The 71,259-nt window shown below is 41.7% G+C and overlaps 6 protein-coding genes across 10 annotated transcripts in view; 3 read left to right on the top strand and 3 right to left on the bottom strand.

Moving 5' to 3' along the window:
* LOC135260871 (oxysterol-binding protein-related protein 1-like) overlaps positions 1 to 591 on the bottom strand; it is a 30,810-nt gene extending 30,219 nt beyond the window's left edge. Inside the window, exon 1 of the mRNA XM_064346527.1 lies at positions 1 to 591. This exon is cut by the window's left edge and continues 10 nt beyond it. Coding sequence (XP_064202597.1) covers positions 1 to 114 — 114 coding nt within the window. The 5' untranslated portion in view covers positions 115 to 591.
* A 1,312-nt stretch (positions 592 to 1,903) lies between these two features.
* LOC135260869 (bucky ball-like) lies at positions 1,904 to 7,084 on the top strand. The gene is made up of 7 exons (XM_064346524.1): positions 1,904 to 2,057; positions 2,224 to 2,292; positions 2,703 to 2,867; positions 3,375 to 5,045; positions 5,564 to 5,674; positions 6,244 to 6,360; positions 6,496 to 7,084. The coding sequence occupies exons 2-7, from the start codon at positions 2,286 to 2,288 to the stop codon at positions 6,525 to 6,527; spliced, it is 2,103 nt and encodes a 700-aa protein (XP_064202594.1). The 5' UTR covers positions 1,904 to 2,057; positions 2,224 to 2,285; the 3' UTR covers positions 6,528 to 7,084.
* Positions 7,085 to 10,220: 3,136 nt separating this feature from the next.
* LOC135260868 (E3 ubiquitin-protein ligase RNF152-like) lies at positions 10,221 to 15,903 on the top strand. 3 transcript variants are annotated; one of them, XM_064346522.1, is made up of 3 exons: positions 10,221 to 10,523; positions 13,226 to 13,288; positions 14,040 to 15,903. In XM_064346522.1, the coding sequence occupies exon 3, from the start codon at positions 14,360 to 14,362 to the stop codon at positions 14,900 to 14,902; it is 543 nt and encodes a 180-aa protein (XP_064202592.1). In that variant the 5' UTR covers positions 10,221 to 10,523; positions 13,226 to 13,288; positions 14,040 to 14,359; the 3' UTR covers positions 14,903 to 15,903. The 3 variants fall into 3 exon arrangements, with proteins under 3 accessions (XP_064202592.1, XP_064202591.1, XP_064202593.1); XM_064346521.1 differs by lacking the exon at positions 13,226 to 13,288; XM_064346523.1 differs by lacking the exons at positions 10,221 to 10,523; positions 13,226 to 13,288 and adding an exon at positions 12,446 to 12,566.
* Positions 15,904 to 27,452: 11,549 nt separating this feature from the next.
* On the bottom strand, positions 27,453 to 45,063 carry gad3 (glutamate decarboxylase 3). Of its 2 annotated transcripts, none has more exons than XM_064346518.1 (15): positions 44,874 to 45,059; positions 44,029 to 44,187; positions 37,984 to 38,226; positions 37,591 to 37,681; positions 36,829 to 36,941; positions 36,274 to 36,389; positions 35,784 to 35,863; positions 35,178 to 35,232; positions 34,312 to 34,428; positions 31,907 to 31,971; positions 31,262 to 31,340; positions 30,194 to 30,343; positions 29,754 to 29,861; positions 29,448 to 29,537; positions 27,453 to 28,262 (listed from the first exon to the last, which is right to left on the bottom strand). In XM_064346518.1, exons 1-15 carry the CDS (start codon positions 44,887 to 44,889, stop codon positions 28,089 to 28,091), a joined length of 1,656 nt encoding a protein of 551 aa, XP_064202588.1. In that variant the 5' UTR covers positions 44,890 to 45,059; the 3' UTR covers positions 27,453 to 28,088. The 2 variants fall into 2 exon arrangements, with proteins under 2 accessions (XP_064202588.1, XP_064202589.1); XM_064346519.1 differs by having other exon boundaries at positions 28,123 to 28,262; positions 29,448 to 29,533; positions 44,874 to 45,063.
* A 4,020-nt stretch (positions 45,064 to 49,083) lies between these two features.
* Positions 49,084 to 52,401, top strand: LOC135260867 (melanocortin receptor 4-like). Its single transcript, XM_064346520.1, has one exon. It carries the CDS (start codon positions 49,539 to 49,541, stop codon positions 50,475 to 50,477), a length of 939 nt encoding a protein of 312 aa, XP_064202590.1. The 5' UTR covers positions 49,084 to 49,538; the 3' UTR covers positions 50,478 to 52,401.
* Positions 52,402 to 58,455: 6,054 nt separating this feature from the next.
* c8h5orf22 (chromosome 8 C5orf22 homolog) lies at positions 58,456 to 67,653 on the bottom strand. Of its 2 annotated transcripts, none has more exons than XM_064346515.1 (9): positions 67,456 to 67,653; positions 66,864 to 67,009; positions 66,545 to 66,694; positions 65,752 to 66,202; positions 64,075 to 64,137; positions 63,438 to 63,559; positions 61,935 to 62,001; positions 61,294 to 61,433; positions 58,456 to 59,359 (listed from the first exon to the last, which is right to left on the bottom strand). In XM_064346515.1, exons 1-9 carry the CDS (start codon positions 67,522 to 67,524, stop codon positions 59,215 to 59,217), a joined length of 1,353 nt encoding a protein of 450 aa, XP_064202585.1. In that variant the 5' UTR covers positions 67,525 to 67,653; the 3' UTR covers positions 58,456 to 59,214. The 2 variants fall into 2 exon arrangements, with proteins under 2 accessions (XP_064202585.1, XP_064202586.1); XM_064346516.1 differs by lacking the exon at positions 67,456 to 67,653 and adding an exon at positions 67,360 to 67,442.
* Positions 67,654 to 71,259: the final 3,606 nt, after the last annotated feature.

Here is a 71,259-nt window from a genome sequence, read left to right as displayed (position 1 = left end):
GATGTTAAGACCAATTTCTTCCTTAATTTTGGCCAGCAGGAGCCTCAAAATCCCTGAAAGGTCTCCACTCCTGGCATACTGAAGAAACAGCTCTTCAGGGTCATGAAGATCCATCACTGTCAACAAAGGACTCTCTAAAAAAATGCAGCTTTACTTCAGAGGAGCTGACCTCAGCACCACATCAGTCAATCAAACCTCAGCCCTAGAAAGCTGCAGTGTCTGCAACTATCTGTAGGTATCTGTGGCTTCCTTCCAATCAGCAACTAATTAAGACATTGCACACAGGTGTGTGGACTCTTGAACCACTGGCACTAAAACACACTGGACCCTGACCCCTGTGATCTGCAACATACAGAAATTACTGGAAGATAAACCTAAAAACAGAACAGGCTAAAGTCAATCTCTGAAATGCATAGGTTCTTCCTAAAGTAAGACACTAAATAAATAAGAATATCAAGAATAACCCTGCAACATGGAATTACAGATAAATGTGAACAAGCCTTCACAGTAACTCCACACAAACCCCAAAGTGGCAGAAATCAGTTAAAATCACACTTAAGCCTTAAACTTCAGTCCCCACAACAGTAGATTATGAGAACTGTTATGAGGGGCTTGGCGTTAAGACAGCAAAGGTTAATACTCAATTAGGAGCATTTAATGTGATGTCAACTGGGAGCAATTAAACAACTGCTAGAGATGTTAAGGACAGGGTAATTGATTTCACTATAAAACCTGACGCTGGGCAATGCTGTCTTGTTAGAACCAAACATGAAATGAGGTGCTGGACATTCTAATGCACTTCAGTATTTATTTATTTTCCTCTCCTGTTTGAAACCAACAAATTATTGGAATGAACATTTAACTCAAGAAGCAATAATGCTCAGACTTGTCACTTCACATTATTAAATATATTGGCTCAGTATTTCATTCAGTGCACTGGCCTCAAGAAAGGCAATTTTGCAGAGTGCATTATAGAAAAGACATGCAATAATTAATTGAACGAAGAGAAATTGGATGAATTGGAAGAATGTGGAAGAGCAGAGATTTGACAGACACCCTCACACAGAGGAATGAAAATATTAAAACCGTTTGCATTAAAAACACTCAAATGCAGTCTGCCAAAAACCTGTCAAAGATCATTCACACTTCTGTCAATTTTGCACTGGAAACCTTTTGTTAAAAAAAAAAGAAAAGAAATGTTTATGAGATGCATCTAAGGGCGGGGCTTGACGTCAAGCCCAACCCTTTGATATCCTACCTCGTTAGTTGGTCCAATACAGAGCTTCTAGAGCACTTGAAAGAGATCATCAAAAGGTAGAATTGTTTTTAACCAATTACTTTGTGTCATCCTGACCCTGCCCCTCCCATAGCCTGCAATCAGATTTAGGCATACTTAGATTACATTGATGTGATCTTCAGAAAAAAAAAAAATGAAAATGACAGCTGGCTGATAGTAATGTAAGTGGGTCAGTTTGTGAAACATGGAGTACTTCAGGACTGAGTTGGACTCGTGTACTCTGTTAGTGTTGAATTGACACTACACGTTTTATTGTGTACCCATGCGTTATCTAGACGGCTGCCTACTCTGTTCTATTGCTGTCTTTCCATAAAACATATTGGATGCCAGTTTTTATTTTATTTTATTTTTTATTATTGCATTGAGTAACAGCTGTATTTTGCTGCCATCTCCTGGAAAGGGAAAATATGACACTTAGTTTCAGACAGCTAGTTCTTTGAGAGTGTACGTTTTACTGCTGAACATTAAACACGTCACTCCCATGACGACAGTTCATGTTAAAACAGTCATTTCATTAAATTCTTTCAAATTCATTAATTAAAACTATGGTTGCCGATTGAAAAACAAACGTACGGATACAGAGGTGTTGGCTTTCCTACCTGTTTGACTGACGGCTCATTAGAGCGTGATGGAAGACAGGTGCGCGGGCATACAAATTGACTGGGGTGGTTCACCGCCGAAAGAGTTTAATTTTGCTCTGTGTTTGGGGTGCACTGTCTGTTTTGCGGACACACTTCGTATTATCACGTACACATTTCAGGTTGGTGCTGTTCACAGACAAAATTACATGTATGCAAATATTAATTTGTGCTGAGGGTTACAAGGCGCATTTGACAGTGTCTTCATATCGCGCGTAAAACGTACTTAGTTTGTTTCACATGGCAAAGAGTGACTGAATTGATCGTTGCTAATCCTCTTCCCCACAGTGTTTTGCGGTGTATAGTATCTCGTGCCCTGTACGTCTTTGTATCCCGAAACGCGACAGGAAATGGAAGGTAACATTTGCGTAATATATACCAAATATATCGCAGGATACAGCTTCGAGCAGGGCTGCCCAGCCATTTTCCTGGAGACCCGCCGTCATATAGGTTTCCACTTCAGCCCTAACAAAGCATACCTTATTCAACAGCTAGATACCTCGTTCAGTTCCTAATCAGGCGAGCCAAATTCGGGTGTAAATGAAAACCTAGAGGGCCGTATATCTCCAGGAACCGGGTTGAGCAGCCCTGGCTTATTGATCACGTCAGTCGATTGTATATCGATTTCTTTCATTTACCTGAAATCACAGTGGTCTGTGTTGTACAATTAGGCCTATGTAAACATAAATGTGCCCATGCATCAGATCGGATCACTTTGAATTCGGCGTAGTAGAAGTGGAATATCTGACCGTGTGCTCTCATTTCAGACACGAGCATTCCTCCTCACTCTACGGGAAATGGGCAACCACACCAAAATCCAGTTAATCACACAAGGCCATTTTTCTACGTTCATCCACCTAATCAGCAGTTTTACTACCACCACTGGCAATTTACTAACCCGTATGGGCACTATGGCGCCATTCCGGGAACAGGTAGGTTTGCGTGTTTAAATTTCTTCAAAATTGACTTTCTCATGCCTTGCATGCTTTCCTACGCCCATTGATTCATTCCGCTAATATGCAGTCAACCTACTAAAGATCTGCGTGTCAGCCTTGTATGTTTCTCGCTGCCATCTGAGTGTTTTCTCCCCACTGGAAAGACTTCATTGGGTTCAGCCTGTGTTTGCTCTGTTCTCTTGTTACTTGTAGTGTTTGCAGCCAACTGAATCAGCTGTTCATGTTTTATACTGACATTTGAGACTGAACAGCTTTAGTTCCCTTTTGGGATCTAGTGTTTGTTGTGCATGTCCTTATGATCTCAATTTACTGTTTTCAGACAAGCTTACCAAGAGTTCATTGTAAAGCAATGAGAATGTAGTACACAGATCCAATTGCTACAAGACTTGATACTGAATTTGTTGTTTTTTTATTTTTACACAGATGAGTTGTTAGTGAGGTTATTGCCTTTATTTATTTTTTTCTCTCTAAACTCTTACACAGGTGTTCCTTTTGGGCGGCCATACGTTGCTCCCTATCCTTACATGACATGTCCTGGCTACATCATGCCGCACGCTCCGATGCGGCCCATGGATTACAGGAGAATGTTTAACCCAAACACGTCGCCTGGCACGGCCTGCGATGTTCGCTTCCACCCGCAGGCCCGCGCGTGTCGGGAGACGACGACCTCGGAGACGCAGACCGAGGCCAGGGACGCCGTGAGCAAGCTGATGGTGCGGCTGGGCGGGCTCCGGGCGAGCGAGGAGGCCTCGGAGGAGAACGAGCAAGATTCCGGGGTGGTGTCCCAGACCTCCGACATGTTCCTGCATTCCGGGCAGGGCCCGTCCCGCGAGGAACAGAGGGAGGACCCCGAGGCGGAAGCCACGATGGGGGGCGAGCTGTCACCCCCGGCCGCCACACCATGCGGACTGTCGTCCGCGACCCGGCGTGTTGCGGGTTCGAGCCCGGGCCATGTGGAGGAGGTGATCCGGCAGGGGGTCTGGTCTGTGGGGGTTGATGATGGGGTCCTACCTCTCGACAGCTCCTCCCAATATGAGGAGAGCGAAGGGGAGCCAATGCCGGATGAGTCCGTTAGTTTCCCCGCCCCCGAGAAGCAGCACCCAGCCACAGACTGGTCCAACTGTCCCAAGAGCGACCATGAAGAAAACAAAGGAAATGGTACAGCTGGAATCCAGCCTGTTTGCAAACCAGGAGGCCCACAGGCCTGTGGGGAAGTGACACCAGAAAGGCTGCCATCAACCCACCCGGCCAAAGATTTGGAGCCAAGAGGGGACGTTCCCTCACCTGAGAAGGCAGGTGTGACAGGCGTTCAGGAAGAGCCCGTCCTGAACACAGACAACCTGCCGTACCGGATCCTGCGTCTGCCGTGCGATGAGGTGACGACGGCGGGAGCGCTTCCGAGGGACGGCCCCCTGTGGCCTGGAGACGCCACGCCCTGCGCAGCCGCTGCCCTCCCTCGGCCCGGTTACCTGCCATCGCTCGGAGACGGCTTCCTCTACAGCTACTACCCCCCTGTGGCTCCAGAGCGACAGAGCGTCCTCAGCCCCTCCCTGGACGAGCTGTCCTCCAGGGACGACATGTTCTCCACGGACCTCGAGGACGTGGAGTCCGTCTCGGGGACAGCCTACGTCGGTGAGGGGATGTCTGCCCAGGCGGCTGCGGGGGCTTCGGACCCCGGGGACGAAGACGAGGGGGGCCGGTGGGAGGAAGAGGAACGCCCCGCTCGTGAAACGAGGCTGTGTGTTGCTTGCGGGTCGTGCCTGAATGGAGACTCCAGGAGGGGCAAATCCATGGGGATGGGAACATGGGCCTATCCACAAAATGACAAAGAAGTGGTTGAAGAAGACGAGGTAGGTGACGGAGACTGCGATGGTTACGACGATGAAGATGACTTGCCGAAAGACGCTTGTGAGAGCTGGGAGGTGCCCGTCAGGAAGCTGCATTGTCCTGTAAGGCACACGCAGTCCTCTTGCGTCCCCTGGCAGAAGCTAAAAAATGCCTACAGCTGTGAGCCATTGGACCCGAGCGGTCTGGAGGAGCAGGAGCAGAGCTACCCCAGAGGGCCACCGTGCTGTGAAGGGTACAAGGCTCCCACTAAACCAGACAAGTGCAAAGGGCCGAATCTGAACGGTACTCAGTCCAGGCCTCGCTCAGGTAATCCCCTTTTTCTGCTCAACCTGGAGAGGGTAGATACTGTAGGACTGTCCATTTTATTCTCGAATACATTTCAGCTATTCTAATTTGCTTGGCAAATGTGTTCATGTGTCCTTTAGTGTTTGTTCTAGGACAGTGATTCCCAAGACACGTTTTGAGCAATCAACCCTGTTTTTAAATGCAGCCCTAACGTATGTTTATATATTTCATATTCTTATGTTCTCTGCATTTTTCCCAGAGTACCTGAATGTATGCTTGCCAGTGCATCCTTTAGTTTCTTTAGTGAAATGCTTGTGGAAGGTGTGTGTAGCGATTTCACATGCATCTTGGAAGTCACCTTGATCCCCCTGAGGACCCACCAGTGAAGTGGATGTTCCAACTGGATGCACCAATCATTTTTAAATGAAATCTATAGGACCTTCCAAATGACTTAAGCGTCACTTTTAAAATGTATTGACTTTAAGGGCTACAAATTTAAGGTGTATTTCAACCCCCCCCCCCCCCCCGCCCTTAAACAGACAAACCACAGGGAGGGGACAGAGTTGCCACAGGCCAGGAAAATTGGGAGAGTTGTGGCATCAAACCAAGACAAAAGTTCTGGAAACCATATCCCTCATCAAGAGGGCGAGGTAGGGCTAACCCATGCTGCTAACTTTGCTATGATCTGCCCATCAATCATACTGCTGGAACCTGTTGTGGTGGCAAGCACTTTGAACATCTTTTAGGTCAGCAAATCTGCTTGAATTTTATATTGTTGCATTTTACATTGCTTGTAATCAACATTTATCCTTAACTTTGACATGAACTTTGAAACATCCTTTTAATTGTTAATCAAAGCTGTTGTCTGAATCCAGGCCTCTATACTTGTTGCAAGCATGAGTTCAAAAGTGTGTTTAATCATATGGTGACTTACCAAGTATTCACAATCTAAGAAATGGAATAGGCTTTGGACTTTAGCTTTTTCATTCCTATAGCGTTAGACTTCAGCTGGAGTGATGGTGTTCATGCTGTTCTCTGAAATGTCTTTAATAGCAGTTTAATATGGAACTGAATCTCTTCAGTGCTAAACCGATAGCAGTTCTGAGCTATGCTGTCATGCTAACTCTGAACTCTGTGGCTTTCTGATGGTTGGGAAATGCAATGGTCAGGGCCTGGTTTAACTGCTGCTAGTGACTGCTGTCTTCTCCCTCACCTGCAGTGAGGCCCACGCGCAGACGGGGGGGCTACAAGACATTCGTGCCTCAGAGGTTCAGGAGGGACTACAATGACGAGGACGAGGAGGAGGAGGAATTAACGCGCTTCCAGAGGGGCAGAGGTAGGATGTCTTCACACATTGGCTTGCATGTTAACATGGCAGACTTTTGGATGTGGCACTTTAATGTTGTATTGAATATGGACTCAGTCCTGCGAAAGTCAGTCCTTCTAATTTTTGCTGTTTTCTTTCAAATAGGGTCCACTAAAAGAAGAGGCGCAAGATACTAACCTAAAAATTGCACTGCCTTAATACTTAAAAACATATCTAAAAAAAAAAAAGCACTCTCTATGAAATTAACACAAAGCACATTATAATAAATGGACACACATTGTTAGTTTTTGTACAGTGTTTGTGTAAAAATATATTAAAAGATACCAAGGCGGATGGAACACCCCGTTACACGCTGCTCTTCCACTGCTTAACTGAAGCCGTGTTGGACTGCACGTCCGACCCGATTAACCGCCCGGTGCCATTTCTCTCCGGGTCACGCCCTGACGTACGCCCACCTGGCCCTGCCCGCTTGGGCCTGGGTCACGGATCTTAGCGGCGCCAGGGCGTGGCCTGCGGACGCCGAAGCCCGGGTGGGGGCTGTGTTCTCGGGCAGTGCAAGCGCAGCTGGAGGGAGGGGGCCGCTTCGAATTGGCTCTGGCCAGCCAGCCAGAGTCTCAAGTGTCTCGTTTTTATTATGGTGCAGATCTTTTAAACACCGCAGTGTAATATTTGACATGGATGAGTAGCGCACACCTGCACAGTGTTGTCATTAAAATCTTTGCATTGCAATTAATCGTGTGTTCCTGATCTTTTGTGTGCTTGCTCTGTTGGTCTTTCTGTTTTCCTTACTAGTCCTCTTCATGTCTGTAGTCATCCATTGGTCCAGTAGGTGGTGCCATTTGTCCAGAATGGTAGAGTTTCCTGGGGTTTAAATTCTTGAGTTGAGTATGGAGGGAGAACTGAAATCCGATTTCTGTTTTATAACGGATGCTTCCATTACCATTATTAAAAATTAATACAATATAGATAATTTGTACATCTGAAACGTTAAATGGATTACAATATAAACACACAATAAAATTGGAAAAATGGATTTGCTAAATGATTTCCAAAAATATTCTAGTAGTAATTAGTAATCTTACTAATCTTACAATTTGCCGATATGCAAGTGTATAATCACTTTGCTTAGCTTATGTAATATTGACACTAAAGTACAAGCATGGTTATGGCCACATTCTGGATTGTGCTCCCAGATGCATGTCCTCAGCTTTTAGTACAGTTATGACTTGTAACAATGCAAGTTATCAATATAATGCAGTGTTGCCAACAGTCACCCCACATCATGGCCTTAATGGGACGGGCATGCAGTTTGAAACTATTTTTGAATGTGAAATATGATTTTGACCCTTTTTTGACATCATTTGCTATATGTAGTTAGTCATGGTTAATCCCTGTAACTAATATATAAATATCACATAATTTGATGTGATATACATTACAATTGGCTCAGTTGCAACACCTCAGAAATCTATGCGGTGCGTTCTTATCAATGTTAGACCAAATATAAAGAAACTATTCCTTTGAATGCAGGGTGCTTGTAACCTTGGTTTGTTTGCTTAATACCCAGAGTGACTCCAACTCAGTGGGCCTCCACACGCTGCAGACAAGCATCATGGGTAGTACCCATACTTCTTTTCTAGCAATAAAAAACGTTTCAACAAATCTGAAGACCAAGAAGTGTACTGTCCCTGTGTCATTCTAGGCCAGTGTCTCTGCTGAAATCATTTAACTACCTGGACAAGTAGCAATTTGGTCATGTCTACAAAGATCCAAAACTAGGAGGTCCCATTATTGTTGTTCTGTGTACTGACCAGAAATCAAACTCAGGGGTGTAGTGAGATAAGATGGATTCCTTTGAGGATGAAACACAGATATGCTATGTGGACTAACCAGCATGTTATTTGTAGGTTTGTCTACAATAAGATCAATAACTGCTTTTTTGTTTCTCTAAAAAAAAGTATGTCAAATCCCACAGTCTGCTGTGATATCAAAGTCTGCGTGAGCTCAGATGTTTCTAGAATACCTTTGGAGGGCTCTCGGCAGAAACTTGTGAATAAATATAGAGTATGAATCGATGCAGACTTTGATTTCCGAAGAGGCAGTGGCAATAGAGGACCAGTTCATTATCCATGACTTGCACTTCCTATCTTGTCTCCTTCATATGAACATGCAGTTCCAGCATGACAATAACAGCGAATAAAACATGCAAAGCTGTACTCCAGTTCCCGTTTTCACCATTTTCATGAACCGACTGTTAGAATGGTGCAGTGGTTTTAAAACTTGGTCCTGGAGGTCGTTTTTTTCCAACCATATTTGCAATCCCTGATTTTAACAAGCTGTGGGTTTTTTATTTTTTTTTAATTTGAAGCTTTTCATGTTTTGAGGACTTATTAACTCTCTTAGACCACATTACCAGAAATAGATATGCATGCCATGAAAAATAAAAGTCCTATGTTAACACTGCTTACTGTGCTATATTGCAAAATAATTACATAAGAAGAGATAAACCAAAAATGACTTCTCAAATTAGAGACTGGAGAATCAATAAGCTCCTTGTTGGTGAAAGTGTGGACACATTGCCACTAGGTAATGAATAATTCAAAGACAAATAACTTAAACATATGTGTTCAACAACATTAATTGAAGAGATTGGCAGTGACAAAAGTCAGGGTACTTTGAAGTTCCCAGGACCAAATTTGAGAACTACTGGATTAGTGCTTTTGGTGTGTCATTCAGTCTTGATTGGAAGGTTTCCAGGTGAGGTTAATTGTGGGCCTGATTAAAATCAGCTACACTAACTGGGCCATAATTTTGCAGCTAGGTGTGGGTAGTATGGTAACAAAGTTTTTGCCTGACCAATTTTTCTACAAATGCCCTAGTAATACTTAAAGCCTCAGTGCCTTTATATTTTGTATCTGAGCTGTGTTCATTTGTAAGCCCTTAGGTTGCCTGAAATATTGTCTGGCTCCAGGGAAGTCTGGTTAAAAAAAATGGCTGCCATTTTCTATGCGCTAAGCAGATATTCAGCTGTTCTCTATTCATTAGAGTCTTTGTTAAAAACTGCTAGAATGCATCTTATCTTTGTGCACCGCTCCAGACTGTCTATAGATTGTCTGGGTCAAAACACCTTGTTAACATCATATCTGCTATCTGAATAAAGTATTTTTTGGTTTGATCTGTGTACCTTAGCAGGATTTATTGACAAGGGACAAGTTATTTTGCAGACATCACATTTGGTGACATGTCCTGTTAGTGTCTGGATATAATAGGTCAGACAAACACTGGAGCCCTGTTATTTCACAAACCTCTGAGGGGTTTATGCTCTGCCACCCAACTATAATATCGTTCTCCGTGTAGTGGTTGATGGGCTGTTCTTGTTGACACAATCTGATCATGTCCTGCATTGACATTCTCAGTCACCGGAGGAAGAGTTGCTCTGCTGTTTGTCCTTACATGTTGCACTAATGCACGAGCATCACGGCCAACAAATGTGCGCTTTCGACCACCATTTCTGACCCTACTTACTGATGTCTTTCTCATAGATCTAAATACAGATGCCACTTTCGTCACTCTTCCTGTTGAACCACTCGGCCGTTGAGCAGTCTTTGTGACTGAAGCTCCTGCCATCCGTGCCCCAATTATGAACCCTCCTTCAAAATCACTTAGATCTTTTCCTCTTGCCATCTTGATCCAAAATTGAGGTCAACTGGGCCTGCTCAGCATTTTCATATATGCCATAGAGCATGATAGGATGTTAATTGATTAATTGTATCATGCAGTACATCTGTATGAAATCATCTGCATTCGTTATGTTTCTCCACGTATTTATTTAGGTTTTTCCTTTAATTTGTCACCCATTTGTACATGCATTACAAGTACACACACACAACTAAGGTTCCACAAAATTTAGAGAATAGTTTTACACTGACCACATCAAAACGGTTAAGAATACACTGGGCGTGCTTTCTTTACGATGGGCGGACCATGGCATGAAGGCTGAGCTGTGTTTGGGCGAGACGGGAAAAGTGGGAGGGACTCGACGTGGTTCGGGGGGAAAAAAATACGGAAACAAAACAGAAACCAATGTGGAAAACGTGTTTCAGATCAGAACTACAGGATATATCTTTGGATACAAAAACCGAATACGCTGTGTGTATTCCAAAACAATAAAGGTGAGTCTTTTTCATATCCTGTCCAACATCCAGCTAACTAAACTTGTGCCGTCTTTTTTAAGTGAATTCAAATGATGTTCACTTCTCGGAGTACTTCCATTATGCGCCCTCCATTACTTTATTTATTGTTAATGTAAATGTAATGAATCGTTGTGTGGATTAGTCCTGCACAGACAAGCAATGCACATACCATCCCGTGTGATATGCGAGTCGTCTGTAAAAACTGAGTTGTATAAAGAAATTTGGCCAGCTGTGTGCGTTACGCACGCGTGCTCTTTTTGTTCTATTTGGCTATCGATATTGTTTATTATCATTTACATATTTCAGTATAACCCGTTATGCACTAGCTATGATTAGTATGATCAGAAATTAGAATGAGTACAAGGATCATTTTATTTTTGTGATGCTACTCATTTTCCGTTAGAAACCTGTATGGTTCAAGAACAAAAGCTTGAGCACGCTTGGTATCTGCTCTGCTTTGTAATTCCCCCCTGTGTATCTGAAGCAAACGACAGCATATCCTGGACTGGGTGCATATTATTCACCTTAGTTTCACTCACCGACATGCTGGACGGTGCAATACATTGCATTGAAATTTATTACAAGCGGTCTGTCTATTTCTGATATAATTGTCTGAAATAAATCAAGCTTGACCACACGCAATTGGTATGGGCCATGCACCATGAACAGTTGTGCGCGCGACGTTTGTATATCCTGGTTTGCGGTGTAGGGCTCCGTTTGATTCACATGACAAGAAGGAGTGTGATATGTAAATGACTATTACTCATTACGAGTCCCTTCAAACCACGAATACTAGGTCGCCTGGAGTCAGGACGGCAGTGACCCCACATAAACCCAGTCATTGCATATCAGATGCAAGAGAAGAACGCGGGTCTACTGGGAAACGACTGCACTTTCCCCCTCCCATGTAAAATAAATGGAGGGGAAGCAAAGTAATAAAATTTAGCCTTACTTTTTGAGTTACAATCAGACCTGGGTCAAATAAGTATATTTGTTTTGGATTCAAATACTTTTCTGCTGATTTCTATTGATTTCGCCTAGGCAGTGGTTCTCAAACTCGGTCCTCGTATGCTGGTTTTCATTCCAACCTCCACAGCAATCCCAGCATTTTAACAAGCTGTTAATTTTTCTTAATTAGGTGCTTTTCATGTTTTAGAGCAGTGGTGTCAAACTCGTTGCCATGGAGGGCCGTGTGTATGCAGGTTTTCATTCCAGCCTCAGATCTTGATTATATAATTAGTTAAATTATTTGCTGAATTAGGGAAGCAGGTTTGTGCACAATGGTGACCCGACATCTATGGTGACCCGCATTGTCTAAATAAAAATTTTCTTATATTCTGTGCTTCAATACAGTTAAACGCATATGGCTGAATGAGTAATTTGACTCAATTAAGGCAGCATTAATTGGTTGGAATGAAAACCTGCATACACACGGCCCTCCATGGCAATGAGTTTGACACCACTGTTTTAGAGAAAGGGGGTTCCAAAAGGGCCAGTGTGGGTGCACACACCTGATTCTACTGATCAATCACTAGAGTCATTGCTAAGCACCTTGATTTGTAGAATCAGGATCAGGTGTGTGCACCCAAACTGGCCCTTTCTGGATAAGACTGGGGACCCCAGCTCTAAAACATGAAAAGCACCTAATTAAGAAAAATTAACAGCTTGTTAAAATTCTTGGATTGCTGTTGAGGTTGGAATGAAAACCAGCATACACAGGGGTCCCCCAGGACCAAGTTTGAGAACCACTAGCCTAGGGTAATTGAGCCTGCCAATATGACCAGAATGCGGGGTTCGCACTTTTTGAGAGTGTATTTCATTGGTTCCAATACACCAGACAAGTGTATTGAATTAATCAACTGTCAGAAATCTTCGGCACCTTTGCCCCCTAACCAAGCAATTGTTTCAACAGGACCTCATAAACTAAATGTCAGTTGTACCTGAGGGGTCCAAGGGTGTTTCAATATGACAACCTGACCCATAACCCATGCATTTTGACCCCCACAAATTATAGTTGTTCAGGTGAGAAATATGTGTGTTTACCCTATCTATATAAATACAACGTTTCTTTCATTTATTCATAACTCATAACTGGAAAGAGTCCTTCCCTGCTGAGAAGCCTAAACTGGTCTATCTGGTTTATGCTGTGTTTTCAACACTTTTAGCCAGTCAAGCAGCCAACCAGCCTATATAGTCAGCTAGTCCACCAGTTTCACCACCAGCTTACTGTACCCGCTTTGTCCAGCTGGAGACCAGCTTTGACCTGCCACAGACCAGCCGTGACCAGTGAGACGTGTCAAAGACACATCTTAAACCATCTTAAACCAGCATAGGATCCCAGCGGGTCCTTAGCTGGAATTTTCCACAGGTTTTTACTCTGATAAGACATTGGCTAGCTGTGAGAACAAACAAACCCTTTTATTCTTCCTTTTAAACGGTTATCATTCGCAGGAAGGAGCTGAATACGCTATTCACACAGAGTGCCATTCACACACAGAGTTTGGGGTAGTGAATGGTCTGCTATCGGGCAGAAGACAGTTAAGTGTGAACACCGAGGAAATTTACATACGACCCATACGCGTTTCTAACTGCTCCATTAGGTACTGCTGGGATAGGTGATCTCTAGCCTACTTCTGCTTGTGGCTACTTGAAAGTCATTGAAGGACATTATTTCCTTACAGAAAGGACCGCTTCACGCAAACGCCATTTGTATATCTCCGTGAAGAGCAGTTGAAGTGGTTATGGTTAGTGATGCACTGGTTTTTACCAATAAACCCTCTTCTTCAGCTCTGTAAAGGTTTGAATTGGAGGTGACAGCACGCTCTGAGCTGATTCTTCTTACATTACTGTTTGAGCTGCTGGGTTTTCACACACGCATTATCGTCAGTGGCGGTACTTCAGGCCCTTCTGTTGAGGTGAAGTGTCGAAGTCAGACACTTTGAGGAAAATATGCATTTTCTTTATAAGTGGAAATATCCAAGGACCTGATGATACAATACGATCCTGATTCTTGAGGTGTCAATTCAATTCTATTTCAGTTCTTTTTGTATTACAGTTCCTTAAATATGTAAATTGGATTGCATGTTGCAAAAACAGGTTTTATTTTCATTTGAAATGATAGTCTGTCATTAAGAACAATATTCAGTGAAAATATGTAAAAAAAAAAAACAAGGGCATTGATTGTAAAAACAGAACTAAAAAAAACCGATGCCACAATGCACAAATCACTATTCACTACTGAATCCATATTCTCTACTTTTTTGTAATAATGGGGGTAAGAATGAGAATGCTGAATTGGACTGGATTTTGAATAGGAAAGAATGCTTCATGTATCCATCTCTACACACACCAGATATTCCACCAGTATTATGTTCCTTTCTGATGCCTTTTGGCCGGCTGTAACCTTTTATACTGTCCTTCATTGTGTTGGGGTCCTAGGAGGTTGTGTGGTGCTGCCATTGAGTAACTTGTGGTCTCATCTCCCTTGTTTTGCAGGCTAGTAAAGATGCATAATGGATTATCACTGCCATTGACGTCCTGGCCAATTGAAACTTGGTTCTGGTTGAATCTCCTGTCTGATCTACTGGTGCTATTTCCTGTGGTCACCTGGTAGATCTGCTTCTGATGGTTTCCTGGCAAATCTACTTGCTGTTAGTCTTGTTGTCACACAGTTTGCAAATGGCTGCATCTGTGATTATTGTGTAAGGTGATTAAAGAAGACAAAGGAAGAGTAAGAAAAAAGGAGAGTTATAGTGAGTGTGGGTAAGAGAGAGAGAGAGAGAGAAAGAAGTGGGTAAAAAGGGGATTCTGGGATTATGGAGACACTCTCACAAGACTCCCCTTTGGAATGCCAGATATGTTTCAACCGCTACAGCCCGCGACATCGGCCCAAGGTGCTGGACTGCCAGCACACCTGCTGCTCCGTGTGCCTGACCCAAATGGGGGCGGGGCAACGGGAAGTGCGGTGTCCCTGGTGTCGCGCCGTCACTAGGTTGCCAGCCGGCCAACCTGTGTCCCATCTCCCGGACGACCCGGACGCTATTGCCTTCATCGCCATGCAACGCACGCAGCACACACCAGTCTTCATCCGGTTGTCTAGCAATGGTTGCTACACGCTGCCCCTGACAGGTGGGGACGAACGGGGAGGGCCTACAGTGGGGAGTACGAACGAGCGCCAGAAAGGTGTGGCCATGGTGGCGCTGCCCATGGTGGAGCGGGAGAGAGGGAGGCGAGGGGCCACCTGGTCTGGGGTCTGCACTGTGCTCCTGGTGGCCTTCATCCTCCTCTTCCTCCTCATCATCATCCTGCACAACATGTCCTGTGTCTCTAAGCGTTTCACAGTCATCTCCTGTGGCTGAAATTTGGGCAGGATCACAGAGCACAAGAACAGTTGGGACTGGGGTGGAAGGTGGTGCTTGTGGCATGACCCTCTTCTGAGAACTGATGATGGGCTGACCAGGCTTTACCACTGTGCCCTCTCAGGTATGAAGAGCTGATCACTGCTCAGCTGTAATGGCTGTCCTGAAGAAGGGCAACTTTGGAGGCCAATGTCTCTTCTTGATGCAGACCTCAATGGAAATAACCTTTCACCATTGTTGGCTAGTTGCAGCCAGTAATTTTGTGATTGCAATGTTAATTTTTACTTATTCTTTCATACTTTTCTCAAATGTTGTGGTCTAGGGATATTTTAATAGGTTCTTAAGATTTCATACTTCATCAGACCAACTCTGTGCAGTTATGATTGTATTTGTATGTTTTTCTATCATTTTTGTTTTTGTAGTCAACGTTTTTGAAGTTGTATTTATAGAAAGGTTATTTTTTAAATATGTGAATTGCAAACAGTGTTCATATGATGAATGCCATGCCCCTTTACTCCTGTCTGATGCTGAGATGAAGCAATGACTGTGACTGTGGGCAGCTTCACTCTTTATCTGAGTAACTGTGACAAACTTCTTGATGCATGATAAATATTTCCAAAGAAATATTTTTCCTGTATTTCATTTTTTAATGGTTCGTGAAATGTTATTAGTATCAACATCTTATCCGTGTAATAATGGTTTATAAATATGAAAAAATAGTAAAGTGACATTTGTTTTACAAATGTCACTTTACATTTGACATTTTGACATGTTTTTTAGAGACAGACCCTCAGCATTAGTGATGTCAATGAATGCCTTTATAAGCAAAGTGTAGTGCTAAAACATTTTCATACTGTTTATTCTAGATTTGTTAATTCCCTGTGTCAGAGATATGGTGGGTCATTTCTGTACATCTGCTTATGTTGTGACCATTTGGTTGTGACCTGACATGATCTTTGTGTTTTCTTTTTCATATTAAAATGAAATAATATGTGAATAAACACCTGCTGTCCATTCTGTAATCATGCTGCTATATGAAACAGTCACAATGTTTTAAAAACCTCAACATTGTTTTTGAAAAATGTACACATAAATACACACAAGAAAAAAATAAAGGACAGTGTGCACATACACATCACAGAAAAGCACACTACAATGTTACAACATGAACTTGAAGGTATAACAATAACACAAACAATGAAAAAAAGAAAAAATTATACACCACATGGAACCTACAGGCAAAGACTAATTGATTTTTACTGTGTTTGTGTACAATGCTCTTGCTTTCTCTCCATCCTGGGTCGAGTAGGAGCCATATGATGAGGTTAGCCGCTTCTGTGAGTTTCTGAGGTAAGCGCTTATTGCAGTCATGCCTGCTGTCTGGGGCCCAAGGGAACATTTCATGTGATGGATTCAATGGCGGAATAGTCTGGAAGGAATCACAGTCGGATGAATCTTATCTTAAGTGGTTAGTTCATCTCTTCTGTTGAAGGTCACCGTTATCCTGTGAGGTTGTGTGGCATGTGTGTTGTTTCAGGTTTGCCTGTTAATCTGGATTAAAATTGAGGTGTACTAGGGGAAGTTAGGCATGAAAAAAAAAAGTACACCACAGATTTATTGTGTCACTAACCTATGGCAACAGAATAGTAGAGCATCCTTCACTTGAGTATGAATTATATCTGCCTCTCTCCATCCTTTCTCATCTTCTCTGACCTGTTTCCCTCCTACTGTGCTTCTCTCTCTCTTTTTCTTTTTCTCTCTCTGTATGTGTTCCTTCCAAACACTGTGTGTGCTATTTGAGATTAAATGAAAACTGAGGCTCTGTGTGTTATTCTGTCACTATATGAGTTACATATTTGCAGAAGGGAGATTAATTTATGTGCTTATGTTAATATCAGTCACAGAGATGGCATCTCCACAAAAGTATGCAAATGAAGGCATTGCAGCATGGCTAGGGAACTAGACCTGCAACTCTGAGGCTCTTGGTTCAATTCCCAGCTGGAGTGTTACCGTTGAGCAAGGTTGTTAACCTGAATTACAATGTCCCTGTGATGTGAAAGAATGTTATGTAAGATGGAACATGCCAAAAATGTAAATGCTGAGTGTCATGCAATGTCGAGAGGTCCTGCTTGCATGTGAAATCCTGTCTGATGACTTTTCACAGTTGTTAGAGCAGTGTGCTTGGGGTAATTATCTTGCTGTAGAATTAATTTTCTCCCAATCAAACATTGTCCAGAGGGTATTGTATGTTTTATTTGTATTTATCAGCATTCACAATGCCTTAAAACCAAATCATCAACTCTTGATGTTGTTATACAACCCCAAACTTGCACTGATCCTCTACCATGCTTGACTGATGATTGTATACATAGTTCCAAGAATATTTAATTAGAGGCTGGTATAGAGGTTAATGGGGGAATATCTTTTTTTTACAGCAACCCCACTGTTGCAGAAATACAAGCTACAGCTGGTGGAATAACGTGTAAAGATATTGAAATATGAAGTAAACGGCCCAGTCTCCGTGTCATTAAACTCTAGCAGAGAGCAATCCTGAGTCTATAGGCCCGCTCACTGTCGCCATTCAAGCGCTGTTGAATAGCCTACGGCAGGGCCTGGGTATTTCCTGTGCGGTCAATTCACGGCAAATCCATCAACAGCTGCCGCAGCTTCCCCCTTTCATTATTAGCATTTAAATGTGTTTTCCACTCATTTTTTTTTTAAACAAGGGATAAACAGTATTAAAAAAGACTAATGGCTGGACGGCAAGGAGAGCTTGTGCGTGAGACGGCCCATGATGCATCGCTTTTATCCCTGAGCACTGGGGAGGTAGTTTATCAGACACCCGTTGTGTTTCACGAGGTGTACCGCTCCCGGCGACGAGACTCTAACTGCGGATGAAAAAGCGACGGAGACATGGTGCTGAGGGAGGAGGGTAAAGGTTTCATGTTTTTCCCCTGGAGTGGGAGTGATGGAATATTCTGTTTCTAACCCCTTCTCCATCTTTCTTCTTCTTCTTCTTCTTCCTCTCCTCCTAATCTTTCCCTGATATCTTATTTTATATATAAGATTCTGTTCATTATAATAATACTATATAAAATACATTTACAAAAGGGCATTTGTCTCCCTGTCCCATATAGACCCTACACTAAGGCTGGATTCACACCAGATCACGCAATGCGGCAAAAATGGCAGTCTTCCCATTCATTTGAATGGGGGTAGTGCGTTTAGGCGGCAGGAGTGGGGACCGCATGGGGTGCAGAAAAAAAAAACGCAGCGGCCTGCAGCAAGAAAGTAGAACCAGAATCAACTTTTGCCGTAACGCAACCCGAGTCACACTGTGGTGGCCAATCACGTAAATCAGGGGTCCTCAATCTTATCCAGAAAGGGCCGGTGTGGGTGCAGGCTTTTGTTCCAACCAAGCAGTTACACACCTGATTCTGCTAATCAAACACTAGAGTCTTCTTTGCAAAGGATCTTGATTAGTAGAATCAGGTGTGTAACTGCTTGGTTGGAACAAAAGCCTGCACCCACACCGGCCCTTTCTGGATAAGATTGAGGACCCCTGACGTAAATTGTTTAAATTACCATGTAGCATTCCGCTGTTTACCAAGCAACTGTCAAATGAATTACTGACGCGATTAATTTCCTAAGATATGATTTTATGATCGTAATCGTGATGTGACAGTGCCGGGTAATGGAACGAGTACCGAAACAATAGTTACTAGCTAAATATCAATTCCCAACGTCGGAATTAAGCTGTATAAAAAGATTCGCTATTTAGCAGTTCTTGTATGCTAGTTTATTGTAGCTAGCACTATGGAGTTCATGGACCAAACGATGATACTCTCCCAGTTGTGTCCTCGCTTGGTTTGTGTCCACTTGACGTCAAAAATGACATCACACAAATGGGCCATGTAGTGACACGCCCACACCTCCGCACAACCCTGTGCCAAGGTGCCGCATTGCCTGATCTGGTGTGAATCCAGCCTGAGGTTCCCTCTATAGACTTGTGGTGCTAAATCACACTTTTGATAAGGGCAAATTCTGACTGCAGGCGTGACTCTTTGTGATACATTTGGTGTCTTCTTAATGAACACTTGTCTGCACCATTCTCACCAACCAAATGGCTCATTTGTTTATCTGGCCATCCTGCTAGAGGTTCCACCACAACAGCATGTCTTCTGCATTTCAAAAGGTTTCCTGATTGACACAGTGCTTATTCCCAGAGGGAGAGGGCTGGGAAAGACCGAGAGAGAGAGAAAGAGAGAGAGATAGCTCTGCGTTAAATGAAACCCGATTAAACATAATCACCATAAACCTCTCCAATCACTTCAATCACTGAAACCAACTGGTGAAATGCACCCAAATTTGGCAGCTATTATGTTGCCAAAATATTTGAATGTCATAATTGGCAAATGCCACAACTGAATAACCGATAATACTGAATTAATAGCCTATGGACATTGTACAACTTGGCTGCTTTGTGGATTTTTACACATTTGTGTTGTAATGTAAAATTCTGTATACAATTTTATATATTCCATAATTAGTACATACATTCCTATATATGTAAGTGACAAGGACTTCTATTTGCGATGAATTTTGTTTTGACATGGATATCATAGTTTTTACAGCAATATTTTGTGAAGTGTAAGCTGAAGTTAGATGGTGCTTTCTATTTTTCATTAGAAGATGACAGACATGCAATATTCCAGGTTAAAATCCATCAGCAGAACAAAGGAGGAAAATGACAGAAACAAGTAAAATTACAGTACAGAAAATATTTCACGCAGGGATTTGTTGCATGGGAACTGGTCAGAGAAGCAGAGACCGTTGGGGTTTTTGAAACCAGGCGTCACACAAAATAACGCTCTTTAGACAGCGTGCATGCTGAAAAGCTGAGATAGCATGGATGACCAATTCTTGGCAAAAAAAGTAAATAGATAAATAAAAAATAATTTTTATTCATTTTTATGCTCCTGTACTTTACTGGTACAAACAATATTCTGAGGATAAAACTAATTTTCTCTATTCCTGCTTTTGTAATGCTTTGTAATATAGAGCAGTGTTTCTCAACCCTGGTCCTGGGGACCCACTGCCCAGCATGTTTTAGATGTCTCCCTGCTCCAACACACCTGATTCAAATGAATCTGTTATTATCAGGCTTCTGCAGAGCTTGATAACGACCCATTCATTTGAATCAGGTGTGCCGGAGCAGGGAGACATCTAAAACATGCAGGGCAGTGGGTCCCCAGGACCAGGGTTGAGAAACACTGATATAGAGACCTCCATATTTACCACCTCAGATTAGATGCGGTGCGATAAAATTAGATGAAACTGATTCATGGTGGATTCAGGTTTATCTCCGCCTTCCATATTGACCTCTGGGGGACGTCTCTCAATGTAATTGCATCAAAGTCTAATCGGATCAAATCTACCCTAATCTAATGAAATTATTTTTGTGCACTTGCTTGAAAGTGTCAATACAGCTATAGCCAAGAGCCAATGTAGATGCCATTTTGCACACATTGTAAATCCTCCAACCTCTCAAGAGGCGTTGTTTTTAAAAAGGGTTGTCATAAAATCCAGGATTTGGCTGTACTTCTGTTTTTTTAACCATTGTTTTAAACCAATTTTTAGTTCATTTTTAATTCTCGGTTGTATTAGTTTGCTCATTTTATAACTACAACACCCTCCATTGTTTCCGCACTGCAGTGAGACAAAGACAGACTCTGGGATTAAACCCTCACTCCTTGTTCAATTTCACAGGAAATGATTTGCCAACCAGCCGGACTGCCATTTACAGTCGGAAACGGGTATGAGCAGGATTCAGTATCAGACTCAGGGCTTTAGCAAGACAATCCGTCCTGATGAGTAAAAGATTGATGGGCCAGTACAATTGTAATGTCTCAGAGAATACAGTGAAATACTGTAAAATCTGCTGCCTGTGACATGCAACATGGTAAACCTCTTGACGACTGGATATAAACATAAGAATTCAAAATCTTACTCAATAAATAATAATATTCAATAAGAGTAATAACCCCACAGGGAATGGGGGGAATGGGGGGGACTCACTTCAACCACAAAAAATGTGCAACACCCACCTTGCCTGATGCACATCAGCCATTTTGTGCCATTTTACACTAGAATGCTTAACACGCATTTCATGGTAGGCTTAGCATGGGGGAGAGAAAATTACTGAGCCAGTTAAATTTAGGGATAATTAGGTGGGCAGGTTGAAAGCCAAAATCACAAGCTCACTTCAGTAAATCCTGCAGTATTCACCACTGCAAAGAAAGCCCATTTTTTAGCCTGTGCATTTACTATGCATCTGCTGGGTGAAAGATGTCAGCGTTAATCTATGATGCACTATTTACCGTGCAATTCACTACCACACTCATTCTGTGTGAAATTCAACAAGAAATGACACGCCAAGGACAGGCAGAGCATCCTTCTGGTGTTGCCCTGGCAACCTCTGTTACCACTTTGATGATGATGGATACAGGTGACATGCATGGAGCAGGCTCAGCACATATGAGGGTTGGAGAGGCAATGCCTGTCTCGGTCGTATTGTGCTGCATTCTCTGTCTGTTTGAGAAATCGACGGCTTATCAGCAAGTCTCATGCCAAAAATTCAAGGCCTGAGCTGTTATCAAATTCCCAAGAAAATAATCTACACAAGATGCTGTGGTGTTGTCCAAAGATAGGTCATGAGTAATGTATGTAATGTAAAAAATGGAAATGACTGTTTTTAGCCTTGAGAAACCGACTGAGTTCACCTGGAAACTGCTACGTATGGCTGGAGCCTTCCTGTAATATACATTTTAGCCACTGAATAAAAAGACCTTGTTTTCTAATTCTAAATTATTAATCTTTTCAGCTTCACATTCAGATCCTCAACCAGGGCTGTGTCAGAAGGTCACTGTCTGAAGAGAGGAAATCTTGACAAGATGTGTAATGCTGTTGCTTATGATAAACTGGTCTGGCACTTGAAATTGACTGCACGTGTAATTGTCTGTCAAACTGCCATTTGACACGGCCAATGATATAGTTGTTTCTAGGATCCAAAATTATTCTGTTGTCAATGGAGACTGTTGCCATGGAACTGCAGCATGACCTTGCCCATGTCACCACAGAACCACAGCATATCATGTCAAGGCACAACCTATTAGAAAATAAAAAACTACATTATTTGTTAAAAGAAATATCTGTGTAGTTTGCAGAACCTCTGATTGCATTATATTTACTTGGCTGTTGCTTTTATCCAAATCAAAGTACAATAAATGCATACTGAAGGTCAATGGAACAACTATAGAACACAGGTCCGATAAGTATTCCCACTAAGCCATGGAAGGTTTAAAGGTTTAAAAAAGTCCACACACACACAATATAACATGTATGCACATTCTCACACACAAACATACACAGACCATCATAGACAACACACACACACACACGCATACACACACACACACTCACACACACACACACACACACACCCACACATACACACAGACACACACAGACACACTCTCCAGGCCTGCCTCTTCACAATACCCCCGTGATTTAAAGTATGACAGTATTTTTAAACAATGGACTGTTCTTTTCATTAACATCCATATCTGTATCATTTCCATAAAGAGCCTCAGAAAAGCTATTTCAATTTCCCAGAAATCCGATCGCGGACAGCCCAATTACACTGGACACATCCACCATTCAGCCGACTTGGGGCTCTGAATAAACAACTGCATTATTGATGTTTCCATAGCCGTAATAGCAGGATCTAAAGTCTGTATTTCCCTTGGGGTAGAAGCATAATTCACCCATAAACCATTCCTCACACATCATTCCTGTCTCCTTCTCACCTGCCGAGTCTTCCATTTCATACCAGCGCTACATCCCCCAGGGGAATGCTAATCAGCACTGTGTGATCGCAATCAGCAGCCAGTCACCCCTGTGCTGCTCGAACAGGGCACAGGCCTTTTATCTCTGCCTGAGACAAAGCACTGGGGAAGGACTGGTTTCGTTCTCATGCTGGCTAATCTGGGAGACTAATCCTCCTCCAGTCTCGAGAACGCGAGCCGAGGTTGAAGTGCCTTAAATCCCCGGCTGTCAAGCTCCTCCTCCCCCGTTTCTGGGGGAAACAGTTTTATAATTTCATCAGTTATGGGTGCTTGCCTGAGCAGGCTGGCTCATCTGCCGGTGTTCGCCGATGGATGCTGATGTGTTTTGTGGGTCCTGTGCGTGGGAGGGTTGTGAGAGTGAAAAAGCACGGCCTAAAAAAGACACTAAAAAAGTGTCTTTAAACCGTGAATTGTGCAGAACCTGTAGACCGAAATAAGCACCTGGAGCTGAATCCCTCATTAGATGAATGAATCTGATGTAGTAAAATTACTGCCCAGAAATTTATGTGGCTTTCCAGCAGGGTGTAGTAGCTCTAAAATTACTGTGGCCCTCCAGGCCCTCCAAGCTCTACAGCTCTCTGAGACCAGGGATAGGTGGTCCTGCAGAAACAATGTCCCTCCAGGACCAGGTTGACTAGCTATATCTCTTCAAGTTTGGGAATACGCTGCCCTGTGGACGGAGTTAATGTTAATGGGATTCTGAGTGTTTAGCTATGGTTTTGTTCTTGCGTTGCTTGCTCTAACCTGTAACCTGCTCAAAATTCTCAAGCAAGCCGCGTCTTCTCAGTCTCGCTATTTGTGCGTAGGGCATTTTGTTAAGAGGGAGCACTTTGAATGCACTTGACCCCATCCCTGCTTTACTTACCACCCATCGATCTGTTTACACACCAATCACAGCAGCAAGTATTTCATGCTGGGGGCGATGTGCGCTCTGGATAAAGGAGGTCAGGTCTGGAACATACAAGGAATGGAATTGGCTCTCTGGGATTAACTGTTGTGTGGCTCAGTAATTTCTTCTTTCATTTTAATGGATTGCCCCCCCCCCCCCGACAGTAACCTTAGTAACCTTGGAAACAGGAGAAGGGTAGGATGGATGGGGAAATGTAAAAAACTATTTCATATTTTAACCAATTGTGACTGGTGAAGACAAGACAGTGACAGAATTTTTCTGAGTCCCTAGTTATGGGTGTTCTCACAGTGACACCGGCACCAAAATGCCCTGTATCTAGGGCAGGATGGGTCCGATTTTGAGAACATTTCTCAGCCGTAAGAAATGCACAACAATTGCATTTTCTAATGTGGCTTTCCGCTATCACCACTGATAATAAAAACTCAAAGTTCACAAGAGCTACCATTTATTTCAAACAACAGCTTAGCACATGCTTACTATGCTACATAAGGGACAGACTTTATTTGCTAACATTCTTTTGTAAAGGTCAGGTAAGCTAAAAAATGATTTTGGCTTTGGAAAACGTGTTTACTGTGGTAATATGAACACTGTACCTACTTAGTTGCATGTTTTTAATCTTCTCCAAATCACATTAAAGGACAATGTGTTGGGTTTTGAGATTGTAACTGAACTGGATTAACACTGCTCACACCATAAAAATGAACTTTTTGGAGTTTTAGCCCACCCAGAGGAAAGTGAGTTTAATGATCCATTTTCTTTGGGTAATATCTTTTGGGAAATACTGAGGAAGGATAATGTCATTTTGGGATAAAGGAAACTGTTAAGAACAGATTTAAACTGAGAAATTGGGTTAGCAGGGCATGACGTTTCCTTGGGCAGAGAACGTAGGACATCTAATTCCTGCTACAGCTTCACAGAACAAATGTAGAGCTACACATATGCTTAAACATGATCTGCAATTGACATGTCTAAAACTCAACGCTCTATTCAGGGCCCTAAACAACAGGAGGGCCTAGGTGGAAGCCTGAACTATATTGAGTTATTTCCAATTGCAGACCGGGGGCTGGGGTGGGGGGGGCGATCATCTATGATGCGTATGCCTGGATTCAGCTCCAGCTCTACTTATTTTATTGAGATGTGTTCAGTAAACCTTCATGATAATGAAAGTGAATCTTTATAAAGCTTACAAAATACAAATCGCTTCAGGGCAATATGAAAATTAATTCTGCTAATTAACTCCAAACAGACAAAAACAATTTGTGCTCCAGAATCGTGCTCATGTCCAAAGCCACCCAGGGCAGGTTTCGTTTTAAGTGTCCAGAGCGACCGATTAGCATTTGTGGTGTCAGGTTTTGGCGATATAACAGAAAAAAGAAACATAAACATGTATCCTTTTATGAGAATGCTGGAATTGGACATGAGAATGTCCATAGGTACTTGATCAACAACACATGATTTATGGCTGGTCATTATGCAGAAGGCCTGCTCACGAATCCTATTCTTCTCCTTTGGCATGTGGTTGTTTTCTTAGATTTAGCCATTGACCATTTAACTAGATTTTGCTCCGTTCATATTATAAAGGAGGTTTATTTGAAAGTACGCACAGCTTTTTATAGGGTAGCGGTACCATTTTTCAGCTCATGTGCTATAAATGAAGTCCTGTTGAAGAATAAATTTCTCTCAGCACTTGCTGTAAGTGGCCATCCTTTTAAGTTGCTTTGTTGATTGCATTTTGCACGTGAGGCAGATAGGCGTGAATACGTTTCCATATAAAAGATGGATAGTACTTATGCAGGGTGTGGAATATAATATTTCACTGGAGCATGTGAAGATTAAAGCCATAACCTATTTCAAGGCACTAACTTTTCAGAACACAAAAATGTATAAATTCTTTCCTGTGGAAAGAAAATATGGAGTATAGAGTAAGAAAAGAAGCTTTTCATTTATGGCCAAACAAATAAATGACATGCACATTATTGTCACGTTATTATATGCAATTTTAAGCCTAAACTACACAGTATACACTGTTTATAATCTAAATGTTTCATTATACACAATCAAACATGCCTTTGAAAGGTTGGAAAAGGTTAATTATCCAAAATATTTAGCATTCAGTTACAGTGTGGGTGTAGCATGGTAGTATATAAGCTTTGGATCATAAGCCAACTGAGCTTGTGACTCAAAGCGCTTTGATTCCCAGCTTGGGTGCTGCAGTTGGGCCCCTGCGGAAAGTATTTCATCTGAATTGCTTCAGTACAAACAGATTTTAGAATTGGTCACGGTGCATAGTGTCCATTATATGTTTATGTATGTTAACACACCACTAGGTGGTGACATCATCCTATCAACAAAATATATAAGCACACACTGTATGCGAGCTTGACAGGATAATGTCGCCACCAAGTGGCGTGCATGTAAACTTAATTTACAGAGACGCTTTAAATGGGCACACCTTTAAAATGCTCCTACCTTTAAATTGCCTAAGTAGCCTATTTTTGTTTCTTGGATTGTGGGAAGAAACTGGAGTACGTGAAGGAAACCCACGTTCAGGGGCATGAAAACGAACTTGTTGCACCTGTTATTATATGAAGAGGAGCTAATTGACCTTATGATTTCTTCCTATGTCGTTCAAAAGGAAGTGATGCAAAAGGTATTCCCAAAACAAAATTGATTTTTTAAATGATAGGTCATTGGTCATGTTACCTTTCAGAATTTTCTGTTATATTTCTCAGGTCATTTTATTTCCAGTGACAATGGTACATATTTACATGATTTGTACCTGAAAATCTCATGGTTGTGGTTTTAATTAGTAAAGGTGTCACTTGAGCAATACCCAGTGATATTTATTTATATGCCAAACTGCACCCGATTGGAGCAGTGTTCTGACATAGTGGGCACATCATGAAATAAACATCAGGAATCTCAGCTGGTGTGTTCAGTTAATGTATGACTTTGTGTACAATGATTCAGCCCTTGGTCCTGATACAAATCCTGACCATGTCAGCACTGACTGTGCACAGAGGTGCACCGAGATGATACATAGTTATCTTTCACATTTTCCACGAGTTTAATTCAGCAAATTTCCTGACTTCATTGCACAAAATTGGCTTCTCCAAAAAGCTGGCCACCAGCAATCTTGGCTGAACCAGCTTCATAAGAACCGCAGTCCTCCAAGGCATCGGCTGCATATCTCAGCTAGCAGACTGCATTGCAAGTGAATGGTGGACCCCTGACTACAATTGTTCACAAAGCCTGTATTACATGTACAGACCAGGAGAACTCTTCCCTTGTTTGCCCTCCCACCTTTGTCACAAATAAAGGTCAGGTGGTCCTTCTTTGCATGTTCATTTGCACAGTGAGTCAGACGACACGTGTGCGATCTGTCCGGCTGTTCTGTGAGGTTTCAGGGGCTGGCTTAGTGTGTTCACTGGAGTCTGTCTCTTTATCTTTCTCGTCCTCTCATTTATCATGTTATGTTTGTTTTCCTTTTCCCACGCTTCCTGGGAGTGGCCCTTTTCGAAAGGGGGCAACAGCCATCGGGGCAGTGTCTTTGTTCTCAGACCGAGCAGTATTATTCTATTATACTCTGCACCTTTACTGAGGCTTCAAAGAACGAAAGAGAGAAAGAGAGAAAGAAACGACATGCTTCCCAGCACTCACAGTCCCCCAGAGCCTTCTCTTTTCTGTTATCTTCCATGATCTAATTCCAGGAAAAACTCAAACTACCGTCAAATCCATCAAACTATGAAATAATTCTTTATTAAAAGATAGAGAAAATACATTTAAATACACAGCAACCACTTCAGTACATGAGTACAGTGAACAATAATGACATGACCAGGCTAATGCAGTTAATGCAGGCTAATGAGAAACAAGGCTGATCTTGATATAAAAATAAAATATTTTCACCTCTAGAAATCAAAGTATTCTATCACTATTTATATTTTATTCCTCTTTAAAGTACTGCATTATTTATATTCTATTCCCAGTTAATGCATTTGCATTACCTATTTAAAGTCTATTTCCCCTTAAAACATTGTTATTATCTCTATTTGTATTCTATTTTTCCTTAATGTACTGCCAGAGATTACATATAATTAATTTTATACTATTACGTATCTCAGACAATATTAATACCCTGATAAATTTAGTGAAACATGAATCCACAGTGGATTCTTGCAGGCTTTGGGAGATGGATTCAATTTAACTATGATTATTTAGTAATTATTAATGATTTGTTTGACTGAGTTGCTGAACAAACTTGCTGTAAATTGTACAAATATTTCTGTGTTCAGCTGATTGTCATGCAAATTATAACAATCTACTCTCTTTATATTCAAACACCATCAGCCATATGTGATAACATAGTTCACAGGTCACATCCCAGCCGAACAATCTCATCCAATAGGAAGTCGGCATCCTCCTTCCTGGTGGCAGGGTTGGAGAACACGCATCTGAAGAAGTTTACCTTCTCACTGGTCGGCTGGTAGCCAATCATTACAGATCCCTCCTCCATCATTTTGGCTTTTATCTTTGGAGCAACCTTCATAATGAACAAAGAACACAACAAACACTAAACACTCTTTTCCTGCTTTATTTCCCTGTTTATATATATATTATATATACTGTATATATATTATATATACTGTATATATATATATATATATATATATACACACACACACATTACATCTTCAAAAGTATGTGGACAAGTCGTCTAATGAGTAGTTGCGGCTCTTTTGGTCACACCCATTGCAAACAGGAGCATAAAGTCAAGCATTCAGCCATGCAATCTCCATTGACAAACACAGGCAGTAGAATGGGTCGTACTGAAGAGTTCAGTGGCTTTCAACGTGGCACTGTCATAGGATGCAATTCCAAAAAGTCAGTTCATCAAATTCCTGCCCTGCTAGAGTAGCCCCAGTAAACTAGGGGCAACAACAGCTCAGCCGCAAAGCGGTAGGCCACACAAGCTCACAGAATGGGACCACCAAGTGCTGAAGCATGTAGTGCGTAAAAATCATCTGTCCTCGGTTGCAAGACGCACTTCAGAGTTCCAAACTATCTCTGGAAACAATTTAAGCACAAGAACTGTTCATCAAAAGCTTCATGAAATAAGTTTCCATGGGGGAGCATCTGCACACAATTCTAAGAGCACCATACACAAGGCCAAGCATCGGCTGGAATGGTGTAAAGTGCACTGCCACTGGACTCCAGAGCAGTGGAAATGTGTTCTCTGGAATGATGAATAACGCTTCCTTATCTGGCAGTCTGATGGATGAATCTGGGTTTGGCGGAATGCATAGTGCCAACTGTATTGGCCCGAATAGTGCCAACTGTAAAGTCTGGTGGAAGAGGAATAATGGTCTAGGGATGTTTTTCATAGTTTGGGCTAGGTTCCATAGTTCCAGTGAAGGGAAATCAACTAGCATAACTTGGCAGGATTGGATGAATAAATGTTGTATCTGGCCAATTTTCAGACATTTTAATGAATTAAACATTTCTCAGAAAACAAGAAATAAACAAATCCCTGTTTTGCGTAAAGGCTAATAAGACATTTTTGGGGGGCCAGTCACAGGAAACATTGTAATGAGTGGAGCTTTTGTGTGCTGTAAACTGCTGTAAACCACTGCACTTGAGAGCTGTGAGTCACTGGTAACACATGGTCATTTCACCCAATTTGGGGTGTGGCAGAATCCGTTATGAGTGAGTTCGGCTGCTGATTTACCTCATGAAGCCTCCTCTCTCTCTCTGCGCCTGGAGGGATCCCTCTCAGACTGGGCGGAATGTACCAGAAGCACACATTGCTGTGTTCTGGCTTTTGGGAAAAACAAACAAAAATAACGTTTGTGAAAAGTCATTGAACTGGACCACTTGCATGACAGTCAAATTAGTCTTGCAAATTTAGCATGCACAGTGCGAAAAAATACAATTGAAATTAAACCACAGAAAAAATTACTTAGAATGCATTAATAATGTAAACTAAAATGAGAACGTAAAGTGCACTGAGCCTCCAGGATGCTCTCTGCCTCACCTTGCTTCTATACACAAGCTCAAAATCAGCCCTTTCACTCAAGCGATTGAACAGGTACTCTGCATTTTCCAGACACCTGTTGACCTGTGACCCAAATCCCTCAGAGCCCTGGAATGACAAACCAAAAGTGAACAGCAGGATGTGTACATAGAAGTAGTGCTAAAATAATGTAAAACAAACTCAGATTTGGGGTAGGCATGACCCCCAAACTGACCTTTAACAGCAGGGGGAAGAACTGAGCCTCTCCCCAAGCTGTCAAACTTCCTTTTATTTATCTCACACATGCACGCACCACACCACCTGCTACACAGTCACTTGTGTCATACAGTGCTATCCAAATACACAGTTAGCTAACCCTCATAACACTGCATCACCCCATTAAAGCCTGCTACCTGGTGCTTGTTGCCCTCCTTGTCACCCATTACACATGGTTACAATACCTTGGCTTTCCACATGAGCCAGAGCTTGAAGACGTCCACGTGTCTGCCACACTGGATGCTCTTGTCTCCGGTGTCGTAGGAGACGTCATACTGCTTGTCTGGCTGGAAGAGGTACTTCGCTCCCAGCTGGTTACACTCCTGCAAGAGGCCCTGTGATGGACAATGTGAGCTACATTAGCAACATAAGCTATCATGCAAGTAAATATCCCCAACTACATCATACTGCACTTCACACATATACACCTACTCACACACATATACACACACACACTCATATACGCACACACACACACACACACACACAGAAGTATATGCAGCTACCTCACGCTACACTCCACACACACTTGCATACACACTCATTTGCACACACACTCATACACACTCCTTTGCATGCACCTACACACGCACACATACGCACACACGCATGCATGCTCATACACACACAAGCAGATGCAAATTATATGTACGTAGTTGATTAAACTGGCAGGAATTGTGCTTGTCAACCAAATCATTTTGGCACAATCAGTATGGATTCCTTGAAATGGCGCACGTTCCTCCCATTGCCGCTGGTTGTGGCTGCGAAGCTGGGAGGAACGTGTGCCATTTTGAGGAATCCACACTGACTGTGCCAAACTGCCTGGGTGCCACGAAAGGGCTCCTCTCCAAAGTTCTTGGGAAAACTGGCATCTCTTCAGCTGTATTGTATTTCTCTACTGAAATACCACCAGAACCAAATACGACACGTTAAGTCCTGCTTCTTTCACAATCCCTTGTAATGGGTCCTTCACTTTGCATCACACTTTCGTGCGCAAGTTTCCAGTTGAAGTTTCTGCACAGTTTTCATAGTTCATGGCTCACCAACATTTACTTGCCGATCTGTGTTTACATTGAATAACGTTAGCACTTAATGTGTTAATCAAAGCCAATGAGAAATGATGATTGAAGCCAGCCCTTAAGTACTTGGGAGAGCTGACTGAACTGGAGAACACCTGAAGTACTGTGCAGAGCAGCCCGTTTGAACCTGTCTGGTATGCGGCACCCGTGCATCGGTAACACGGCCCAGCTCACCTTCTTTTTCACCAGCAGGGCGGCACACTGCAGTGGAACCCCCATCATCTTGTGAGGGTTCCAGGTAACGGATGAAGCCCTAACAGAAAAAAAAAAATTTTGGAGGTGGAGAGGTGCCCATTGCGAAATATAGAAAACTCTGAGACACTAGATCACCAGTGGAAATGTGTCTTTTTTTCTATATGATATAGCCTAGTGGTAACCAACCCTGTTCCTGGAGATCTACTGTCCTGTAGGTTTTCACTGTAACCAAATCAGGGTTTAAATGAAAACCTACAAGATGGTAGATCTCCAGGAACAGGTTTATTGACCACTGATATAGCCAAATATGAAGGTCTTGGAGTTTTCTGCATATTCTTCTACATAGAAAGTAGTTTTTTGTTTTCCGTGGAACCATTATAGGACTTAATTTAGTATGGCCTTTAGTTGTGTAAAACCTGTCAGCACACACAAAACCAATAACCACAACCAATGATTGAATTGTCATGGTAATTGCTTATCCACACATCATTGCCTGTTGTTTTTAGTTCTGCCTGTACTAAAAATTCTGTGAATGCTAAAATTCTTAGCAAAACAGGGTCATAGAATGCAGTCAATCAGTGTTGTCATGGAGGGGTGTGGGGCTAGGGGCGAAACTCAGCATACCGCTCAATCCCGCGCAGTTTACCACAATGCCGTTTGGACATGAGGAGGCCACCCCCCCAGGCAGCCTGCAGAGGACAGAGAGAGATCGCGATCTGCTGTTACACCCCAAAGAATGACATGCAGCTTCAGTTCCTACCATTAAACGCATCACTATATAGGGAATTAGCAGGTACGGCAAGCTAATAAATCACGAAATACAGGGGGAATGTGCAAAGTCATGACAAGGCATCACGGCCGGCGGCGGTAATGGGCAGGGGTTGGCTCAGCCCACCCAAACGTGCATCTTGCCCACCCAATCAAATGTTAAGAATTTTTTATTTTTTGCGGTGTACTGCCAGTTGATTCAATCAGTGGTATTAATGTGACGAGAAGCACTTTGTCATTTGAATGCATAACACGCAACTCCTCGTGCCCACACTCGCCAGCACCCTGCTTGGTGTTAACTATCATGTATCATAGTGCACATTAGCCAGAAATGGTGTAAGAATAAATAAATTAAAAATAGAGAAACTAAGCAGAAGCAACCCAAGGCAACAGCGACAGAGTGTAGGGAGACTACAGTTCCATCTTATTTCTATAAACAGTGATGAAGAGAAGCCTTTCATTTTAAATTGTCTGAATGGCTAGCCAAGCTTCTAACTAACTAAGGTTGCTTGTTTTTTAGACAGATACATCTTAACATTTACATGTTAAGCCATCAACTCTTCTGACAGTGCTTTTAGCAGGATCTGAATCAGGCCAGCTGCTTTGCTACTGTGTATGCTAAACAACATTTTAACAGGTGAAGTATTCACTAAAACCTTTGATATTGATGCTAAAATGCTAAAAATGTTCCTGATGGCCATTCTTTCCTGGTGTGCTTCAACGATTGCCACAGAATCCATTACTGTTACACAGAATCAATACAGTTTCTATTTAAAGTTACAATCTCGAAGAGATACCCCGGCCTATACCCCGGCTTTATTCCGATCATTATGAACTTGATGGCAATGTAAATAACGGTAACGTTATGGCCAGTTCAGATCAATGATTCGCAACGACACGAAACTGTTTTAGAATGTTGCAGATAAAATTACAGTGGTGTGAACTGGTTAGTTGCAGAGCGTCTGAAGCCGTTACCTGGGGTCTCAAAAGACCCACCTTGTCAAATCGCCAAGTGCAGTTTTAGAACGTTTACAATCAGACGTCTTGGAATTTTGCAAGTTGCATCCAGTCTCGTTGTGAATCATTGATCTGAACTGGCCTTTAGTTAGCTACACTGCAACGTTGCAATAAGGTAGCATTGCATTCGAGAGACGGTTTGCGAGGTCGGTACCGGTCGGTAGCGTTAGCTAACGTTTTTTATAATTGTTAGCTGACATTAGATTGTGTTATTTACATTAGCTTGCTAGCTAACGCAACGTTACCTGATATGAGAGATGGATACTGTGTGCAACGTTGTCTAAACTAATGTTGCCTTTCTTGACATGGTCCGGTAGCTAGCGTTAGCTGTGCAAATAGCTATGTAATTTAGTAACGTTACATTGTCATCAAATGTAATACGAAATCTACATCAACAAATAATATGACCTCTCATGTTACACAAAAACTTTTTAGGGTTCCATAACCTGCCCCCCCTTCTCTGTTATTGTAATGCTGGCAGACACCGGAAAAAACAGTACTCACACACAAGTGAGTTGAAGAGCAAGCCTATTGCGTTAGCTCCGCCTACCCTCTCTGGCGGACGAACCACTGATGGGTGATGGAAAAGACGTCACTAACTATGCGCTGCTTGTGATTTTTTCCTGGGAATGTCGCCACAGACACCCAGTTCTTTAATCATAAATAATAATAATAATAATAATATAAATTAATATAATAATACGCTTAATCACCATTGTTTTACCTAATTTGGCGATAGATAGTGACTTAACAGACATTAATTTTAATGAAAATCTTCGAGATTATTACTTTAACTATGTTTTTTGCAGAGTATCTATGTGGAACACTATGTTTCTTGAACAAGCTTGTGCATTACATTAAAGCAATTCAAAATGTATTGAACAGCATTGAGCCTGAACTCAAACTTGTACTACACCTTGAATTTGTTTATTTGAACACGCTTTGCAAATAAAATGTAATCATTTAGCAGATGCTCTTACCCAGAGTAATTTTCACAGCTTAACAACTTTTTACATACAAAAAAAGATATGTAAGTATGTATTTATACAGGTGGACATATGCTGAAGCATCTCAGGTAAATATCTTGTGCGTACAATGGCAGTGCGTCACCTGGGACTTGAACCTGTGAGCCACTTCCCCAACCATTATGCTACACTCCCATCCCCACTAATACTCTTAAGTAAAGCAGCTAATAGCCAGTGACCAAAATGTAGGCAATGCATGACACATGGAGCTATACTCACATCAACGTGCATCCACAGGCCATGCTTGCTGCAGATATCAGCAATTTCGGGCAGAGGGTCGAAGGCCCCATACACAGTGGTGCCTGCCGTGGCATTTACATAGAATGGAACGCAGCCCTGAGAGAGAGACAGAGAGGGGGCGGGGTGGTTAAGGCACGGAAAGTGGAACTAAGGTGAATGGAAGATGATCTCGGCAGTCAGAACAGAAAACAATGAATAGCTTCTCCTCTCAACAATCCCCCAGCTTACTTTCACGAGTAATACCTTTCTTAAAGTTAACTTTCCTAAGTTTGTTTTCTACCTTTTTTTAGAAGGTAATGCTTAATTATGTGTGCTGCTATATTATTTTACCGTAAAGCGCTTTAAGTATGTGCTTTACTATGAGTGTGTTTTAAAGTAATAAAAAATACAATTACATTATCAATCCATCTCTGCATTGTTTAATTAATTACTATTAATTAAATCATTACTGTCAGCAGTAACTGTAGTAACTGTTTGCATGGCAGCATAGTTTCCCCCAAAATCATCCTTGTTGAATGCACATACATTCTCAACATAGTAAAATTATTGGCTATTAGTGGGGTGGAATATTGTGGAACAACATTAACTCATATTCATAAATAAAAGTTAAAAACAAAACAAAATATTATGTTGGTTATACTGCTATTGGACACATCATATGCTAAATACTACAACGCTAAGAAAACCTGGTGTTGATTCTGGTGGAAATGTTTTTGCTATTGTCATAAGCAATATTTATAAATATGCATACACAATGGATTTTTAGCTTTGTTCAATGCAACAATGCTATGATTGAAAACAAATGAAGATACAAGTCAAGTGAAAAAAATATCAAAATCACCTACTGCAGCTTTGGCCTGCATTATGCTTGATTCCAGTTCTACAGGGATCATCTTTCCTCTGAGAAAAAACAAAACAAAAAAAAAAACAAAAAACAAATGCAGTGATAAAAAAAACTCAAGGGCTCATCTTTCCATTATCTTTCCCAGACAGGGTCATGGCGGGGGGGGGGGGGGGGGGGTCTATCCCTGAGAGGCAGGAGCACACTCTGGACAGGCTATTATTGCATTGCAGGGCACACACACACACACCATTAACTCACACGCTCATCCATACAGGAAATTTAAACTCCTCAATTAGTGTAACCTGCATGTCTATGTCCTGTGGTAGGAAACAGTCATCGGGAGAGGAGGCACACAGAAAGGCCTCGGGCCAGGATTCAAACCCAGGACATTCTTGCAAATACATGTCCTTGGTTTTAAAAGACATGACCAATTATATCAAACACCCTAAATGTACAAATACATCAGTAATTGCAATTATAAGACAATTATAAAACAGTTCCTGTGTTGTACAACACACACACAGCTTTTTGACAGTGTAAAGAGCACGTCTGGGGCTGTAGTAATACTTCTGCATGTGCGGCATCCATAATGTTTCCCGTTCTTTACCTTTCATCACATTTCACGACAAAAACATTTTTGGTCCCGATGCCGAGGACTTGTGCGGCTTTCTGGATGGAATAATGACTCTGGAACATTAATAACACAGATTCTGGAACATTAATAACGCAGTGTGGGAAAGAAAAATGATTCCAGATAGACATCATGGCTTCGAAGACTATCAAAAATGCTGTATGAATAAAGTCTTCATTTCCTTGCAATCAGTAAGTAAATCAAAGAAAAAGTTAAATAGGATCGCAGTTTAATATGGTTGCAATCAATTCAAAATTAATTAACCAGTAAATACATTTGATTACAAAATATATAGAAGATGCAATGCAATTAGATTATGGAATAACTGAAACTGCAGTCTAATATTCGCATAAGGAGCCCATTTTGTTTCTGGGAAACAATAAACGATTAAGCAGTTACCCAGACTGTAAGGAATGACACTAGCATGGTTAGAGCACAGAAAGGCCAGATGGGATGCTGGGATTACGTGTTCAGAGGTGAATAACGCCAGTCTGGGAAGGTCGCTCATTCCTCCCGTCTTCACCTCAGGGTAGAAATTGTATCGGGCCAGCAACAGACTGTACAGGTTGCACATGGAACCACCTACACGCATGGAAATATAAAAGTAAATATGCTGGCACACTGTTGCAACTGATTTTTATGTCAAAGAAGCCATAAACTCTGGAAGTGGGAAGGTCAGTTAGTGACTGAGTGTGTGAATGACTGGATGTGTGAATGAATAGTGAGTGAGTGTGTGAGTGAGTGAGTGAGTGAGTTAGGAAGTTTGTGAGCAATTGAATGTGAGTTGGGTGAGTGAATGAGTAGGCGGCTGAGTCTGTGAGCGAGTGTGTGCGATGAGTGAGTGAGTGAGTGAGTGAATAGTGAGTGAGTGTATGTGTGTGGATGTGTGGGCCATTTGGATGGGTAAGAGACTGAAGGTGAAATAACTCGCATTTCCCCTGTGCATGGTGATTGTTTGTCAGATGTATTGTTTGGGGTGATTATGCCTAATTGGTGAAGGTGGTTAAGAGTGCTGGTGAACCTGGACAGAAGATTCCATCCCCTTCTTCATCAGCCCAGCCCACTTTCTCCTGCATTTTCCTCAAAACGGTTTCCTCCATGAGGATAAAGACTGGGGATATTTCAAAAGTAAACCTACAAGAACACAACACACACGTATTCATGCACACAGACAAAAACACTCACACATGCACACACACAGGCACACACACACGCATGTGTGTGTGTGTGTGTGTGTATGTGTGGGCATGTATTACTATCTTTGTGAGAACCAAATGTCCCCACAAGGATAGAAAGATGAGGAAAATTACACAAGGTTTGGACCTTTTGCTGGTCCCGACAAGTTCAAGAGTTGTTGAATGTTTTAGGTTTAGGACTTAGGGTTAGGGTTAGGGTTACAATTAAGTTAAGGTTAGGGTTAAGGTTAGGCATGTAGTGGTTGGGGTTAGGGTTAGGGTTATGGTTAGAGGTTACGGAATGAATGTAAGTCAATGGGAAGTCCTCACAAGTATAGCAATATGAACATGAGTGCACCCACCCACACACACACAAACACACATATTATAATTCTATCATTCTCTGCAACAATTTCAAAGAAAAAAAAACAAAGCTCAAACATTTGTTGCGCAAATAAACACAAATATTTGAGCTTTGGTTTATTTATCTGAAATTGTCAAAATCCATATGTGCAATTCTTAATGAGTTGCTAAGCGGTGGATAACTAAAAGTTGTCACTGAGATTTTCATCATCTTGCAAACAGAAGGGAAGTACACATGTACTTACATGTTTGTGTTGGCAGTCGATGTCAGCCATTCACCAGCCAGACCAATAATATCAAGGCCCGAGGAGAGCTGATTAAAAAATCGTGGATGCCCTGGGAACCGATGAGTTATTCAATTAATTTCAGGCACACAACCCTGTCTAGACACACAGCACAGCTTTGGAAGTACTTTCTCAAGGATCACAGAGACAGTTACTAATCTCTCACTAGTTTTCACATCACTTAAGATGCACTTTTAATGCATCAGTTATTTTAATGTATCCTGTCTGTTCATGGTTATCTATAAATTTGTTTATAAATCTATCCATGCACAGTGACTTGGGATACTCTATTCATGAACTGTACAATAAAAAAATAAATATTATAGTTATGATTATTATGATGACTGTGTCTACCCGTCTTGACTCCGTATTTTAAGGTGTCACTGCAGTCGACCAGGATCTGCTCCAGGTTTTCAGGCAGGTCGGGAAGCTCCAGGCTGAATCCCTCCAGGCCATCCTTAAGCTGGTGGGGGTGATGGAAGTCCAGCACTTTGCTTGTCCGGTCAAAAGTCTTGGTAACATAGGCCAGGAGAGTGCTCACCAGCTCCTGCAGGAAACCTCTGGTCATCTTCTCCCCATCAGGGTGGGGAAGCAAATCTAAACATCCAAAGACACAGCATAATATTGTACACTCGGAGACTGCAACAATGTAAAGCCGTCTACTGACATGCAATTGGGACAGTGCATGGCAAAGTCATTAATGTTTTAACTATGCTTTCCCCACATATTCTCCCAAGGCCTTAATCACCAGCCATGCTCATCGCTGCAAACTTCACTGTCACTTCAGAAGACTGCAAACAAGCACACAATCTCCTCTAAAACATACAATGTCAAGTGGCTGCTTCTTGTTGCTCAAGTTGAGCATGCCACATTTATAAGTGTATATTTATATGAACCAGGAAAATGAAATACAATCAAGCAAATAAGTGTTGGAGGGCAGCTGAAATCCTGGATGTAATGCCACCCACCTGCCTCCCTGCAAGTTTCAAAGCAGGAGTAAGAGATGGGAAAAACTCATGGTAAGTGCCTGATTGGCCACATATTGACTTCATCGACTCTGTTTTCTGGAATCAATCTCACGTGGTGTTTGGGTACACTCAATGGCACAGCGCGTGGGCACACTGGGTGAGGCCAGTGAATGGTGATATTTTCAGGACCAGAGACGAGGAGTGCATTGCACAAACGTGGCGCACGTGGAAACAGGGCTGGGTTATGCTGAATATATTACTAGTGGGTGTGCTGCTGCTGGATTTTTTAAATAGCCAATCAAATTATCTCTTTCTATTCCCTTTAAGAGCCGAGGACATTGCAGTGTGTACTGCCAATTTTGGTTGACGATGGCTGCAATGGAAGACGAGCATAATGATATATTAATCAGATGTTTCTCACAATGCGGTCTTTTGCAGGAGGCGCAGAATTGGGCTGTCTTTTTTTTTTTTTTCTTCAAAAACCGAATCCGAAAAAATTTCATAAATAAGAGGAATTTGTTTGTATTTGTTCCAATTGTATTCCTGTAGCTAAATAATTTAAACATGATATGCTATAACTAAGAAATAATGACAACTGTACTGTGAAGTTTTATTAAACAAAATAAAACCAGGGGAAATCATACAATGTCAATGATCCCGTTCTCAGCAGTAAAATGACTCAGTGCAGCTCAAATTAAAGAAAAATTATAAGTCCGTCATTAATTTGCAACAATGGCGTGGCTTAACTGAACCGAATAGGCTTGGATGAGTTATAGTTTCCCCATGTTTTAAACACACGTATTTTGAGAATGTATCACCTGTTTCCAAATCAGCATTGATCTGACTTGTATTGCTTACTCATTGGACTTGTCTGACCCAAAACTTCCGATGAGCCACATCATAATTGCACTGCACTACGTGATATCGACTGACACACCCACAGCGCCGGCTCCGCTCCCACTTTGGCGCACGGCGAGTCACAAAATTTCCAAATGGCTCAGGCGTGTCAAAATCCATGATGAAGACATCATTTCGCCAGTCAGACAGCTCCCAACACGCCATGCGCCCGTTGGAGAATAGAGCCCCATGAGTCATGTTAGAGTACCTCCTCAAGTTCCTCTAGGTACGCCATACATTAGGAGTCTTCGGTGATGCCACAATGAGAGGCCGCAGAAAATGTTCCGGAGAACCCATGTCCTTTCAGTGCAATTATACAATTGGGCCATCAAAATATTACCCAACGACAAAAGAAGGCTGCTGGCGAGTGTGATTCGGCTCCTTTCTCAGACTCTGCTTTGAAACAGGTGGCCTGGCAGGGTTACCACTCCGTTCCTTTCTTACAGCATAATTCCTTCCAACTGGTCCATTGGATTACTTCATGTCTCCTGGTGCTGAACCGCATTTCATAAAGGGCATATTGTGCTAAATATTTCAATGTGGAGTTTTATCAGTACTCTCCTGTACTTACGCAGGAAACGCTATCCACACACAGTTAATAGTGGGGTAGAACACAAAGGCTGTCCTCAACAATGCCTGACATAAAATCATTATGTGTATTATTTTCATGATTAAAAGCATGATGGCTGACCTGTAGTGTCCTTTGTTTCACCACATTGATGGATGACCTCACCACACAGAGTGTATTCTGTGCTTTTAATTTCTATGAAAGCATATCACTGGCAACATTCAAATGAAAAAGTTGTATGTAAAATGGAAATGTAATCCTACATTTGCTTTTAAATTTCCCAATCATATAATTTTAATTTAACTGTGTCTCAAAATTAAAATTTAATTTTGAATTGAATTTGCCATTTCATATACAGTGCCATGACAAAGTATAGGATTTGACCCCTTCCTGATTTTCTCTATTATTGGTTATTTGTCACACTGAACGGTTTCAGATCTTTAAACAAAATACAATATTAGACAAAGGGAAACAGAGTAAACACAAAACGCATTTTTAAAATTATTATTTCTTTTTTTAATGAAAAAAGTCAAACAGACACACTCATATCACCCATGTAAAAAAGTAATTGCCCTCTTTGTTACTCAATCAACCGATTAACCTAATTTAATTGATAATCAGATTCGTCTTGGCCCTGTGTGTACAAGCATACAGTACACTAATTGGGCAAACATATGTCTGGATAGGTTTGTAAGATTCAATATTTATGTAATAGGCCTCAATGTTTCTAATATTTATTTTTTTATTTATGAATGTATTTAACAATCAGTATTTATTTTAAGTTGCAAATACACAAGAACTTGGACATTTTGTAAAATGAACTTGATTACCAAGTGTAAATATACCCTTTTCTGGAGTATTCATCAGCGGTTTCGTACATTCATTGAAATGTCCTCTTCCATGAGGTCATTTTTATTATTTGACGTGATGTGATGCAAATTTTAAATGACCACCTTCTCTTCAGATGGTAAGATGAAAAAACACTGGGCCAAGTTACTCATAGAAGTAATTTAGGAAACGTTGAGTGGCATTGCTATAGAATACGGCTTGTTTAATTTGTGTGAGCTAAGATAGGTAATATCGTTTCTTGTAACTTGGCCTAATTTTGATATCAATACTTTAAATGGCAGGCCCAGATTTTGCAAGTTTGAATGAATTAGTTGAAGACAGTGCTTTGCATGTGTGAGTAACTTGACATTTTTGTACATTGAAACAGTGCTTTTCTCCAGATGAAGTTTAGTCTAACAGTATCTAAGCAGGAGAAAAGAAATACAGCCTTGCTTAACTATTATTGGGATGCCTGGTATGCTATCCCGCCAAGTTACGGCTTGGTGGAGTGGCATGCCCCTTCCCACATCTCCCATATCTATACAGCACTGAGAGTTTGGCACATTTCAGGGTTCCCTACAGAAATAACCACAATGACCACAGACTCTCAGCCCTTAAAACATTCATTTCTGTACCTTCTGATCCCATTTCAACAGACAGAATTCACAAACAACTAGACACATCCACGCTTAATGGATTTGCCGTTTTTTCCTTCTTCTTCTTTTTCCTGCCCATTACATCATCACAAATGCTCCAGGCTCACAAACAATACATTTCCCCATTGGATATTTATCTACACCAGCCAATCAAAACATCCCATACACCCCATCCTGACTACTTCAATGGTGGATCGCTGGTAATGTGCTTGCCTATAGGACTTTCGAATCCCAACTCTGGCTGAAGCAAATCTCTAATTTGTTATTTGTTTACTAATAATGGTGCAACTGCATAAACCCTGTGGGAACTCATTTACACCGATCAGCCGCAACATTAAAACCACCTACCTAATATTGTGTAGGTGCCAGGCCATATGGAAGTAAAACCTGAATTGAATTACGGTCAAATTGAGCTAACCTAGTTCTTTATGTCAAAACATGTCAACCTTGATTTCCAACCTTTTAGATTACATTCCATCTATGTTCAGACTTGTGCTAACTGGGCTACCTTCTTTAAAAGCACGAGCAAATTATGACAATAAAGAACGTCTTCTTATTGCAAAGCTGTTGGACACGGACATTTAACTAAGTAGGCTAGGTGTTTATAACTTTATTCTCTTATGCGATATTGACATCCTAATTATATCAGAATGTTCAAAGCATATACTTTGCAAAAGTCACAAATGGGGAGCCATTTTGTGCAATTTGTTACGGCATATTTATTGAAGTGACAACAGCTGACCGTTGTGGCATTTCTACTGTTTAAGTACTTTTTTGCTAGGCTACTGTAGCTAATGTTACCTGCAAACGCCACAGTTCTAAATTAATGTTAGCTAGCCATATTCTCTACCCACATGCAAAAAATTAGTACGTCCGTTGTGTATACAACAGCCCATTAAAAACACTTTTAAAACATTTAAAAACATGACAAACACTTTGATATCTACCAGTTGTCTAGGTGAAACTTTCACACACAAGCTTTTAATTGTGTTTGAGACACTCATTTAACATCTGAGAATATGATAGTTTACAGGTGCCACCTCTTTTATAAATCGTTCAATAAGCAAACTCATCTCTGTCATGGTTAGTCTGCTTTTTTTGTACAATAGTCTGTGATCGTGTTAAACTTAATCTACATGCCCATTCTGCAGAAAACATATCGTTTAAACCATTCCATTAAATAATTTGTATGTTGAAAATGTGTTTTTCTTCAGATTATACATTGTCACAAGCACCAACATTTTGCTAGGAGCCGAAAGTGAATAATTTGAATTAGAGCCAGAGAAGCAGGAATAGAAAGTATTATAATCGGCAAAGTGGGTGTTTTTTAATGGTTATGAAAAAATAATTTGAAAGACTCAAACGTTCTGGTAATTTTGATGTACTGACTCAAATTTACCAATTTATTTGAAAGACTCTTCCCAACACTAGCAGTGATGTCAAAAGGCTACATGACGCCCATCCCCCTTCTCCACCAGTGATAATTACACACCAAAGTTTTCGTATTGGTGAGATGTATGCGGAAAAAAACACCCACATTCAAAGATTGCAAACAACACGATATTTACAAAGGCGTTTCTGGAGCAAACAATTTGTCTCATTAAGAATTACATTACCGCTCTCCTAAAATTTTCACTGTCGTCTGACAACTAAATTCAGCCATACTCACACAGCCGACCACATCTTATCCTCGCGGATGAAAACGGTAGCCTAATCATACAAATCTGACAATCACGACCTCATAGCGATGTGCTGCGGCGGCTATAGAGAGCCTATGTACAAATATGGTAAAGCGCAATTTACTGTATGTTGTTCTGTAGGCGATAATGCAATTGGCCAAAACAATAAAAGGTACTGACGCAATATTCGCGGTACAAGGTTAGAAAAACGATATTAATGTGTCAGGCCTAGCTACTATGGGAAACGGTACAATAGGCCTACCATTTTATTAAACAATTTAGCTAAGCTATTAAGGGAATTCTGTAACAATAGCGCAGCTTCAGATGCTGTCCTGGATTCAGCTACCTGTAAAGATGTATCCCCGAGTTTGAGCCAGAACCAACTCTGAACAATGTTAAAGGAATAACGGATTAAATTTAGGCTAATATTTATAGTAGCATACATTTAAAAGAACAGAACGATAAACACTTCATATAGGCAGTGTTTTATTTGATATCATCAATAAGATAACTATTCCAAGGCATTCTTCTTTAGAAGTTCTTAAGTTTCAGAAATGTCTTTTATTAATGCTGTGGCATGCCCATAAGGAAACATGTACTACCTACACGTTTCAGTTTATAATCCTGTAAGGGCTGTTGCTAGGACAAATTAATTAAATGATTAATTAATTCATCAATACAGATGACTTCTGGCGCACTGTAATTATGACATCAAAGGCAATTGGTCTAATGCAGTTTATCTTTCTGCTTAATTTTAACCTTCATTACCAAGAATAATAACATATGCCTTGATTACATGCTACCTTTACTGTAGATGCTGCTGAAATCCTTGGCATTGCAGCTTCTGTCTGGGACTGGGGTCTGGGAGTATTTGCTGTTTTCTGGGTGACCTTTGTCTGTATGCTCCATCCACTCAATCCCGGGTTTACCCCCTCCCCTGGCAAGAATTACTTCAGAGTTGTCTGGGGAGAAGAATGGTAAAAGTAAACCTACAACACTCATGCACACACACACACACTCACAAAAAAAAGAAAAAAAACAATCTAACAAAGTTTGAACAATTTTTTTGTAAAGATTTTTTGTAAGCTGAATGACCCCTGGGAAGGGTGATAATTTAGTGGTTGGAGAGGTGTAACCATATCCTCCAACAAATACATTTTATTTACAATGCACATTGTTTTAAACAGAAACAATTTTATTAGAAGGAAATTATTCATTTGAATTCAAATATGACTCTAGTAGTAATGAAACCAGGTTAAATAAATCACATCACTGCAGAAACGCTTGGAAATAATTAAAATATTGTTGCCAACAGACCAAAATGAACAGAGAGGTGAAACCAAATAAAGAACCACAGGAAAGCAAGTGGATATTTTGACCTACGCACCCAAAGATTAAGCTCGAGAGGTATGAATGCAGAAAAGAAGGCATAACATTTAAAGATTACCCTCAGCATCAAGACGCTAACAAAACTGTAATATCCATGTGAAACGTCAATACAATACAACAAAGGGAGGGCTCAGTGCGTTAATTCAACACAGATACACAAGTCCATAATGGGAAAAGGTACTTTATCAGAGTAAAATGTACTCTATTGGAGTTTTTAACATTGAAAACATTTGCTGTTCATAGATACCGGGATACTCACCATGGAAAGTCTGCATTTTGTTCAGCTGAGTGTGACTGAAGTCCCAAATTGGAATGGTAGGTCTTCTGCTTCCTTTTCTGTTTGCTTATAGCCTTGTTCACAGTGTTCTCTCCTTCCAAGGACAGATACAGACTGATCACCTGCACCTCATGTTTACCATCTCTTAAATAGCACAAAGGGGATCTGGGGTGGGGCCATTCACACTGTCTTTCAACAAGGTTGTAAGCGCGCTGCTAAGAAAGCTTGGCAAAAAGCCAGCCCAATATGAACCGTCATGATATTAAAATCTCCCCTTTCATGTTACTTTCATGTACAAAAAACCCCTCAGACTTGGCAGAATTATTTTTTGAAATGCTAATAACTAATAAGGGCTACGCAAAAACATGTTCCACTGAAAACATTTTCAAAACTACAGAGTGTACTGTATACAGAGCATTGTAGAGCATATGGTTGTTGAGATTAAGAACAGATGCATGCCCCCTAGTAGCAGTGATAGAAGCTAGTTACTGTATGTCAATTACAGTAAGAATTAAGATTTTTTATGGGCCCCCTTTCACCCTCAGACGCATGTAAATACACTGCACACACTGCACCATTAGGGCTATATTATATTTATGTGGGTTGACATGAGGTCAGAAGGTAACTAAATTAATGTGGGAGTCTGTGGTCATTGTGGTTGTTTCTGTAGGAAAAGTGCCAAATTCTCAGTGCTTTTAGGTATGAGGCATGGTGCCTGCCAAGGCATAACTTGGCAGGATGGCATACCTGCCATCCCAATAGATGCAGAAAGATTTAATATTATCATCAAAGCTTTATTTAATGGAGAAATGGTCAAGTATGTGTGTGTGTGTTTGCATGTGTATGTGTATCTATGTGTGGTGGGTGCGCATGCAGATCTATGAATGAAGATGAGTATGTGTATCTGTGTGTGCATATTGGAGTGTGTGTGTGCGTGTGTGTGTTTTTGTGTCTACGAGCATTTGTTTTTTTCATATATTCAAGCAAGTGGGCATGCATAGAGTAAGTCCGCACTTGTCTACGTGTAGTTTTCAGAGGTACAGGCTGAATGAAAGATATGGGTTTGGACCTATGCTGCAATATGCACAGAAGATCATGTCGCAGTAAATCAGCATTTGTTTGTGCAAGGAGTGACCTCAGCATAACAATGCCGCCCATTATGCATCTGAGCTACAGGGCGCCTTTAGGCATATTCCATTTTGTTAATGGAGCAGTCAACAGCAAAGAATTTTTTTCAGGAATTACGTAGTGCACTCTGGAATGCTCAGTCTCAAGGCCAGCCCTAGGATTTTGGTGGCCCTAAACAAGTCTGTGGAGCGGGGTGGGGGGGTGGGGCGGGATTTCACTTGGTAAAATCCTTCCTACATTAAATTTTCTGTTGCCATTCCATTTTCAATTTATACCGCTAGTTCCGCGAAAATAACGTTATGTATGTTATGTATGAGTCCAGTTACATCATGTTCAAACACATCTGAAGACCGTATGCTGCTTAAGGCCCTCACTGAGCCTAGATCAGTGTTCAATCACAAAAAAACTCCATGTTTTTGGAGTCAGAAAGATGCATACCCCCTCACTACCACATGGGGGAACATGGTAGCTGTCCATGGTGCTGATGTTTCCTGGCACTACCCCTTTCAGGGGGGGTTCTCACTGGATCTGGCACTCAACGCATCCTATTCATTTTATATGGACAGGCTGCACGGTGCATGATGGAAACGGTCTGGCAAGTGGTGGCGCCGTCACCGGTTCTGTATTTGCGTAGAATGCACTTTGTCTTTGTTCTGTGCACATGAAGGCATCCAAACCTAGCTGGCTCTGGCTCGCAAAACTGGGATCAAACTTTCAAACTAGGTGCTGCAGATCAAATATGAACCAAGATTCAGCAAGTACATTGCTCATTTCTCCCCTCAAATGTTTTCAGAAATATATTTTAGTAGACAGTTTAGATGGAAAAAAAAAAAAGTTTATCAACACTCTGCCATATTGTTTCGTTTGGAAAAGGAGAGCCGAACCCAAGGACGACCCATCATCTATCCAATCAGGTGCCGGCAGTGTTCACCTGTTTGTATTGATTCCACCGAGGCATCTATCCGACGTAACCCGCCTGCACTGTTTGCGTAGTACCGCCCATTAAACGGAGAGCTTGGGGGTCCGGCGTCCTCCCTGGATCCGGTGTGAACCTCCCCTTTCCTGAGTGGACAGCCGGTCAAATTTCACTGTCATACCTGCTGAATCATGCCCCCCCCCACACACACACACAGACTCAGTCTCCTCTGCCAGAGTAGCATTTAGGTGGGTGGGAGCATTCTGGACACCAGCACAAGTAATACTATTGCAAGTCACCCAAAGTTCTCCCACCCATCTGGGTCTCTTGCTCTGGAACTCCACAATTTGTGCTGGAATCAGAACAGGTAAAAAAAAAGCATTCATGGGCATGTTAAACCACTGAGCACTCAGTGTTTAGCCCACTGAAAGTACTGATAAGAATTTTACTTGGTGTGCTATGCACTGCTGCTCTGAGTGAGCCATGCTCCGTACTTATTTTGGTACACATCAGCCATTCTGAGTGATTTGAGTGGATTATGTGAGTTAATGGCAAGCATTGACATGTGGCTGGACCCAAAAACCTAACCTGTCTGTGAGCCAGGATTATTATACGGGTGACAGTGCTCAACCACAGTACAACGGGTCAAACTGTTCTGAGCTCAATGCTAAAATGCACATTAAACTGTTTACAACATACACAATGATCAAAATAGAGCAAACCCTATGTAGAAAATATGCTGTACTACATTACAAAAGGTTTTTAAAATCAAAACACGTTACATAATGACGCACACTGGCTTATTTAGTTTCCCTTCGTCTGAATCTTGGGCCAGGATTCAATCAGCTTTTGAAATAAATTATCTTTTTAAAATTGGGGCCAAATTGAAATAAAGCATTAGTTCTTTCATCAAACATGCACTCTGTGAAGTGAACTTCAGGGATAAAAAAGTTGAACTTAATTTATTTGAGGGCAAATGTTAATTTTAACCAAGTCTTTATCTTGTGCGTCTGCAAAATTAAACCGCCACGGAATAAAGTCTTGTTTGATTTCAATAGTTACAAATCATAAAATGCATTCATAATTGATGGCCCGGTTTCTTTGGTCTGTTATCCAGACTGCTCTTCTGTGCTGGAGCTTCTCCTTGGGGTTAACACATTCTCATTATTTATTCGTATTTATTCATTTTGGTTGAAAGATATTCAGCTCCCTCACACGGTGACAAATTGAATGAAATAGCTGTTGCATTCTTTTATTTAAACTATTCATTACTGAATTTATACAAATGTCACAATATCTCTGTGTCCATTTATCAGATCTGATGCATGGTGTATTAAGTTGATGTGGAAAAACTTCTGTGCATTTGCATTGCTGACCAGGCAATCTTGCAAGAGAGAGCTAATGCTGATCGGAAGGTGTGTGTCTCTCTCTAACAAGCCTTGTTTTCTTTGAAGTAGCTAATGCAGTGGTAACCGAAATAACACATTTAAATCCATCCTACATCCAAGCTTTGTCACAGATGCAGAAATTATTCTGAGCATTGTTGCATATGCATTAGCACCGCAGTGTCACAGATACATGGACTATTTATGAAAGGCTGAATACAGCCCTATCTATCCATATTTATGTTTAGTCTATTATGTATTACATCATGAATGCATTTCTTTGGGATATGAAAATACTATTTATTCTATTTCAAAATAGTCTCGCCATAGTTGACAGCTTATATAACAAATTTAAAGCAGACTATCTATTCACAAATTTAATATTATTGGATGTGGTATTTTTGGTGTGGGACTTGTGGTATATTACTGTATATTAAAATAACGATCAATTATTTTACTGTGTTCTCCAGAAAGAAGACTGTTTTTTCATGGATTAAATGTGGTTTGCCAATTGTTTTACTTTTTGAGTGCCATGCTGTAAATAGAAGAAAAGGTGAAAACGGATCATTTGTAGCATCTACTTCATTTACTTTCCTCGTCTCCTCTGAACAGCAATCTGTAGCTTCCTCTGCCCCCCTACCCATTACTGCTATATGCAACCTAATTGGCTGAGAGGAAAAGCAGTGGGAGGAGCCAGTCAGGAGACTGGAGCAGATTGATAAAGCCAGTGTGTGATAAATCGGCGAGATCACCATGTGCTCTCTCCAGCTCCACACCAGCACTGCAGAAAATCTTCATTCGCCCACTCCTGCTCCTACTCATTCCCACGCTACTCGCCTCTCTTTCTTTCTCTGCATTCAGCCTCTCATTCTTTCCCCTTCTTTTTCTCTGCCTGCCTTTCTACTCATCTGCACCACTCTATATTTCTTAACCATTTCTTTCACTCCATCCCCCCTTCTCTCTTTTTTCCTCCCTGACTTCCTCCACAGAGGAAGAGAAATGGAAAGGGTTGATCCGAGCCGATGATGAGACAGCTCAACCAGAGGATTGGGAACAGACAGGTGGACGCCCACCAGTGACTGTAACCCCCTCCCCCCGCCACCGCTCGTAGGCTCCAGCAGTGTCCCGTTTTGCTGAGGGGTGGGGAGGATTCTTCAAGGGAACCACCCAAGAGAGCAGAGCACGCAAACAGCCAGAGGTTATACACGAGTCTGAGGGATGAATGGCACGCACCACCATGGTCCAATTCACCCCAGGAACTGCAGCTCGAGAGAGGGGACCAAGGACGCCTCCGGCTGCTACGAGCAGCTCCTGGTCTCCACCGAGGTCTTCCTCATCCTGGGTATCGTCAGCCTCCTGGAGAACATCCTGGTGGTCGGTGCCATCGTCAAGAACAAGAACCTGCACTCGCCCATGTACTTCTTCATCTGCAGCCTGGCGGTGGCCGACATGCTGGTCAGTGTCTCCAATGCCACGGAGACTGTCGTCATGGCGCTGATCACCAGCCCCCCGTGTGACCACCTGGCCACACGGGGCGGCCTGATCAAGAGCATGGACAACGTCTTCGACTCCATGATCTGCAGCTCGCTGCTGGCGTCCATCTGCAGCCTGCTGGCCATCGCAATCGACCGATACATCACCATCTTCTATGCCCTGCGCTACCACAACATCATGACTGCGCGGCGGGCGGCAGCCATCATCTCCTGCATCTGGGCGTGCTGCACGGTGTCGGGGGTCCTCTTCATCGTGTACTCGGAGAGCACCACCGTGCTGGTGTGCCTCATCACCACCTTCTTCGCCATGCTGGTGCTCATGGCCTCGCTCTACGTGCACATGTTCCTTTTGGCCCGGCTGCACATGAAGCGCATCGCCGTCCTGCCCGGCGGCGCCCCCGTGCGCCAGGGCGCCAACATGAAGGGCGCCATCACCCTCACCATCCTGCTGGGCGTCTTCGTGGTCTGCTGGGCGCCCTTCTTCCTCCACCTGGTCCTCATGATCTCCTGCCCTCGGAACCCCTACTGCATCTGCTTCATGTCCCACTTCAACGTCTACCTCATCCTCATCATGTGCAACTCCGTCATCGACCCGCTCATCTACGCCTTCCGCAGCCAGGAGATGAGGAAGACCTTCAAGGAGATCTTCCTCTGCTGCTGGTGAGGGAGGCCCACGTCCTGTGCCTGTGAGCTGCCCATCAGGTACTGACTCAGTAAGTACTGACTGAACAGGTACCTGGCAGGCACTGACATTTACACAGCTGGTAGTGGCCTAATGGATGCTCATCTTGACTCAGTAGGTACTGGTTATGGGGCTACTCACCCAGTGGTTGCTGACCTTGCTTCAGCAGTTACTGACCCAGTGAGCACTGACCCAGACTCAATAGGTACTGACACTGACCCAGTGAGTATAGACCCTGACACAGCAAATAATGGCCCCGGGGCTACTGACCATGGGGAAACTGACCCAGTGGGCATTGACCACAGCAGGTGTTGGCTAAGGGTCTGCCTGGGTCAACACTGCTGACACTGGAAGAGCTCCATTGTCTGTGCTCTTTGAGGTTAGCAATGTAAAAGACAGCCTCTGTTTTTCTGTTCTTGCGTTTCAGGCGGTTGCCGAGGAGGTAGGTTTATACGCTGCTCTTGTAATCAAATGATTTTTAAGTGAGGTTTTTTTTTAAGAGGTTTTCAGACTCGGTTCTGAGGGACCGCTGTGTATGCTTGTTTTCATTCCAACCGCAACTGCAAAAAGCTTTTCATTTTCTCTTCATGTTTTCAGGGATTATTTTCCCTCATATGGGTAAGACATACTATGAATGAGAAAACTCCCGTATTCACATTGTGCAATATTGCTTTCGTAAGCAGAGGTAAAACGTTTTTAACAGATGAAATTAAAGATTGAAGTGAATCAATGGACTCCTAATTGCTTTGCAAATGATAACGAACCAAACTTGTACTGTGTTAACACAAGTGAACACAATCCAGGTTTGGCTTGTCAGCATGTGCAAAGCATTTAGGAGCCTGTTGATTCATCTTAGTCTTTGATTGGTATGATTCATGTAACTGCAATATAGCACAAGATGAACATAAAACTGTTGTACTTCAGGACAACCATAGCTATTTGTGATATAGTGTGCCTTAAGAGAGTAAATAATCCGGAAAACACGAAAAGCATAATTAAGAAAAATGAACAGCTTGTTAAAACTCTGGGATTGCAATAGTGGTTGTAACAAAAACCAGCATACACAGAGTTCCCCCAGGACTGAGTTTGAAAATCACTGCTGTAAACAACACTGTCCATTTGTTGTGCTAATATGAAAACATGAAAGCATGTGCTCTCCTAAATTTAATGAACTAGTGTTGTACATGTGTGAAAGGACTGGCAAGCTTGGCAATGAACAGCTCAGCTTGCAGAATTGGTCTGTGTGAAAACAGATATCCCATATCCAATGATCCAACTGTGAAGACTGTGAAGTTTGAAAAACTAAAATTATTCAGACTATTATTCAAACCTAGAAAACAAACAGCATCTTTGGTATGACTGCAGCTTAAGAACAGTGCAAGTGAAAAAAACGTCAAGGTTTGTGCAAACTTTACAGTTGAGGATTGCACAGTCCCGACAAAAACGCAACTGTAACAGTAACAGATAACAGAAAATATCTCACATAATTCACAGAGATGTAAAATTAAACAAAAGAACGCACACAAACACACGTGTCAGTGCCAGTAGCTTGCTGGTCATTTTGTTGTTGTCTGTTCCTCAGAACGTGATTATGGCTCCAGTGAGTCTTAAAACGAGTCTTTAATGTCACTGTTTTAACCACTCCACGTTGTCACTTGTATGACTGATATGCATTTTTGTGTTCTTGGAAAGTAACATTGTGTTGTAATTGTGTCTCAGCATAATTGTAGCAGTTATACCTGGTCTTTCATTACTCCGCTTGAGTGTGTGTTTGCCTTGAAGTTGCATATTTTAAATGTAAATTTTTCAAATTCTCTGTCACAGTTGTTTTGAACATGTACAAGTGTGCACTGGAAGAGAATTAAACCAAAGATGCTTCATGTTGTGAGACAGCGTTTAAAGTGGAAATGGCTGAAAATAAAGGACTCAAATGACCTGATCCCAGCGGCTTTCTCATTACTGGGCATTCCTGTTTAAACTAGTTGGCTGCACAGAAATGCATGTCCTTACAAAAACAACAGTTTACACAGCTGACAACTGATTTATGCTCCCCTTCATCTACTAAGCAGCAATCATGTCTCGGAGCAAACTGAATTCCATTCCATTTCATGCGTGAACATCACTGCCAACTTAATGTGTTAATGGGTTAATGAGCATAGATGACTTCTGAAATGACTATTAAAAGCTCAGGATATTCAACAGCTGTTTCAATGCATGACAATACCATTAAAAAAAGAAACAAAAAATGCGCACCTTTATTTTGATGCAGTACAAACCAACCAAAAACACTGCCAAGTTAGAAATCCATGAGTAACGGACACACAAAATAAACTGGCCTCCAGGATGGAAAATGAGCTGTTTTAATACCATATAAATGAACAAAAATTGAATCATTTGATAATAATGTATGACCATCTCTTTTTGTTCTTTAGTTATACTTATAAACCGTAATTATGTCAAGGAATTTTCAAACAAGGTTGGACGTCCAATTTTCAAATAAATGTAAAAATTTAAATAAAATAAGTTCTCTTATTAATATTTTATGTTTCTGACACTTCTGCAAAGAATAATTATTACCTATACATGCTGTCGCAAATCTCACATTCAATAAAATGAGTCATTTTATTTTATGAGAGAGAAACAGGTCATAGGAGACCGGATGTTTGGCACAGACAACAGCTCTATATAAAATGACTGATTCCCAGAAGATTTCCATGTGCGTGTGTGCGTGTGTGTGTGTGCGCGCAGCATGTTTATGCCCAATATCTCTAAATTAAGTGGATGATAATAATAATAATAACAGTAATAATAATATATTTTTCAGTTTTTCAACTGGCCCAGTATTTTTTTTTTGTTTGGGAAGAAAGCCAATTCCATATTTACATTACTACATCGCAGTCTATAAGGGACATGGGATGGTATTTGTGCAAGGCTGGGCTTGCTCAGATGATCACACTCATCATAATTACACTTGTTATTTCCCAATCATGGAAACAGTCTAAAAAATATTTTTGAAATGTTTAAAAAGTCAAGGAAGAAAATGCCCCTAAAAAAGCATACTGCTCTGATATTTCTGCTCCCATCAACATATTATTTAAAGTACGTGGCTACATTATACAATGCATTATACAATGCTTAACCCCTGATTAACATTTCCATTTTAAATCAATAGAATGTGATACTGATGCTTCATTGAGTACTGACAGATATTTGTAAACATATTGTCAGTCCCCCCCCCCCCCGCACAATCTTCGTATATTCTGTTTTTCTGTGCTGTCTTTGTGACAGCGTGCCTGTGAAATAAACTCTACAGAGATTCAATTTTCTCATGAGATTCATCTAGTCTCAAATTGGACTCTCCTGTTTACACGCTTTCCTGACCGAGGAAAGAGAGTGGGATTCATCGGGTAAAATAATGGTTCAATGGCAAAATGGATGCCCCGCATTTCACTACAAAAGGACGCGTGCGTCAAACAGGGGGAAAATGAAGAAGAGGGGATCATGACCAATTTACTCCATCACAGAACAAAAAAGGGAATGTGTGGGGTGTAGGCTAAGTGACTTGGAGGAGGAGGAACAAAGGCATGGAGAGACTCTTCAGAGGAGCACTAAAACAGCTCCAAACACTCCAAAAGTAAGAGTGTGGGAAACAGGCTGTCTGGTAATGATTCGCAGAAGTGCCATCAATGGCAGGATGTTCTGCTAGTGTTACTGAGGTCTGTTGGCAGAATAGTACAGTATATGCAGGATGGACATGCATATATATTTTAAAAATGTATGATGAAAATATATGTAATATATAGCTATATTTTGATCTATAAAAACATTTTCCTATGTCTGAAACTTGATTTGACTGTTTGTTTAGCCCACATCAGTGTTATAAAAGTCTGTTATGGCTATATAACATTATAGTTCATTGTTAAACTGCATTACTTCCGGTTTTAATTTGAATAATAATACAAATAATTTTTTGGTTGAACAAATACAGATACAAATACAAATAGTGGCATCTCCCTCCACCCCTAATATACACACATATATATCATTATGAACCACCAGTATTTCTCCTGGTTTTTTGGACCACAATATTTGAGATTTCCAGACGTTGTCTCTTTCCAGATTGTCTCTATCCAGACTGTCATTCCTCTTTGAACAACTACCCGGCTTGAATATTCCTTCACCTTACAACGCACTGCCTGAAAGCTCTTGTCCATTCCACAGGCCTATCATTAAGAATAATGGTGGACTTATTCAAGTAATAACAGTTTAATTACGCAAGTCTTAATGTCACTTAACAATAGTGGGACCGCAGTCATTTAACCTCTTTATTCTTGTTTTTACGTCATCAGTCTTTTTTCACCTTTAAAATCTGCATTGGCTGTTTTCAGCCCATGTGGCTGGCTTTTTTTGTGGTTAATTCAGTCCCCCACAGTTTGAGGACTCTATGTAACCACCCACGACTCTCGTTTCACTTTTTTTGTTTTGTTCTTGTGCCACAGGTAAATGTGCGCAAGTAATCTCGGCATCTATTAGCAATGGAAATCTTTCATGCAAAACCATGCTCCATGAATATTCTAATGAATTCTCATTGCATGGGGAAACAAATGTGCTACATGACAGAAATGCTAATTCAGCATTACTCCTCCAACTGAATTGGGTTCGTTCTTTGTTTTCTTGAGGAACATCACTTTGATGTCATCGTTGCTAAAGCTGCAGGACGGGAGTATTCGATGTTGATTAACTGACTAGCACAAGACGTGAACATTTTACTTAAAGCAGGAGACAGTTGGTCATGAGCGTTCAATGAAAAATGACGCAGACTGAAAGTGCTGATAGATACAGTGCTGGAGCCATGCGCCAATACTTACAGCTCTGCATCTCTCCTGGAGATTCACAATGTGTATTCTGGATGAGTTTATGCTTTTATTGAATTTTACAGTTTCTCACCTCATCAGTCATAGTGAGAGAGAGAGAGTAATTCAATCATCTGTCCCCTGGTGGAAATTCCAGCTACCAGCCTAAGATAGAATCTTGCTGGAACCAGCTTCTGCTCCAGCTGGATGCCATCTGAAATTTGGTGATGGTCAGTTTTCTGTACCAAGCTGGCCCACCAGCTAGACAATGGTCTTGCCAGCATGGTTGGTATCTCAACCATCTTGTTGCCAGCTTGACCATGTCCAAACCAGCTTCAAATCAGCTGGCCCAGCTTTAAACCAGGCTGGAACCAAGCTGAACGTTCCACCAGTGTCTGTCTGTCTGTCTGTCTGTCTTTCCATCTCATGAGGCCGTGTGAAGTAACATTTTTAATGTGCTACAGCAGTGTTAAAAAAATTATTTAAAAAAAAAAAACACAGGCAGAAGGGAAGATGTGCTGTTCAACTAAACAGGGGAATTGCACATCTCTCCTGAAAGAACGCACATAATTATATAGTTTGTTATCCAACCACCTGTTCGGAACCTGCATCTGTAACACCATTAATGAACTCTAAAACCCTTATAAAACTGATATTCTTCTATGTCATTTGTGTGAAGTATTCCATCTTACATTTCAAGTGCTATGCCTCAGAGGACGTATTTTCAATCTGCATTGCATGCTGGGAGGAAATACGGTTTTCCATACGCATCCTGGGAGACTAACACTAAAGTGTCCATGTGGCTGCAATTTCGTAAATTTCCCAAATATACAAGCAAGCAGTGGGTCCAAGGAGACCGAACCAGATGATGTCTGGTGTCTTAGCAACAGGTTGAAACACGAAATTCTGTAGAAAATAAAACCCAAGAGAGTGGTTTGGGGTCTGCTAACTTATGTTCAGAAGCGAACTTTCCTTAAAGAGAAACGAACAATAAATCAAAAGCACACAGTACCTGGGAAACTCATTAGAAAACACGACTTTCCTGCTCCTTCAGGTGGGAGTAAATGCCGAAAAGATTTTCTGATCGATCTTCTGCACAAAGATCAATCTGTGCAAACTGCAACCTAGGGCTTTAACTCAACAGCCCTCCACCTACTGAGTGCAATTACGAGGTCAGTAATAAGTCTGCATAAAATCTATAGACTGACAGTTTGCAGACCGCCCCTCAAAAAAGGGGCAGCATATGGAATTCATCACACCTCTCTGAGGCTTAGTGGTTGAAATACCAGAAAAAAACAGAGAAGAAATCCAATGCAAAAACCTAACTGGATATCCAGCAATCATCATCCCATGCACTGGAGAACTGAGGGATTGGGATGCTCAAGGGCTTACTTAACCTTTTAAGGTATAAGATCACAGATATGTGATCAGAATGTTCTTAACTGAACATTCTATTGCTGATGTAACTATCACCACTGGTAACTGAAAGCAATGGGGTTCTAGAACCACGACTCAGAATTTAGAAAAATCAAGAAATCAAGAAACTACATGAAAACACAAGTGTCAAGGACAGAACCATAGCAGCCCAGGAAAGGGCAGAAATAGTTCAGAAACAATGTCAGGGAAGCCATAGTTGCAGAACAGAAGATAGCCACCATGAAATGAAAACAAAAAAACAAAAATCACATATCTGAAATCCAAATGCATGAAATACACAAATTCCTGACTGGGGGCGAGGTGGGTATAGGAATAACAAAATTTGACAAAAAATCATTTTCACTCCAAAATATACCACCCTTAAATATGTCATTTGCCTTCAGTGAAATGTGTTTTTTTGCGTTTACGGCCCTGGGTCTATGCCTGTGTTTGTGAGTTTTCTTCTTGTTTGCGAAACTGAAGTTTTTATGTCCGGTAGCTACTTTTATGAGTGAGACTGCTTAAGGTGACTGGCACATTTAACTGTCTGTCCCGAAATGAGTTCTTTTCAAATGATATACAAAGTAAACCCAGACATTCAGCGAAACCATGTAACTCCACAACAAACCATCTTGATATCCTGCCTTTATTCAGCCAACATGGTGAAGGCTATCTCATTGTCGTTTGAGAAAACTTGTGAGTAGAATGTTAAAACATTAACTTAAAAAAACCTAAAACTCAAAATGAAAAACCTTTCTGGCTTTTGAGCCATTGGCTAAACAAATCAACACCAGAGCAGAAAACTTAGTAAATAAATGAATAAAACCAAAAAAAGGTAAAAAATACAGAGAACTGCAAACAATGACATTAGAATTCAGTGAAATTACTCACAGGTGAGGATGCTCGAGGTTACCCAGTCCTCATCAGCATGTTAAATGTGCCCACACCCTTTCTATGCCACATAAAGTAATTAAACAGCTGAAGTGGACTAAATAAATGGCATATCAATCAGTTTTCCATTTTAGTCCCTCTTAGACTCCCTCTGAAATGTGTCTAATTCTGCAGTCAAGTGTAGAGAATGAGACTGTACAACATAATTTCATCATGCCTGACTCTTCATACGCTTTATATTCTAAAGAGCCTTTCTCTCATTGTCCTTTTAATGAAAGAAATGGAAGCCAGTCCATTTTTTAAGGCTAAGAATTGTAAAGCGTCTCCCAGATTGAACACTTCAGCAACGGCTATAAGTCACGCCGTGGCAACCGCAGAAGGCGTGCGACTAAAAACTAAGAGCACATCAACTGCCCACCGTGCAGTGCATCAGGGTTATATTGTTCCGTTACTATGGCAGCAGTAACCAGTTCCTGCAGCGGGTTCTAGAAGGACAGCCATGTATCCAATGCCACTGAATTCCATTCTGTAGAATCCCAAGCTCCGTTAGACCGGCAGCCCACACCTCCTGACTGGCAGAACTCAGAGCTGGGGTCCATTTGAATTAATGAACTGAAAAGTGGCCACGAGGTTCTATATTTTTCAACTGATGAATTGAATTTCATCTGACTGAACATGTATTGGATGGATTTACCCCCCAATCCTGGTAGAAGGTTACACTGACCACCATCACAGTAGCAACTCCCCATCCACACCCTCTCGAGGAAGCCATGTTTATGGCAACAAAGAAAAACACCAAATAAATTATATTGGAATATATTTCCAGCATAGGTCAAAATACATCATAACAATTTTGCTGTTAACTTCACATATACACATTTTGTACAGAGCTTACACAAGTCATGTTACATTATGGCTTTTACAACACGCGCAAAATGTGAACTACGTGAAAGCAATCTTAACTGTTCTTCATTGTGCACAGCACATTCTGACATATAAGCCAAATGTAAGCCTATCCCTTTTATTTTATAAAGCGTTTGGCATCTCAAATCTCACCCACATTTCAGTGTATATACAGCCCCTGCAGCTGGCTCGGGAGAGTGAAGACAACCCACGGTTTTCTGCTGGAACACGTGCCTGCCAGCCAACTGCTTCTTTACACACTGCAGCCGCAAGCTTGGGGTGGAGGAGACCCAGTCATACAAGTGAACAGACAGAGGGAACCGGGGTCACATGAACAATAAACGCTGCCGTATCCCTGGCCGATGCAAAGTCAACTGTGCTCCAACCCCGCCGGCCGGCACCGGCACAGGTCCGACTCCACAGCGAGACCGCCATACACGCCTACCCCTTTAAATTATTTGCATTTCACATTTTGATGAAGATTCACAGATTTTAGTCGAGACAATGCTAAGTCACTCAAACATGTTGGCACTACACGCTGCTGCACCCCTGCAAACCGAAAGGCTGAAATGAGAGTCTAGTCCATTTCTATTTTAAACGCGGCTCATGTTTTAAAGACGCGCTGCGCACTCCCTCGGGCAGGCGGCTGCTTCTCCTCAGGAGGACGTGGCAGGGGAGTCCGCCGTGGTAGCGTACTCTCTGTGAACTGCTAGCGGCCCGTACAGCGACTCCAAGATGGCCAGGACTCGCTCTTGAATAGAGTCCACTTGATCGACAGGGCAGTACTCATCCAAACTGGATCTGGCACAGGAAAACAACAACAACAATGACAAAAGGCTAATCTATCACTTTAAGAAAATACATTTCTGAGAAACAGAATGAGACAGGAACACTGGGGTATTTTAATGGTTGAAAGATGAGCTTTCGCTTGATTGTAAGCCAATAACTCCCTAAAGGTGCAGATTAAAAGACAAGTCGTGGCATTTCGGGTGCTGAGCGCTGAGTGCAATGAATCTGCAGCTTTTAAAGCCCAATTACTAAGGATAATGGAGTGACAGGACCGGACCAGGTGCTAATTACATCACAGAAGTGTAAACGAGCAACACATGCACGTACGCACGTACACACACACACCACTGCAAGGCATAAGCAGACACAATTACAGATGATACATGGTATGCACTAAGTAACATCACTCGCTGCATTTCTGTAAAATTCCACAAAGGAGACTCGTGGTATTCCGAACATAGAGTTTGCGGTGTTTGTAACACTGTGAGGTAATACGGCATTCCAAACACAGAGAAGTAGTGGAGTTGTTTTGTCTTTTTCTCCATAATTATTAGTGCAATTTCACATCGATTGAGTGTTTTAGTGTCTCGGAGAGCCAAAATGCAACCACAATCATAAACCTTATTCATCAGGAGAAATACTGCCATTGAATGGACGTCAAACGTCGGCATGAAGCAGCCGCCTCCCCATTTTGTTCTGAACAGTGTCTTCGTTAGTTGTTTATTTCTGTAAGCAACACACCATCCTTTTGTATTCATGACTTTTTCTTTGAAATGTCAAAGGGTCACATGCAGGGCGACTGTCATTTTGCTGTGCGAGCTGCCAAGTCAAGTAGTGTTGCCAAGTCCACTTATTATAAGCTTCTTCTTTTTAATATAAAGTCATTGGTAAATTTAAAGAGCTGCGGGCTGTGTTTTTTGGGCTTGTTTTAAGTTGAGTGTGCATTTTATGGGCTTCTTTTATTCTGCAATTTGGCATGAAATTAAAGCAACACTAAACGATACAAGCTACACTAAGCGAGAGAGACTTCTTATTTATGCACTTGTGTTGTGTTGTCACAGTAACCAAAGACGCATGGCACGTTGCACACATTTTCCATCCTCGTAACACACACCCACCCCAAACACACAGTAGAGTTTTAAAAGTATCATTTTAGCACCAGTTTTGGCAAAATCTAAACGATACCCATCCGTATTGAAGACAAACCACAGTATCCTATTTCAGTGGATCTATTCAGAAGAAACATTTGACAGAGGTAACACAGATGCTGTGAGATTGGTCTGAACTCGGAAACAGCTCTTCACTTATAATTAAAATATAAAATTTGAAAATTACGCATAAGAAACAGCTCAATAAAACAAAATGAGATTTTGTGTGCTTCTGCTGCACCACTGACAACACCTTAAAAACCATAGGTCTTCAAAAGTATGTATTGCACAAATGACAGCTAAAAATGAAAGCGTTAGCACTCCTATTTGGCCTGAGATGTGAACAGCACCTGGAGCCAGTTTGAGTAGGCATGGGCGTGAGCCTGTCTTTGCTGGTATTGGAACAGGCGTGGGTCCCAGCCTGCCAGGGATATGAACAGGCGTAGGTCCCAGCCTGTCTTTGCTGGGATGTGAACAGGCGTAGGTCCCAGCCTGTCTTTGCTGGGATGTGAACAGGCGTAGGTCCCAGCCTCTCTTTGCTGGTATTGGAATATGTGTGGGTCCCAGCCTGTCTTTGCTGGTATTGGAATATGTGTGGGTCCCAGCCTCTCTTTGCTGGTATTGGAATATGTGTGGGTCCCAGCCTATCTTTGCTGGGATGTGAACATTTGTGGGTACCAGCCTGTCTTTGCTGGGATTTGATCAGGTGTGGGTGCCAGCCTGACAGACGGACATGCCAGACGGTCTGGGCCGAGATCTGAACAGGCACCGGCGCGGGCTGTGTCCCATAACTCTTACCTGGACATGGTGACCAGCGTGGGCTTGGGCAGTGCCCGCAGGATGAGCCTGACGGCCTGTGCCAGCCTCTGGATCTCTTCCTCAGTGCTGACGTGGTGGGGCAGCTCGGAGTAGTCACAGGTGAGGCCGGCTTGGTGTACCTGTGGCAGAGACCCAGAGGAGACGCGGCGCCATTTTAAAGAACACGTGCTCCCTTCAGAGGTTTCATAAGCTGAACCCGTGCTACATGAAGTCACATGGCATTTCTGGGTGGACACGTTTCACCAGAAGGTCTGACAGGAAAACAATGTTTTTGTTCTGTTTAAACAGTACATGATAAATTGTAGTACTGACTATGATGATGATGATGATGATGACAATCTCAATTTCATAATCAGGTGTCTGGGTAAACAGTGTATGATTATCTCTTGAATTGATTATTCTGATCACGATGTTCTATGTCACTATTGGGTAACTGGGGAAATGGTGGTTACACAATGTATGACTGTCTCGTGTATTGATTATTACGATGATGACGACGATGGTCGTTACACTGACAAAAATGACTAACCATTTCACAATCGATTCATTTTTTGTGTTAACAGTGTATTGCAATATGAATGGAGATAACGACGGTGGTTACACTGATCAACACAATTTACCATTTCATAGTCGGGAGACTCCATGCGATTCCGCAGGCTTTGCACGAGCCTCACGACAGACTTCATCCTGAAAAACACAAGCGGCCCAGGCTGTTCTCATATCCGGCCTGTGTGTTAACTCCTAATGGGAACGCGCTATGCCCAAAACCACTACTGAGCCTGAAAGAGACAGAGCCACAGAACCGTGGAAACAGAAGCGTGTCCGCACGAATTCGACACCCCATTATTATGAGCATGAAAGTACCACCCAGGGTCATTTATGTGCTCGGTAATGCTCCGGCCCCAGTCTTTTTGTGCTGTTAAAAGAGCTGGGGATGGACAATGGCTCCCCTTTTAAAGTGGCTTTGCTGGCTGCATTGTACTGATGCTCAGTACAGTTTCTACGCCAGACTTCAAAAGCGTGAGAAACTAGTCATGCTCTGAGGATGTGATCCATGTCTTTGTTAGCCACTTAAGCTAAGGGAGTCCATACATCTAAAGCACATTAGTATTAATGTACAAATAGGGACAGTTCCAGCTTTTATTAATTTATCTACAATGAGTGAAAAACAGACACACACAGACACACACACACACAAAGACACTCACACACAAGCGCACACACACCCAAGCGCACACACAAAGAGACACACACACACACACACACACACACAAAGACACTCACACACGCCTGCGCACACACACAGTCTAACAAAGAAACTAGATCAGGATGTGGGAAGTGCATTTCAGAATATTTGCTTGTTCAATCTTTTTTTTCTTCTAAGATCAAATATAACAATAATATACATTAAAATCTACCAACAAGCATTCCATGTATCTGCAGCTCTTTTGGTGTTAACATTGATTCTCTACAATGATATGTACGTTAACTCTCACACCAGGACAGCTTATATGCCATAACAATTTCAGATACACTCATAGTTCTTTCTCAAGCTAAAAGCCTTTAACACTGACCTAATGAATCCATTAGAGAGCTTGTTCGGAAGTATCTAGTGCCATTCTAGAATCTGGACTCAAAGGTCTGCACTGGGAAAGTCAGAGACGATTAAAAACATGTTTTCAGGAGCTCATCTTTCGCGTGTCCTGTAAAACTCAGCGCCACGCTCAGAAACGAATCCCCGCATGCCCTGTTTTACATACACATGAATGAACAGGATTCAGGCGCTTACGCATTCACAGTACCATAATGCACTTCTTTAATCAAATGGAATGCGAACCTAAGGGCTTTTTCAAAATGGTGACGTAAAAGGTAACAGACAACTGAGGTGCAGAGTTTCTGACAAGGAAATCTGTTAGAAACAGAAAGTCACAGGTTTAAAAGCTGTGCTTTCCTTTTCCTGTGAGGTCGACCGCGGAAGTGTTTGTTTGGAAAATCATTCACCGTGGTCAGCATACGTTTCCCCATGTTTGACTGTGGTCAGAGTACGTTTCCTCATATTCGACCGCGGTCACGATACATATCCTCATCACGACCGCGGTCAGTGTACGTTTCCTCATGCTCACCCTGGGTTGGCTGCCCACCGCTGGACCGTTTCTTCACCGTCGTCTTCGACCAGGTCGGCAAACACGGTTTCCAGATCCTCCAGCTGCCGAACGCGCCGCTCCACACAGTCCAGCACCTCGTCCTGAGGGTTCCACACACGCTCACAATGTTAGTGAAACCACGCTAGATGTGTGAGCGACACGGGACACGCTTAGGCAACCCTGCTGAAAACATGCCTACACTGCATTACTGAAAACACAGCACATGTTTACAACATCTTACTCAAACCACACTACACAAAATATTTCTGAGGACAAGTAGCGCATGCTTATAACATAAAGCTGAAGACATGCTCCCTACATATTACAGAAGACACGGCACATCCATTGAGCATTACTGAAGACTGATAGAACACGGTTACATGCTACTGTGAAGACACACATGTTTGGAGGATATTACTAAGGATGGCTCAGGATTATGATTGCTTTCAGAGGCAATTGGTAGAATGTTGGCATCAATAACAACATTAACAAAAAAATTTGGGGTAGCAGGACCCTAAGAGCCATCAACAGCACTGCTCACATATGAAAAGAGACGATTTACTCAAGATAGCTGTTAGCCCACGGGACTCTGTGTGAGAGGCAGGAGGTGCGTTACCTCATCTGCGTTTTCACTGGGCTTCTGGAAACTGTACAAGCCCTGCAGAATGGCATACTCCTCCTGTGGTGGAGAGAAGAAACACTGACACATGCATGACCACGGATAGTGGTGTACACACTTTGTGAGTTGATCTGATGTGTCATTTTACTGTGCACAGACAGACATACAGACAGACAGAGAGAGGCAGACAGGTAGGCACACGCACACACACACACATAGCTATATTACAGATATTATGGAATATTCTCCATATTGCCCAGAATGTACATCGTAGTGAGATGCATATTTAAATTATTTTATAAAGAATAGACTAGTATACTAGAGTACATCTCGCAGCACACTTACATACGTATAAATCATATTACCATTTAGGGGAATATGACGGCGTGACTAACGCCAGTAGGAACTGTGAAAGAGTGCATTACAAAACTCTGCCTCCGAACCACCAGCCCATGAAAGACCCGAGTCGTAATGTTTTAAGAGAAGTCAGCTCTCCTACTGCAGTCAGTCTTTTCAAAGGCAGCCACCGTTTCACTAAACACACGAAATGCCATTACCTAGGAAACGGTGCAAGCCGAGGTCTCGCTTCTCTTAATGGGATGGAAATCTGACTGGAGCGATGTCCGGTGCGGTCGCTGCATTCCGCAGAGCCGGCGACTCGACTCCGGCTGTGCTGATGCAGCGCCCGGCAGATTTACCCCCCAGCCTATTTCCGTGAAAAAAAAGCCCACGACCCGCTCCTGCGAGTTTCTCAGGGACCCGACTACCCAGCAACGCTCAGCTAAACAGCTGGATGGAAACTCCTAGCGCTCAGAAGTCAAGCGCATCAAACCAACTGAACCATGGAGGGATGTTGGTACAATTCAAAGTCTCATTGAGTCACCAATTGCAGCACTTCTGTCATCTGTCAACTCCAAGAAATACCTCCAATTTAACAGTACTGAATCAAAATCGGTTCGGTAAAGAAATACACATTAAAATATAAAGAAACTATTTGTAGTAGTAGGACAAATCCATTGTGATTTTTGATAACGATAATTGGTTGTCCAATAGTATCAAAAGCTAGTGGTCACACATTATTAAAGTGTCTGCTTAATGAAATGACAGAAATGGTAACTGGATGGAAATACTGAGAATGTATGTACAAGGTTCAAATACGGATTGTAAGAACAGCCACACAACAGTGCACACTGACGCCTTAGAAATGCACGGTTTTGGGGAACAGGAAGGGTGCTTCTGTTTTTCCTGCTGAACTGCTTAGGAGCCTCAGTACCAGTCAAAAAAAAAAAATGAAGTGTCTACAGTCTCATTTCACAAGGACCTGCCACTGAGCGAATGCATTTGAAAATAAATGAGCTTTATAAATCACAACCTCAGGCCATTCTCTACTGCCGCTAGTCACCGGTTGACTGAAAAATCTGCTCAGCCACAGGCCATGTCCCTTGATTGCAGAATAAAGGCAGACCAACCAGGTTTCTCAGTTCAAGACAGATTGAATGAACGGATGAAACTGCATTACATTTTGCCACTAGATTCCCTTCAGGGCAACTAGCAGAGCGTATATGTTCTCATATTTACACAGCTGGGCCTTTCATTAAAAAATCCAGATTAAGGACCTTGATAAATGTATCCTAACTGAGCTATATGCTCCAGGGTCCCTAGCTGCTAGATTACCTGTGTGTACATCTCTTTGAATGGGTTTTTACAAGAGAAGAAATCCAGGTCGATGTCCAGGATGAAGGAACCATCTTGCCCTATAGCAGAACTGAGGCTGGCCACAGCTTTAGCAGTTGAGCCAGTCCCATCTTTCCCACACTGAGGACTATCGGTCCGTGGAGTTGCTGCATTTTTGTCATCACCTCCTGAGGTTCCGCTGCCACCTGGTGGCTGGAGTCTGTCATTGTAGGGTGACACATCACTCCCAGAAACGGCAGCTCCCTCCGCCCCCGTGTCCTGCGCCCGTGGCCTTTTTGCAACTGACACAGGGGTCTCTTCCCCCTGAATGCACTCACGCTCCACCGGGTTCACCTGGACAACGCTCAGCTGCAGGGGTTTGGGGTTTTCCAGCTGGTCTGGAGGAACGTAGAGACCATCGCTAAGAAAGTAATCATCCTTGCTTGTAACCCTGAGAAAAAGATAGAGAGTCAGAGAGGTTATTCTGTCCTGAAGAGTCTCAAAAACGACACTACAAGGAATAATAGCTCACAACCAACTAGTCCAGAAACCAACAAATCTAACAATGTTAAGCCTTGAAATTGTTTCCCTGTCCTAATTCTGAAAATCAGACAAAGTGTAGCCTTTGAATAGTTCCACTATCCCTTTCAGGTAAATCACACTGCGTACACCACAAATAGTTCCCCTTTCCCATTCTAGTAAAAATGCAGTGTGTAATAGGCTACTGAGTGTAGACAACTGGGTGGGTAGTGGAGGTTTTTCAAGATGGATGCTACCCCAGGGCTTCAATGACCTGATTGTGGTTGTGGAGGAGTCTCTGCCCACACACATGCTGTGCTCCCCCTCTTTAATCTGCTGGGCCCAATAGGGATGGAGCCACATCACATGGGACACGTGTCCAGCATAAACCATGGGCATGACCCAATTCTCAATGCTCAGCTCACTGTAAAAAAATAAATAAATGACATTAATGAAAATACTACCACAATGTTTAAAGAGACGGTGTTCAGGAAGAATACAGCAGACTTTTTTTTCTTTTGGCATTTCTACTGTGAAATATCCAACACAACAAATGAGGCGCTGATTTGAATAAACACAGTGGATTACTCAACCTGAAAAGAGCTTCTTTATCAAACACGGTGTCCGCGGGCATGTTAACGGGTATTAGGAGATCAGGGTGAGAATCCAAATGGACCATTTTAATATTCTTCATTGGAACATGCCTTGAAGCAATTGCACGATATATGTGACGCACCACCTGGGGGGAAACACAATTATTTATTGCTTTACCATACCCTCTATTTAAAACGACAGCTCATGATATGATTTTCAAGGAATTATCGATACACGTCATACACAACTACTGTAGCTAACCGACAAGCTAACAGAAGGGATAATGGAGTGGAAGGCTAAATTTAGGTAACAGTGCAAGCAGATCTGGCTAACTGTTAGCTTTCCGGTTGTTTAATTCCGCAGCCCGTCAGCTATCCGACACGTATTTGCAAGGTGCAATTTTAAGAGCAATTTGTTCTTTACAAAAATTCTTACATACTTCACCATTTAATGTAATTCATGGCTGGCTAACTACTTTACAAGCTTGCCAGGTACCTGGTTAAGACAGCCAAGTTTAATCTGCGTTAGTCAAAGCATACAACTTTTAGCCTAGCTCGAAAGCTATACATCTCTTGGTTTTCCAAAGCTTACATCGTGGTGGTCTTCAACAATCCACACAGGCAACTCTGTGTATACCCTTTTCGAGGTTTGACTATTCATGTTTTTTCAAATGAATCAGTTTCGTAAATTCTCTTTATTTCCACGTCCTTTGGTGTTTTCAAAGAATTTTCGTAATGGGGATAATTACTTGAACACGCAATAACTCTGTAGTCCGATTGGCTGAGAGAGATCTCACTAGCTTGTGATTGGTCTAATAATGTCCATCTTGTTTTTTGTCGCCGGGTAGAAACATGCGTCCTCACATTTTCGGTATTATTAAGGGAGGTCATAAGCGAATTACACTTCTGACCTGTGCAAACGACCTGTGTATAAAGTATAGGTACAGATTTGAGAAGACTATTTGACCGTGAAATGAATGGTAAAAAATCGATTTTTTATGTACTACTTTAATTGTATTTCCCCTGTTCTTTAACAAACTAAGGATAGACCTGAATACATTTCTGACATAGCACCACATCTCCCTCTAGTGGTAAGTAATAATTAGTTTTACCGAGAAAACCACCCTATACGAACGTAGCCAGGCAAACAAAAATGATTAACGTCTTCTACCCGAAAATAGATGCCATATTAAAGGAAATAAAAAGGTTTTACCAGATACAGGCAATTAAAACAAAACATACTAATGTGCCACTTCAATCAGACAAAATAAACCCCAAAGAAAACAAATTAAGTACAAATAATAAGAACAACAACAACAATAATAATAATAATAATAATAATAATAATAATAATAATAATAAAATCCCCTAATGTAAGCACCACAGGCCTGAATGTTGACCCTGTTGGCTTGGGTTCCATATCCTCTGTTCCCATTGCAGTCCCCCTTTCTTGTAGTGTTCACTGCTGTTTTCTGTGTAAGTGCAGGACCCCATTAGCATTACCAGGTATCTCTCCTTATGTGAGAATGAATGGGTGGCTGTGTTATTTGTTTTTTCCCTAAAATCACAGTTGTTAATGCCATTTTTTTGGTGTTGATGGTACTGGGCAAGAACATTGATGTGCAAAGCTCAGAACCAGTGTGACAAAGTCAGTGACCAATCACAGCTGTAAAGAATGAGTATGGGTATAGGTACGAGTTTAGTGAAACATTACAGCAGGCCCCATGATTCATAGTGCTGTTTCTACTCATTAAACATAGCATAGCATATAGCATAACAATTTCACATTTATTTTATATTTGTTAGTAAATGTGCTAGTGTCTAGAGTTTAAAGCAGTGGGAGAAGCAAGGAGGAGATGGCCAACCTTGGTGAAGGAATATTATGCCATTGTTTTCGTATCCATGCACCAACAGGCCTGTTGCTATGGGAATCATGTTCTGCAGATAAATGCCAGTCCTTCTAACTGACAACTTGGTTACGTTTAGCCCCCCCCCCCTGCAGTCTCAAGACACTTTCATAGGCTGACAGGGGCCACACTATTGAACAAGGCTAAATCCCTTTCTGATTCTGAAGGCTGTAATTAAAATAATTACACTGGCAGCAAGGCCAGAGAGAGAGAGAGAGAGAGAGAGAGAGAGAGAGAGAGAGAGAGAGAGAGGGAGAGGGAGAGAGTGGGAGAGAGAGTGAGAGAGAGATTTAATGAAGATTTAATTATGCTAATACTTGTGGTAAAATTAAGTTGAGCTGAAATAAAGATAATGAAATAGAATTCTCCAAAATGGCATCTGTACCATGTAAAGAAACAAATGTAATCAATACAGAAATAATTCAGCCATTATTATGCAATTGTTTTATCTGATGATTTCAAAGACGCCCACCTGAAGGTTTAGTCTGAAAAGAAACATATATATTGCACATCGAGACATATAATAGTGACTGCTCATATACTGATTTGACATGTTTTGACACAATACTTTACAAAAAAGAAAATAAGTGAGAGAAATATGAAGAATTAATTTCACCTCACGACTAACAACGTGTGTGTCTGCAGTGCTGTGACAGAACAATCAATGTTAATAAACTATTCACACTGCCTTCCTCTCCCTGCCAAGTTGGCAGAAAAAATAATGCAGGCTTCAGAGAGAAAACTAAATGAATAATAGCCCCAGAGTACCAATAAATTATGTTGTTTCATAATGGTGTATGAGTATGAAATACTGACATACTGTTCTAAAGAACTCACCGTAGCATTACAGTATTTATGGCTCTAGAAGCAGCACAAAGTTTTCTTGAATGGCTCCATCTTCTGGCCAACATAATAAAAGTAATGAAAGTCCGCAAGCTGATGCAGTCCTTTTTATTTTTATAAAAGCAAAGATTAAAATTTAGGCATATATTTTAACATTTGTGATCAGTATTGAGGATATCAAGAGTCATCCACAATGGATTGATTTCATTTTGGCATCTGTAAGAATTCTGATATAACTATGACATTTGTAAACCTCTGAGTATAAGATGAGTTAGAAAATGAGTTACAGAGCACCACAGCAATGGATTCATAGACAGTTTCAGACAATTCAGTTAGAGAGTACCTGCTATTTAAATGAAGAATGCAACCTGGGTATTGCATCAATCTACAATTCATTACCAGATATCAGCATTGGAATCAAATGATACATTGAAACTGCTCATAAACTGAGACTGGCACAGAAGGCAGCAGTTTCTCAGAAAAGCTTGGTGCATTGACCATTGCATTACAGATGATTAACTCAGCGAGGGAAGAAGTAATGCCCTTTTCACTGCTACAGGTAAAACTAAATTTGATTTCCAGGGACACAGAGTTTCATCTTCTCCAAGATTACAGGCTTTAAACACAGTATAAAAAAGAGAAATGGGTGGAGCGAGACATCCGATTCCCCAGGCAATACTGACCGCAGGACTGCAACTCAGAATTCGGTTATGCAGAGGAAGTAGCATCTCTTTATGGATGGGAAATCAATGGGATTTGTCCAATCTGTAACACAGCTCAACACAGCTATTCTTTCTCACCACCTGAATGAGATATACTCATTTGATTATCTTTGATTAATAATCCCTAGGTTTTCAGGAAAATATTCTTATGAAAACTTGAAAACCATGTAAACCAAACTATGAACAGCCTTTACATCTGAATAGCACTGATCTGATATAAATCATTCTGGTGAAATGCATTTTCCTGCTCTCCACAGTACTGTGATTTGTATTGCCTTTGAGCTCTCTTGTCTTTGCAGTCATGAAGGAGTAACATTGCAAGGTCATAGAATAATAAATAATTTTTAATGAGAAGAACGATCATGTCACTGTTCTGTGCATTTTCTTACCACTAGATGGCAGGTGAGAAGGAATACAGAATATGGGATTCAATGAAGCTGTAGCCTAAGTACACATAACAGTGAGATGATACAGTATTATGACTGTATTCAAATACTTTTGAATACTTTCGAACACTTTATATTTATTTATTTTTCATGAGCATGCTCAACCGATCAGCATTAATTAGCCTCAGTGCTAGCACTTTCTGAAACCTGGTCGCGTTTTGAAGACCAGTCAGTCTTACATTATCCTTTACATTATCCAGACAATGGAATCACTAAGCCTTTACAGGACAATGGCTTTACAAGTTGATTTTGTGGTTGTTCAACATTTCGAGACCCATTGGGTCCAGTTCATTTTTGGGTCCAGTGCACTCATCTGTCTATTCTGCTGCCCTCTATTGATCACTAGAGTATATTGCAAGTGTAACAAAGTCAAATGGGATTCATTGAGTGGAGCCGCTGGTCTTAAGGCTTCGGCATGCTTCAAACTAACTGGTCTGTATGAAGAGTTGTCAGACAGTGTTGCTGTTTATTCCTTTTC

This window comes from Anguilla rostrata, chromosome 8 (genome assembly GCF_018555375.3).
Source record: "Anguilla rostrata isolate EN2019 chromosome 8, ASM1855537v3, whole genome shotgun sequence".
NCBI classification, from domain to species: domain Eukaryota; kingdom Metazoa; phylum Chordata; class Actinopteri; order Anguilliformes; family Anguillidae; genus Anguilla; species Anguilla rostrata.
Note: the sequence above shows the minus strand (reverse complement) of the source record. Positions and strands in the feature narration are given on the sequence as shown.

What these genes read in the sequence shown, in the direction of transcription:
- LOC135260869 (XM_064346524.1), top strand. An exon ending in TCCCTCATCAAGAGGGCGAG is followed by an intron (nt 5,675 to 6,243) that starts GTAGGGCTAACC and finishes CCTCACCTGCAG; the next exon opens with TGAGGCCCACGCGCAGACGG. An exon ending in GCGCTTCCAGAGGGGCAGAG is followed by an intron (nt 6,361 to 6,495) that starts GTAGGATGTCTT and finishes TCTTTCAAATAG; the next exon opens with GGTCCACTAAAAGAAGAGGC.
- c8h5orf22 (XM_064346515.1), bottom strand. Translation starts at nt 67,524, where the DNA reads ATGAATAGTCAAACCTCGAAAAGGGTATACACAGAGTTGCCTGTGTGG. An exon ending in AGTCTCCCGACTATGAAATG is followed by an intron (nt 61,434 to 61,934) that starts GTAAATTGTGTT and finishes TCTCTGCCACAG; the next exon opens with GTACACCAAGCCGGCCTCAC. An exon ending in ACGCTGGTCACCATGTCCAG is followed by an intron (nt 59,360 to 61,293) that starts GTAAGAGTTATG and finishes TTCCTGTGCCAG; the next exon opens with ATCCAGTTTGGATGAGTACT.
- LOC135260868 (XM_064346521.1), top strand. Translation starts at nt 14,360, where the DNA reads ATGGAGACACTCTCACAAGACTCCCCTTTGGAATGCCAGATATGTTTC.
- gad3 (XM_064346518.1), bottom strand. An exon ending in GGCTCATGTGGAAAGCCAAG is followed by an intron (nt 29,862 to 30,193) that starts GTATTGTAACCA and finishes TTGTCATTCCAG; the next exon opens with GGCTCTGAGGGATTTGGGTC. An exon ending in GAGAGAGGAGGCTTCATGAG is followed by an intron (nt 28,263 to 29,447) that starts GTAAATCAGCAG and finishes TTCATTATGAAG; the next exon opens with GTTGCTCCAAAGATAAAAGC.
- LOC135260867 (XM_064346520.1), top strand. Translation starts at nt 49,539, where the DNA reads ATGAATGGCACGCACCACCATGGTCCAATTCACCCCAGGAACTGCAGC.